Below are 72,089 nucleotides of genomic sequence, written 5' to 3'. Positions count from 1 at the left end.
CGCCGAAGAAATCTCCCCCAGGGGGCTGGTAATGCTAAAACCGGCCCTGCCCTACTTTTATTCAATCAAACTTGATATACATTTGATATTATTAACTCAGGAATCCCGAGGGGCGTGTGATAACCTGCAACTGTCTCGGGACACGCAACAAAATTAATCTAATAAAGGGAGAAATTACAATTCTTCGCACTCCACACAGGGTTTATTTTATCTCCTCCTCAAGCAAAGCACGACGTAGCTGTATGAAAAGAGAAGCGGAAGAATGCTAATACCATCTGAAAAGAGCTACTGACACAGGCTATTCCTTATGGGAGGCCATTTTTAAAGAAGAAGTAATGATAATATCGTCAAGTCTACATTGGCGCTAGCTCGACGTTTAAAAAAACGACGTTAGGTGCCTCGGTGAGGGTCCACCACGGTCCATTTGATATTATATTAATAGCGACCCCCGCGGCCCGCCCCCGCACGATACCGACCCGATCTTGATATTCATGAGCATCTTGCTGGAATTCCTTAACTTAGCGAAAGTTAAGCGAAAATAGAATTTTAGATGACAGGCTGAACGGTCGACGTCATGGGCGTACCCAGGTGGGGGCAACCGCCCGTCAAATTATCTGGCAAGTGGGAATTAAAAACGTGTTGCCTACTCTGCGCTAAATGAAGTGTTGGAAACAAAATACGAGTATCTTTTCAGTCAGATTAATAAAAGTAAATTTTCATAATTTATTGTTTTAATATACCAGACCAACCATAATATTCTCGAAACAGGTTTGCTGTGAACGCGTTCAGTTTATGCTGGTGAAATGCATTTCGATGTTATAATCGCGTTTATACGTTTTGAACCGGTTCAGAGTGCTTTGAACGCGTTCCATTTCTTTGATGAAATCGCCCCTTAAAACTGAGCGCCGAGTTGCGTGATAATAAATGTCACAAAAAAGAGCATAATATTGAGTTAGCCAATAATAAACTTAGTAAGTATTTATTGCTTAAAACTAAGTACCTATAACCTAAGTAACTCATTATTCGTAATTTATTATTTTTCGTAAAATTTATTATTCGTAAAATAAATAAACGATTTTCATTAATCGTTCCTGTAGCTAGAACATACCACAATCACATCATCTCCTGAGCGCGGATATGAAGGGTTCCGCCGCGGCGCCGCCCCGTGGTGCCCGTGGTGGTGAGGGCGGCACCGAACTGTGTGACGTCATGCCCTGCATTGTCACTGTACCTACTCGAATAATTTTATTCAATGTTGATTGTTGATTGATACTTGATAGAACTTACCTGATTTGAAGTATAGTTTAAAAAAATCTAAAGATTATAATTATTGTTGGTCGTGGACGTCTAAAAGTCAATTCTGTACATTAAATATTTTTGAAAAATAATACTTGGGACGTGATCTATAATCAACATGGAAGCCAAAAATATAGATTTTAAAATTGTTGTCTGTTTGTCTGTATGTATGTCCGGGATAAACTCAGAAAGTACTGAACGGATTTACTTCAAATTTTACACGAATATTACTTAGAGGTCGTTATATTATAATATTATAACGATATCATCATATCACCTAGGGTGGGGAAACAGAAAAATATTTTGTACTTAAATAAAATTCGCCTAATATTTTAGGGAAGAGGTGTCAAATGAGCCGCGTGGTGCGGTAGAGTGGTGACCGCGGCGACATGGCGGCCAGCTCCGAGCGGCGGCCGCGCCGCGGACCCGCGCCCATCGCCTCCTTCGACCACGACGTCTCCGAGGAGGTGAGTGACCGCCCCCGCCCGCCCTCGCTCACACCCGAGAGGACACTACAGCCTCCTCGTCTTTCGCAGTCGAGCCCGGAGACCAAGCAGGCGCTGCGGCTGCCGGAGATCCGCGAGGACCTCGCCGCCAGCAGCGAGCAGCTCGCGCCGCCCGAGCAGCGCGCGCGTTCGCACTCCTCCCCCGCCGTGCACGCCGCACCCCCCGCGCCGCCCCCCGCCGCGCCCGCCGCCGGCCTGAGCACGCCCGCCGCGCCGCGCATCGACATCTCGCGTGCCTCCAGCTCCAGCCACCACGACTCCCGCGACAGCTCGCCCGAGCTGGCGCTCTTCGCCGGCGGCGACGACGCCAAGGCGCGGCTCGACCTCGGCTTCCGGGAGGACGGCGCCCTCGACCTCCGCTCCTCCACGGAGGAGCTCGCCTTCCTCGAGGGGGCGCCGGGTGGGGCCGACCCGCCCCGCGCCCCGTCCGTCGCCCCGCCCTCGCGCCGCCACTCGCGGAAGGACAGCCAGGGCTCGGAGGCGGCGCTGCTGGGAGTGACGGGCCGCCAGAGCCGCCTGTCGAGCGTCGGCTCGCAGTGCTCGGCGCAGTCGGCGCTGTCGGGCTTCAGCCACGCGAGCCGCATGTCGGTCGGCCGGCTGTCGGTCGTGTCGGGCGTGTCGCGCTCGCCGTCGCCGCACAAGATGCTCCTGGAGACGTCGTTCTGCGGCCCGAAACCGATCGAGACCGACCCGGACGCGTGCGCCGCGGCCGTCGAGCGCCGCCTGCTCGAAATCGCGAAGATGTCGACGGAGACCGCGACGATCGCGACGACGGCCCCGACGACGACCCCGACGACGAGCCCGGCGGCCGCGGCGGCGGTGGACGCGCGCGACCGGCGCGAAGTGCGCACGGAGGTGACGGTGGAGAGCGCGCGGCCGGCCGGCGCCCCGCGCACGTCCCCCGCCCCGCCGCCCTCGGCACCCGCCGCCGCCAACGTCGTCTCCCCCGCCATCGCGCCCCTCGACGAGGACAAGCTCCTGAAGGAGGCCCGGAACCGGGCGAGGGCCGAGGAGCGCCGCGCGCGCCCGAAGGTGCGTCGGCAGCCTAGCGAGCCCGAGGTATACAAGGCCGGGAACCGATCGAAGGACGTGATCAGAATAAAACTGAAGCCGGACGACGAGTACGACGACGACGAGGACGCCGGCGAGCGCACGCCGGCGGCCGAGCCGGCGGAGGCGGCCTGCAAGCCCTCCACGCTAGAGCTGCGCGACGCGCCGCGCCGCGACGTGCAGCGCCTCGAAGCCCTCGGCCCGCACCCTACCCCGCCCCGCCCTTCACGCACGCCCTCCCCGCCCGGCGCCGCCGTGTCACGCAAGTCCTCTTTCTGCTCGCTCTTCAAGTCGCGGGAAACCATCGCGTCGCCGGACTCCCCGTCCGACGTTCTCCGCCGGAAGAAGAGTCTCAACGAGGGCCGCTCGCGGAGCAAGAGCAGGGACCGGTCCGCGACGCCCACCTCCGCCGCCAAGATCAGGGGCTCCGTGCTGTCGCTGTTCAAGACGCCGCGGCGGAGCACGGCGTCGCCGTCGCCGAGCTCGCGCGACGCGTCGCCGGTCGTGCAGCAGCACCGCCAGTTCCCGCAGACGCCGCCGGACCGCGCCCGCGCCGAGCGGCTCAAATACTACGAGGACACGCGGGACGGCGTCATCCACATCCCGCTGCGCACGCCGCCCGACGAGCCCGGCCCCGCCCCGCGCCCCGCGCGCCCCGCCTCCGCACCGCAGCCGCGCGGGCCCCCCGAGCGCCCCGCCGACGTCGGCCCGGCCGAACCCGTCCGCCGGACCGTGCTACCGGACGGGAGCATCATCATCCCGCTGCACTCGCCGACGGAGCGGACGCCCGCGGAGGTGGGCCGGCCGGAGTCGCCGAGGACGTCGGCGCCGCCCTCGGCCCCCGGCGGGGACGTCGACGCCTCTCCCGTCGTCCCGACCTCGAGGAGGAGTCCCGGGGACGACGAGCGCGCCTCGACCGCCGCCTCGATCCCGTCGCCGGACGGCCGGCCGCCGGAGCCCGAGCCCCCCGAGCGGGCAAAGCGGCGGGAGCGGCTGGTCTTCACGACGCACGTGGGGAGCCGCGACGAGCAGGTCTTCAGCACCCAGTTCAGCATCACCAAGACGCCGAGCGTCACGAGCGAGATGTCGGAGTCGGCGCCGAGCTTCCCCGAGGCCGAGGAGCGGCCGAGCGAGCCCTCCCCGCCGGAAGGAGAGGGGGGCGCGGAGTCGGAGGGGGAGCGGGCGGAGCGCGGCGCGTCGCCGGCGGAGTCGTCGGGCTCGGAGGCGGGGTCGGGCGGCAGCGCGGCGGAGCGGCGCGGGCTCGTCGTGCAGGAGTCGTTCGAGGAGCTCCCGTACGTGCCTACGACGCTGCCGCTGGAGCGGTCGCTGGCGCTGCCTATGGTGCCGGTGCGGGACCGGCCGGCCGCCGCGCCCCCGTCCGCCGCTGTGCGCCGGCCGCGCGCGCGCCCCGCGCCTCCCGCGCCGCTGTCCGCGCCCGCCGCGCCACCCACCGCACCGCCGCCGCCCGCGCCGCTCCGCATCCGCCTGCCGCAGCGCACTCGCGCCTCCTCCACGGGCGGCGCGGTGACGCCGCGCTCCTCGCGCCCGCGCTCGCGTAGCGGCGGAGACGGTGAGCTACCTATTACATTGATATTTGTCAGGCGCGGTCCGAAGGGGGGGGTCACAGGGGGCATGACCCCCCCCCCCCCCCCCCCCCCAAATCTAAGGTCAAAAATCAAAAAATCTCAAAATCTTGCCAAATAAAAAGTAAATTTCTATCTATCCCCTAACCACCACTGCGTCCGACCTTAGACAGCTGGCAACCCAGAACCGTCCGAGGGCGCAGATGAAAAATAGTGTAGTGACTATTGAATGACCAAATTTCAGGCTGCGACCGCGCCTGATATTTGTCAGGTTTAAGAAACAGGTTATTTTTTCACATTCATTTTTAAAAGTTGGCAATCATGTATATTTTTATAACTGAAAATGTTTGTGTCGTGCAGAATTAAATAGCAATTTTTCTAACCGTTACATAAGTAGTTTATTTAAATCTAAATATATTATATAACTCAAAAGTAAATAAATTCCACCCTTAGGAGATGAAAGTTTGTATATAATATACTTCTTAAAGCGAGCGAAACCGCGGGCAAAAGCTAGTTTTAAAGTATAAAGAGTAGCCGTGCTAAATATAACGTTTATGAGACACTAGATCTTATATTTCTCTATAATAAAATTGAATTTAAGACCTAAATGGTTTTAAATACTTACAACAAGTTGACATCTATTTTGTACACAATAACTTATCCGACGAAACAGACCACCATAAAACACCAAGATAACAGTGTTTTTGTACCTAGTAGGGTGAAGTGAGACATTTTGTCGAAAGCCTTCGAAAGTCACGATGACGACATGACATTTTTTAACAAAAAGCATGGCGACGCTGGCAACTCCTAAATGGGGAGGCTTACGCCAAAAGAAGAAGAAGAATGATTTATGTAAAAGACTCAAGATTACTTTCAATACTGTGCCTCCTATAGAAACAAATGGACGGGCAACAGCAATTGGTCGTTAATCAGAACCTCACTGCCACCTGGCTTTACGTCATTTAATTTTAACACCAGTTTTTTGTTGGTAAAATAGGGCATCGTAGTGTAGGGATCATGTATGTGTGAATGTGCGAGTGTCAGCAGTTTTGTGTCTGGGAGGCGATGTATGCGAGAGACGACGGGCAGTCACTGCGTGAGGCCTTGTCAGAATGTACGGGTGTTAGTTTCGGGTTAATAAAAGGCCAAGTGTAATATCAGTTATTTGTTTCATTGATGCAACCCGGGACTTAGTAATGAGGGACTAGAGTGACTCTTACATTGGTGACCCCGACGTGATTTATTGAATGTATCGACAGGCGTGGAGGTGCGCAAGGAGTGGATCGACTTCTCGGAGCTGCCGGAGCAGCGCAAGCAGCCGAAGCGGATAGAGACGGTGGGCGGCGCGGGGGCGGCGGGGGCGGTGCCGGGGGCGGCGGGGGCGGGGGCGGTGGTGTTCAGCTACGTGCCGCCGGAGCGCTGCCGCTGCGAGTGTCACACACATGACGACGAGCGTCCCCTCCTGCACGAGGACAAGCGCAACAGGTGACTCACCTCTAGACAGTGCCGGTTTTAGCACTACCAACGCCCTGTACGAGATTTTTTCGGCGCCAAGTGGTGCTGAAACAATTAGCTTTATATTTGCCTTCTACGCCCCTTTTTATCTGGCGCCCTGGGCGGTCGCCCAGCGTCGAACCCCCCAATGCCGCTACTGCCTCAAGGGTAAAATTGTTCACAAGTTTAACTTAGCGAGGGATTAAACGACCCGATGTACTACACTGCCTAACTATAATAATATATTTACTGTTATTTATTATTACGTGTGTATTTGCTTTTAAATTGCAACAGTACTCTTTTCATTACTTACACGAAGTTCACTATCTAAGGCGCTGCGCAGACGACGGGACGACGGGGCGGGGCGGGCCGGTCAATTTCGCAACGAACGATCGCACAAATTGAATCCTATATTACCAACGCACACGGCGAGCAAAAAGACCGCGCCGCTGGTGCCCGGCGGGCACTGGCGGCGCATGTCCGCGGCTGCCCGCCGTGGATCACACAAACCAGTTTACATGCAGTAACGCAGACGGCGTGTGCTTTGTGTACGCGGCGCGGGCAGTCGCAGACATCGACGGGCGTACGCGGCGAAATTGACCGGCCCGCCCCGCCCCGTCGTCTGCAAAACGCCTTATGGAACAATATAAAACAAAACACTATATATTTCGAAATTGACTTCACACAAGACTGGAAATACAACAGCACTTGCAAATATTTCCAAGTTAGCTGTGGTCTGTGGACGTTAACTGATGTAGTGACGTTGTTGTAACTTGTAGCTCATCGTCCCCGGAGTGCTCGGAGTCCGGCCACGACGCGCCCTTCACCGCCGACCTCGACCTGCGACACAGCCACGCCGACATCGTGAGTTCACCGCACACGAATACTCTCCCCCTCTTTTCCCAAAAGCCCACTAGCAATCATTTTGTAAGAGCAGCCGATGGAACCAGGCCCCGACACTACGTTGACGCGACGTATCGCAAAAACAACATCGCACAGAAATGCGACGCGATGTCGCAACGCAAAAATTGAATCGGATAAAACATTGTACGATACGACGCTAACCGATTTAACTGACGTTTCAGTCTGCTGTCGCATCGGAAATTTCCACGATGCGTTCTGCGGTGTCGTAGATTTTTACGATGCGACGCCGCAACGTAGTGGGCCAGCCTATAGGTATCACCAAAACCATTACACATAGCATCCACTAGGCCAGGTTAAATAGAATGACGCCGAGAAGAATATAATAAAGAGTCCCTTTCCGCTGTTGCAGGCGCCGCCGCAGTGACCGCAGCCGCGCCGCGACGAGTGGACTCTTTTGTACGACCATATTATAATATTCTAAACGGAGTCGACGCGATGTTATCATTTTTGAGATGTAAATTTACCCGTTATCTGTACGATAAATGAATTTATACTGTCGTCTCTATCCCGACGTCGAAGGAAACGACTTCTGAACGTGTACTGCCATTCTGTCGAGTGTCGAGCGATGTCGATGAGCGATGAGCGACTCCAAAAGTTTACCCCGCGACGGCTTCACTATTAACGAGGACGCGCTCCGGGCGACGTCCTCGTTAATAGTGAAGCCTATCCTTGTACCTGACCAAATTCATGTTATAAGTTGCGAGTTGTGATTAAGAGACCGCCGCCGCCCGCGCCAGGTCAAACGCGCGTCCCTGGACCCTCGCGCACCAGAACCTGCCAGTTAGGGGTTTGAACTCGGAAGTGTAACCTCCAGACTCCGGTGGCGCCACCGACGTGACACTCGAGAGTGCCACCGGACTTTGTATCGGTGGTGTGACGACAGCGCCAGGCAGCGCCAGGCAGTACCAGGCAGCGCGCCACTCACACCAGTGCGCAGGGTCCTCGACTTCGCCACCGTCGTCGACGATTGTTTTATAGATTTTAAGCTCGATGTAAACGCAAGAGGTAGAGTAACGACTGGAAACACCGAGCGATACCTGCCGTACTGTAGAGTGTAGCAGACTTTTATTTTCTCGTTAACTATATTAGTTTAACCTCCTACTTCACTTTTAAAGCTGGTAGTGATGAAACCCCGCTCCATATTAAAGGCAGAATCGGGCGCCAAAACCGTGCAAATTATTTGCAGCAATTGCGTTCGATTCGCGTCAACGTGCAGCGGCCTTTACGATTATTAAAAACACTTCAGAAGAATGTGTACGTATCCTTAATACAAAATATTTAAATAAAATTTAATGGAGCTAAACTATATATTTTAAAATTTCACAAAAAAAAATAATTATTATAATATTAGTATCGGGTCTGCGGGAGGTATCGCTCCGTGGTCACGTTAGTTAAATATTGTATGTAGTCCAAATTATTGATTATAAATATTTTTGAATAATTTGTTGTTGTTAGATCGATACATATTTCGCCTTTTATAATAAAGGCGTATTTAGCATACTTTGCTCAACGGACCGCGCGCCCGCCGCGTCTGCCTCACTACGTTGTTGTTGTTTATAGTTTAGCGAGAATGTTGCGTAATGCGTATCGTACCTCTGCCCGCTACCCGCTACCCGCTACCCGCTCCCCGCTCCCCGCTCCCCGCTCCCGCCCCGCGCCCGCCCGAGCTGAACGCACGTCGACTCTCCGACATCCCGCTACTCTCGTCACGAGTATCTGGGGAAACGAGATAGCAATAATATATTACTTAAGTGATGCCATGATCACACCTACCGGCCCTGTCTCGCCACTGCACTCGGTAGGTGTAGTCGAGCCCCGAGAGACGAGTGACCACGGGTCAATGTTGACCTGCGTACTTTGATCATCGGTTTTGTAGACCATGTCTGGTCAGCGTTATTTCCTCTCTGGCGTATGATAATGCTCCCCGAAGCCGAATGTTCGAGAGGTCGATGCGCTTTCATTTCGGTCGAAAACAACCGAGTCCAGCTTCGAAAGTGTCCGCGGACAGTTTCAGTTTATGTATCTGATGTAGCTATCATGTATCGCCAATTAATAGTGTCCGAAGTGCCCGCGGACAGATTCAGTTTATGTAAGGGTCAGTTTATAATACCGCAGAGTTGAAGCGAAGCGAATTCCCAAAAACTGAACATAGAAAATTCAACTTTAATTCCAGAGCGTAACGCATACATAACTTCTGCGAGGCCAATCAGCGTTAGTCGGGCGCATACATCCACGCGAATTCACGCGGATGCGCGCGCCTTTTTAAATTCTCTGAAGTAATAAAGTGCGCTAACGTTAAGAATGAAGGTTGAATTTGTTATGTTCTGTTTTAATAATTCGCTTCGATGCGCTTCGACTCTGCGCTAGTATAAATTGACCCACAGTATAATAGTCGTATCGCCAAATAGACATTTCAACTGCTGAGTGCTGCTTCTAACCTCATAGTTCGTGTTGTGGTGATTGTAACGAGCGTGATAATTATATTTTTGCATCGACTTTGAAGTTCTCGTTTTTGTCAAAAACTGTTGCTTGCATTTTTTTGCATTTCAATATACTTAATATTTTTAGATATAATAAGTAAAGATATCTTCAAATAGGTGTGTTTTACACCCCTTTTATTTCGATTCTTACAAAATTTAGGCCCACTTGTGCCAGTCTAGGATCATTCCTAAGTGCTAAGTGCTAACAGATCGACGTAACCACGCCGCCTCTTTCTCAAACGCGAGGAAGGAGAGATGTAGTATTATGTGTAATGGTTTCACTCGTCATGACCTAGACTGGTGCGAGTGACCCTATGCGTATAATTGAACTCCTACTTCTATATTTTAACAGAGACGAGAACACGACGTTAATTTTACGTTTAGCTGTCTTACGGCTATCTTCTACTGCCGATCGCATTAGGCGTATATTGATATTATTAATTATTAATATTATTATTAAGAAATCATAGTACCGTTGTGTAAAAACATTTATAGGTATTTTGGGCGGAACATGATTATATAAGGACGTTCATGCAATAAATATTGTTTAATATTAGTTCGGTATATTTCGTTCCAGGCCCATGTTCGGTTTGAAGTTACTGAACGCTACTCGTTTGACAATTGACATGTAAACATAGTACACCTTGCTATTTTCTCTAAGTTAGAATATTACGTTACTAACATCTTGATGCAATATAATTTTTGTAAATCAACGTCCTAGCAAAAACAGTACCTAGATCATATCGGGCCCAAAATATTATATTGATTTTACATAACGTTATACCTATATTTAGAGTATAATATAATTCGCCTTACTAGCGTTCTTTGCAACAAATCATATCTATGTTGACTTGTCAAATTGAGAAATCTAGTCGACTTATATATCGAACTTGAGAACTTGTCACTAGGGTGAAGGGTCCGACCGAAGCTTCGCCCAAAATAATAACACAGGTCAACAAAATCGAAAAAAAAATTGTTGCCTGCAAACTAATAGCAGTTTCTATTAGAGTTTTGTGTGCACGATATATGTTTCTATGAAGCTTTCTTTCTATCAGCTCAGATTTTTAAGATATTTCATTCCAAAGTTTCAAAAATCTCGCATTTTAGCCCATTTCAGAATCTCATTGCAGTTGAAAGTATTCATTTTTATTAGTTTTGTAATATGTATGCCAGAGGGAGACACTTCTTATTGAGAATGTAACTTGTTTCATGACTGACTGACATGACTAATTTCTCCAATGTTATGACGGTTTTCAAAATGCTTTACCTAGCTCATACTACGTAGAGTAACAATTTTTGTATGATATAAAATTAATTAATTAAAAATCAAAAAACCCGACTGCAAAAAATGTTAACTAAAAAGAACGAAACAAGACCTAATTCTGCCGGAGGCATCGAATCCATGTTTTAATTGATACGGCTCTTGCTTACGAGTTTCATGCCAGGATAAATAGAAGGTTACACAGAAAAATGTAGAACAAGGAAGTGGATTATAAAATGCAGTCGGAGGCATGTCGCACCGAGTTTAACATTAATTCATAAATCATAAAATATTATGCCTCCGACTTCATTTTATAATCCACTTTCTTCTTCTATATTTTTCTATGTAACCTTCTATTTATCCTGGCATGAAACTCGTAAGCAAGAGTCGTATCAATTAAAACATGGATTCGATGCCTCCGGCAGAATTAGGTATTGTTTCGTTCTTTCTAGTTAACATTTTTTGCAGTCGGGTTTTTTGATATTTAATTAATTCATATTATTTTAGACTTTTTAGTTGTAGCCATCTTACCATTTCGACAATGAATCTAATGATCATTGTTTTTTTATTACTTTGCCATTGAATTTTTATCTTGTTTCAGTAATGTCAGTTAATTTTAAATTATGTATTTACTATTTATCCATGCAGGCGGATTTTGGTTTTTTCTTATTTTATTACTAGCGGTTGGCCGCGGCTCCGCTAGCGTGGATGTCGGTGAACGCTGCAAAAAGCATACCCAGGAAAGACTCGGTCAGCAAAATGATTCCTAGGTCAATTCACAGACTCCAACACTAAGGCCGGTATAAATAGTCAGTACTTAAGATGCGACCCGGTCTCAAGACGCGGTTCGGCTCTGTGATTGGTCCCAATTTTGACAGCCAACCAATCACAGAGCCTGAACCGTATCTTGAGACCGAGATGCATCTTGAGTACTGACTATTTATACCCGCCTAACATCGACGACGCAGTCATTATACGCAGGCTGCACCCTGCACAGATTGTCCTCCTCCCGCACGCGCACTATCGTAATATTTTAATTTCTCCATAATTTCAAAACCAAATGTCCAATTTTATTCATTCAAAGACCAAATATTATCTACATAAACTTTACTTAGTGACCAAATAATTTATTTTGGTAAGAATTAAAAGAATGAGTAAAAACGCGTTTAAATGTAGACCAAAAAATTCAAGATTTTTAAATAAAAAAAAATGGTTATTGTGCCTCACTCGATATAGATACGTATAGTGTGTTGCGGACTTTTTTGTAGATATTTATAAGTTATACAAATACTTAGAACATTTTATGGTTCCATCTTTTATAGTTTAGGCAGCGTACGTAAAATAAGTAACTTTTCTGGTTGATTTTTTACACCTTGCGTCCGAAGAACCCAAATATCTTACGGAACCCTATTTTTTCGAAAATAAAATTCAGCCTATGTTCAGCAAAAATAATGTAGAATTTCAATGATAAAAGAATTTTTCAAATCGGTCTAGTAGTTTCGGAAGCCAAACAACCAAAAAATCAAATCTTTCCACTTTATAATATTAGTGTAGATTTATCGTTCCATTTAATATTAAAACTGCAAGTTATATACATATTCAGAATCAGAGCTTAAAATCCTTTATTTTGATACCCCACTCTATATGCTTGGTAGAATTTTTATTTTTTTTTCCTCACAATATGGCGTCAAACATCTGCCATTTTGTTTTTTTTTAAATGTCACCTATCTAAGAACACTTGGGTCACTAAGACAAATCTAACGATACCTCAATTGTGAAAATCCGTTTAGTGGTAATATTACAAACATACAAGATACGCGCCAAACACATAACCCTCCTGGCAGTCGGGTAAAAAGAAAGTTTAGTTTACAATAATAAGCAATTTAAATTGAGATCTAAATAATAGATATTGTGTATATTTACTAAACATATTTTATCAAAACTCATGAAAATAAATTATTTCAATAGTTGTAAAGCGATTCTGAAATAGACTAAAATTCGAGATTCTTGAAACTTTGGAATGAAATATCTTAAAAGCCTGAGCTGATAGAAAGAAATTTTTTTAGAAACATGTGATCGAGGCACAAAGTTCTTACAGAAACAGCTTTTAGTTTTCAGGCACCAAATTGACTGTTGACCTGTGTAATGTTTCAGGCTAGGTGTGAACATTTCTTACTTGGCTACAATATTATGTATCAAAAATTTATAGAGATATAGAGATCTTTGGCTTCGGCAAATATCTTCGGTCGGACACTGCTCGTTACTCATTTCAAAAAGTCCTAAATAGCATAAAAATAACACTTTAATGTTCCCTAGGCCCTAGGGCCTATCCTATCAAAAGTAGGTACTTAAACACTGTAATGTTTGTGGCTGACAACACCGGTGAAAATTACAATAAAATCCCACTATCATATTAAACCACTCGTACCTGTTGTTAGTATTGTAAAAGTTTAAATTGACTAGAATTGATATTCTACATCAATCGAGTTATATTTCCGTGTTTTAGATCAGTGTTACTCCCGAAACTTCCCCTACACCCTACATGTGGTGTACCGGAGTGTGCTGCAGGGAAATTCCCTAATATAGCTTGACTAGGAAGTAGGAATATTATGTTTTGTGGTGAACATTTTTGAAAGTTAAATAGAAATAACAACCATAACTAAATAAATTAGTAACATCCTCGATTTTAGTATTGTTTAAAAATCAAAATAAGAATTAACCTCTTTGTGGTCCAGGTTTAAAGAAAACTAACGCCAAAATAATTGTTCAATCCCTGGTCAGCTACTAATGTACTGTCCTACACACTGCTGCTTGTCAGATCACTTTACTGAGCTAGCCAGTAACTATGTACTACATGGTACCACATACTGCATGTATGTATCCTGTGCAGGGAACAGTCTGAACACTCCATGTGCCACTTAAATCCCAACAAGATATTAAACTGTAAGATTTACAAGTATCGTCTGATCTGATCAAATTTTGTATCAAGGCATTTTGAACCTTTATATCTAACTAGTCTAAACTTCCCGCTAATAGTGGTGCTCCCGATGAATTTCATCGCCCAACTTTTTAAATGGTCTAACCCTATTTATGGATATATTTAAACAATATTGTTGTAATGTAAAACTCGTGAACGAATGTTGCACCACTACTTTTTCACTTCAACCCCATTCGTTGATATTTTTATACCTCCACCGTGTCGTGTACATACTACATAGGCAACCTCCATAATCGTCCGACTGTATTCTCTGTGACGGCTCCCCGAATTCATATTGAGCATTATTATGTACAAAGTGTACTTTTTAGGTAAAAATTACTCCTGTAACGTACGAGTATATTATGAATATTAAAAATATTTCTATTAAAGTTTTCGAGTGTACATAAAGTTTAAAATGTTTTAATTAAAACATCTGTGCGGGAGCGTCGAGCGCGGCGCTGCGTTCGCCGCGAGGTGTACCGTTGCAATAAATTGTGTACCAAAGTAATAATAATACTTGTACAATTTAGGCAAAAGTCTGATAATGAGAGTATAAAAATTTTGCTTTTACATGTTTGTTTCATTCCTCGCTACTTCCCTGAGTGTTATGTTAATAAAATAAGATTTTATTATTAATACTAAACCATTAAAGGATTTCCAATTCGTTTAGGGTAACCAAATTAAAAAAAAACAGGCTATGTAATAAAAAAAGTATGTATGTAGAAATTTTTTTATTGACAGTATAAATTGGTGGCCACGATAAACTTAAATGCATGTTTGACATGTTGCAACAACACTCGACGGATGCGCTCGATATAAATTACTATAGTATATAATATCATCGCTTACAGTGTTACACTCATAAGGAACTGTTCATTTGAAGATCTTGCCCTGGTTGAATGGGCGGCCCTTGGAGTCCTTGCCGCTCCACGAGAAGTACTCCTGCACCATCTTCTTGGTCTCGGGGCTGCTGGGGTCCAGCTTCTTCCAGTCGTACGACTCGTAGTCGATCTGGAACGTAAATAGGGCATCATGAGGCTACATTCTTAAAATAAAATTGTACCTATTAGGCAAATCTGAGAACCAATATCTATATTCAATTCTCGAAATAATATGTACATTGTACCAAACAGCGCCCAGCTCTAAATCGCGCCAATCGAATTTTCGAAGATCGGCGTGATATACACAACACGAGCATGACAAGTGACAACGTCTGAAGTGATAAAAGTGGGTACAAGCATATCCCCACACTGTATATGGCGGCACAACGTTTGCCGGCTCAGGTATATTACCTGCCAGTCAGGCGAGAGCGGGAAGGCGAGGTCCTGTCCGCGCCACACCCACACGCCGGAGATGGAGGAGTCGTTGTCGGCGCCGAACAGGCACATCGACGCGAACGCGCCCTTCCGCATCTGGTCCAGGCGCTGGTACATGCCTGGGGGGTGGACATTCACTATCATTCACGTCACTTGTTTGTAAAAGTGTATCAGGTATGTCATCCATAATTTATAATAAATTGCCACTATCTATAAGAAAAAATAATGTCAGTATAAACATGTTCAAAAAATCTGTCAAAGAACTTTTAATAAGCAAATGCTATTGTAACCTTTCTGATTATTTCAATGATAACAACAAAATAATATAAAGAGTTTTAGTTACCATTAATTTTAACCTAGACATTAGAAATTATTGCTATTATAATGAAATTAATGACATCACATACTATTGTTAATGTAATCTCGACTAATTGACATTTGACTTTATTATTATTATTATTTTATTATTTGACATATTATTATTATTACTTTTTTTTTCACATTATTTTTATTATTATTGAACTAATTTTGACACTATATTTTATTATCATTATTTTTTTAATTAATATATTTCTTTAACATTATTAACATTTTACTAATTAATGACCAATTTTATACCCATAGGACATTATTTTCATTAATTAATTCAATCTATTGACTTAAATTTCTGTATCTTATAACATTTTGGATGATGACTATCAAAAATATAAATAAAACATTTTATAAAGATGATTAATTACTCTTTAAATGACACTTAGCACTGTATTACTTATTTAAATTTGATTTTGTTATTTTGTCTGAATGTTTATATTTAATATTGTCTTACTCCTTTTAAGAAATTAACATTTGCATGCTAACAATGTATTAGCGAAGTGTGCTGGTACTGTATCATTTTGTCATCCTTTGTAACCACATTTCGAGCAAATAAAGATATTATGATTATGATTATCATTACACCATCTCTAGCCTCGACACTAGACATTTCATCATCAATGTCATTAGAAAAGTCATTTCACAAACTACATTACAGCAGCATTGATTAATCAGTCCAGTCCCACGGCCAAAATGTTAAAATTCTATTTGCCACCAGATGCTGCGATGTAGCCATCAGGTCTATCGTGTCCAACTGCATATAATGCAAATAGAATTTAACAATCCTAATTGAAGGGAGAGTTTCACAGGTAATAGAGTATGTCAAAATCTACATTAAAGTTAAGTAATAATTAAATTTATTTATGACTTTGGCCGCATATCTTCTTTATTCAAGATTTGGGCTTAATTTTCGAAATGACATTTGAATACTAGTGATTAGCTCATTGAATAAATTCTTATCAAAGATGGAACATACCGGAGATGAGGTTGCAGCTCATGAACACTTTGGCGAGCTCCTCGGGGTACTTGTATTCGCAGAACCAGATGGAGTAGTTCTCGGGGTCAAACTTCTCCCAGAAGTACGGGATGGACTTGGCCTCGTCCTCATTGGAGTAGCACCGCTTGAAGTCGTCAAAGTTGAAGGTCCTGGAATTTACGAATTTTATTATGTAGTACACTACTTATCGTAAATACAAGATCAATCAAATTTCTATTTGAAGGTCAAATGGCCCTCCAAGTTGGGTAACTAGCACAGCAAATAGAAATACTATTGTAATTTATACGTGGGAGAGCCATGCTTCGGCACGAATGGGCCGGCTCGACCGGAGAAATACCACGTTCTCAGAGAAAACCGGCGTGAAACAGCTGTGTTTCGCCGAGTGAGTGAGTTTACCGGAGGACCAATCCCGAACCCTATTCCCTTCCCATCCCTACCCTCCCCTATTACCCTATTCCCTCTTAAAAGGCCGGCAACGCACCTGCAACTCTTCTGATGCTGCGAGTGTCCATGGGCGACGGAAGTTGCTTTCCATCAGGTGGCCAGTTTGCTCGTTTGCCCCCTTATTTTATAAAAAAAAAAAAAAAAAAAATAATAAATGAATGTTTATCTGCACATAATGAAAAATAATTAAAGTTAACCTAAGCCAAGTGGCACATTGTATTGAGGGACATATTAGGAAGCAGACGGTATAAAAACATACCTCTTCCTGTCCCAAAACAACAGACCGTAATAATAATAAGTTTTTATACAAGCGTTACTCACCCTTTAGGCATGGCATCAAAGGGGTTTTTGGACTCTCGGGGTTTTTCCTCCTCCTCTTCAGCCTGTTTGGGTTCCTCCTTCTTGGCGGGTGCTTGTTTCTTCTCCTGGGCGGGCTTCTTCTCCTTCTTTCCTCCCTCCTTCAATATTCAACAGAATAAAATTCTAACTTAAGTCTTGGCTTTGTTTACTACGATACTACGACGATAGATTGAAAATTTTTATTTTGGTATGATTTTTAATAATTTTATTAAAAAATTTATATTGCGATAATCATATCAAATCAGATTTTTAAAACTAGTGCCTTAAAATTTGTCAAACATTACATAAAAAAATGAATTAGGTAGTAAACATAGTTCATATCATTTGAAAATGCATAGTTTTTGTAGGTGTTTATAATAGAATATAAACTATATCTGCTGTGTATTTACTTCTACAGCTATATCTGGGTAACACGAAGGCAGTTTATTGTCTCTAATACCTTCTGTCCCTGTGTGAGTTCCTGGTACTTCTTGGCGTCGTAGACGGGGGCGGCGGCGCACAGCTTGATGGGCCCCACCACGGCCAGCACCTGGGGCTGGTTGGCCAGCGTGAGGAACCAGCGCTGCACATTCACCAGCGATGAGCGCAGGCTCGGCTCCAGGACGGTCTGCAAGTCACCGTCACACAGATACATTATGTTTGCCTTACTAAGGAGGACAGCTGTACAGCACCATATTACAAGAACACTAGTAACGGTAGTTGTGGTTTTACAGAAACAAAGCTATTATTAAATATGGGTTTGGGCGTAAATAAGTACCAGACGGACACTCTTTCGAATTTAATCCGTCGATCGTGGATTCAGAAATCTATTGTGAATAGTGGTCGAATGTGACCTCTTGGGAGTTGAAGCATAAAAATATTAGATAATAACAGTAACCTCAGCACTAGAGTGAGACAAACAACCACTTGTAAGGGACAAGTGTCTAGTACAGTGAACAGTTACCTGGAAGGCGTGTATGAGCGTGGCGAAGACGATGATGTCGGCCAGTGTGACGCGCTCGGTGACGAGGAAGGTGCGCGTCAGCAGGTGCTTGTCCAGCACCGCCAGCGCCCCCAGCAGGTCGGACTTCGCGCGCTCTGCGTTCTGAAACACACAGTCATACTCATCTTTATTTGCTTCGAGAGTTTGGTACAAAAAAAGCATAATGGGCACCCAAAAACATAAATTTAATTTGTTTAAGGATTTAAGCTGAAAGCAATTTATTTTTATTTAAGTTTTCAGATTTCAGTTGTACGGCTTAGGATAACTTAAACAAGGGCATGTAGTGTGTGTTATAATTCTCGGTAATTGCATATTGTAAATTCAGCGATATTTGTAACGCGGCGAGTTAACTCCTGCGAGTCAGTCGTCTGCCCATCGCCTACCTAACTTGTTGTGCGAATAAAGTAATTCAGCTCATCCAGTATTTAATTTGAAGACCCCAGCCTTTGTACACTAAATTGGTGACCCCGACGAAGAACTACCGAAGAAAGTTTGTAGTAAAGGGAATCTGTGTAAATAGTGACATTGGCTGTGGGATATATATTTTTTTTGAAGATCGAATTCCACGCGGCGACAGGAAGTTAGCGTGACGCAATAGAAGAACGCGCGTGGCACGTGGCGAGTACAACGGCAGGCGGCTCATCAGCTCATTGGCCGGTCGACTCATCGGCTTAATCAAAGAAGAAAAATGAGTAAAGCCTCAGCATCAGACATGGAGTTTAAGGAAGAGGCGTCAAGCGCGGCGTTGGCATCGATAAGCGTGTCCACCAAGCTACCAGAATTTTGGACAGACTTGCCAAGGTAAATTACCTGCTTGTGGAACTGCATGATCCCTAGGTAAGGGAAGACCCACGCGCAGGAGGCGGGCAGTAGCTCTCCATCAGCCCATGACGCCCACTGGAAGATAGCCGCCTGCGAAGCAACATCTGTGCCGCGCAGAGCTGCGTTGGCAACTGTAATGAGATTGGGTCATAACTTTTAAATCTTACCTTTATTGTTGGTAGCCGTATATCTTAAAAATAAATTAATGCGCACTTACAAAGTTAGGCATAGACTAAATAAACAAGAATATTTTGGACAGGATTCACTACTTAAAATGACTTATTAATACCAATTATTTTCCAGATTCAGTTTTTATTGTAATTGTTAAGTTTTACACTTTTAATTTAAATTCTGCACTGATACTTAAATACATTCTGTTCCTACATAGCTGATATTATTAGAACAACTAGCTATTTGACCGAGCTTTGCTCGGTATTCGATAAAACACGAAAAAAATGACATTTTCTAAAAATGATTCCTAGCTAGATCGATTTATCACCCCCGAAACCCCCTATATACTAAATTTCATTAAAATCGTTGGAGCCGATTCCGAGATTCCAATTATATATATACAAGAATTGCTCGTTTAAAGATATAATAATAAGATATATAATGCAGTAAGGGAGTAAGTACAAACTAAAAGCTTCCAGACCTAAAACATTTTAAAAGTATTTTAATTGCAGCCAAATGTTTAAACATTACTATTGGATGTTTAGTACGACAGTAGAAATAGTCTACAACGCCACCGACTACATGTATCACAATATTACTTTGTGAATACATAAATAATCTTGCAGAAAACACATCTTTCCTTGATAGAAATAGCTGTGGGAACTATGTCTATACTTGCCAAAAAACTGTGTTAGCCTATTCAACACAAATAAGCAAACCTTTCTAATATAATATGTATAATATTATAACTATTTTAGTGTAGTATCTAAACAAGTAAGAAATCAATTCTAAAAATATTCATACATTAATATGACTTTCTAAGTACCATATTCCAGCAACACTGTAAATCTGACATGTCAGTATCAAATCAAATCATAATAAATTGCACTAACTTTTTACTGCTGTTATAATATTAGTAAGTACTAAGTCAAGGAGCACACTGCAGGTTCTTAGTGTGTAAGTAAGAAGCTATGCATATATAATACAATATAAGCTATGTTAGCAGTAAGCAGACATTGCACTCAGAGCAATCCTGCAGTGGGCTACATAACAGTTGGTGCAACTGAATTTATTCACTTTGCACTAAGTATACAGTACAATTTGAATGTAAGGTACTCACCATAGTATGCGATAGCATTGCTCTCGGTCAGGAGAGTCTTTCCGTCCGCACTTTCATAAGCTGGCACCTAAAAATCGCCAAATATTTTAGTTACACGTCACCGTCAAAACATCTGGGCAGATTCGGTGCCAGATATCACTAGCACTACACAGTTTCGATTCGATGTCACTCACTTTGCCGGCCGGAAATTTCTTCAAGAAGGCATCGGATTTATTAGTTTCACCGAACACGAAATTGGGAGCTACTTTTAAATCGGTTCCGGAGTACTGTGCGGCGATCAGCGCCTTATAAGCTCGGAAATTTTCTGGATAAGTATAAAGTACCTGAAAAATATAATCGAGGCTATAACACCATATAAATTTGCAAGCATATTTATGTAAGCTTTTGTGAATTACATGAGTTGATTTTACAAATAAATTACGATAAAAAATCTTACCCCGGCCGCCATGGTGATTTATTTCGGAGAGAAAGAAAAAGGAGAAGAACTTGACATTGACATTGACTTTAGTTTTTTTATCAGCTCTTCACGAACACAATGAAGATAAATTAAGAAAGAACTTATTATACGGCGTTTTCACACGAGACACGACACGAGACGATTCATAGACAAATATAAATTGCACGACAGACGTCACACAGTCTGTCGTTTGAACGTTTTCACACGAGCGACGATTTCTGCGACGACACCGTATTCACTTATGGCTGGTTTACACGTATTAAGTAGATAAGTAGTCAACAAGATTTTAACTTAAATGACTTTATACTTACTTAACTAAATTTGAACTTGCTACTTGCTACTAAACTTTGTGTTTACATGCAATTAATAACTTAAAATTAAGTTAAAATTTAGCTGTTACCTCGATAAGCAATTTATACGTGTAAACCAGCCATTACTTCTTAAAAATATGTCATCTTTTGTTATTTGTTGGGGTCCTAAGCTAATAGTTAAGCTTATTATAAAACGTAGTCATAAATATTATTTATGTATAGTTTAAAAAACCTGCCAGTACCTCGCTACGCCCATGTTAAATGTTAATTATTACCATATTATAATACTAGGTATGATGTAAATGTAATATGGCGGCGTAATGCTCGCCAGAAAACCGCTACCTATGCAGTTTGGCAGACTGTTAAATTATGATTAATTGTTTATTTAACAATTTTTCAATAAAGTATTTATTTATATATTATCTGTAGACAAAAAACGTGACGACATAGCGGACTGTCATCTTAAAATCGTGTGTCGTGCGGTGCCGTGTGAAAACGGTACATAGAAATGTATGGCGCCCGGAGTCGTCACCGCATTTTGTCGTGTCGTGTCGTGTCTCGTGTGAAAACGCTCTAACGGTTTCAACAATGGTTTTTCAGGTTTTTGAAGATGAAGTGATGAAAATAAAGTATCTAAAAATAATACCTGTGTTTATACTTTATACTTCTTGTTTATTATTATTCAACTTGTATAATATTATGATAATAATTACTTGTATGCACTGCTTGTATGCATTGACCTCCATTATACAAACTTTGTATTACAATTTACAAAGTACGCATTAAGGCCCGGATTCACTTTCATTAGTAGTAAGTGCAAGTGATTAGGGCAGGTAATTAGTTATTAGGATAAAGTACCTAAGTGTGGACAGCGACTGACTAGTGCAAGTAATTAGCCGGCTGCGTAACGTGATTAGAACTGTATTCACTTTGATTAGTGATTAAGTGCAGGTAAGGTAACTAGTGCGGGTCATTAGTGATTAGGAGAAAGTAAGTGTGGACAGCGACTGATCAGTGCAAGTGATTAGTCGGCTGCGTAGTAACGTGATTAAAAGCGTGTTCTATTTTTTACGAGTGCAAGTGCGAGTAGGTACCCACGTCCCGCGCGCCCTTTCTTCCTTCACTCGCAGCGTGCCTGCGAGCTATGAAATTGAGCTTTATTTTTTCTCAAAGATCAGGTAGGCCTTCAGATAAATAAATAAAATAATAAATAAACATTATTTATTTCTGAATAAATTTGAAGCAAATGTTTTCAGAATGTTGAAATACAGTTTTCCGAAACTGAGGAAGGTCTGGCCGTCACAGGCTCTTGGTCCAGTAAATAAGATGGATCATTTTTGAATTTTTTGATCAATTTTGAATTCATACTAGGGACAATGGAAATAGAGGGGGCTTATTAATTATAATTATCACTACACCTAATTTATTTTTTCTTTCAATTTAAAGTAAGTTTTTAATTTATCAAAATAAAGAGACGACCTCTGTGGCTCAATTGGTTGAGTGCATGAAGCTAATACAAAGGTGTGGCAGCTCAAGCCGGGGGTCGTGGGTTCGAATCCCGCCGAAGGAACAAAAAGTTTTCAATTTTCCTGGGTCTGGAGACTGGATGTATATGAAAATTATATTATGTGTATGATATTATAATAAAAATCTTAAACAATATAATATGTATATTATATTGTCTATCCATACTAATATTATAAATGCGAAAGTGTGTCTGTCTGTCTATATTCTGTCTATATGTATGTCTGTCTGTTGCTACTTCACGCCCAAACCGCTAAACCAATTTTGCTCATTTAGTATGGATATACTTTGAGCCCCGGGAAAGGACATTGGATACTTTTTATCCCGGAAAAATGTAGGTACCTACGGTACACGCGCGACAAACGATTTTTGGCGCAACGGAGTTGCGGGCATCATCTAGTCTAGTATAAAAGTATTAAATATTATATTTCCGTTGTCTGGTACCCGTAACAAAAGTCCTTCAGGTACTTAGCACGGGGCCAGACTAGAAGTGGTGTGAAGCGTGCATAGATATGTTATTATTAAATTATCCATACTAATATTATTAATGCGAAAGTATCTCTGTCTGTCTGTCTGTCTGTCTCACTTTCACGCCAAAACTACTCAACCGATTGCAATGAAATTTTGTACACAGTTATTCTAGAGTCTGAGAAAGGACATAGGCTACATTTTGATGTGCGAAAATATCTTATTTCCATGAAAATATCGATGAAAATTAATGCGCATTGCGCGTGGCCAGCGCTCATCCCGGGGGTCCTGGGTTCGAGTCCCGCAGGCGGAACAAAAAGTTTTCAATGTTCCTGGGTCTTGGATGTGTATTAAAATATTATTTCAAAAATCTTAAATATATTTTATGTATAATATTATAAAAAATCCAGAAATATATCGATGCAATGAACATTTTAGTTCTAATGCGATTCAACAGATGGCGTTTTATTTTTTACTTCATTGTAACATAGAACTAATCATACTTATTAGTTATTAATGTTTTTGTTTATAGTTTTTAATACGTTATAATATTATGTTTAATAATATTATCACTTGGTATAATAATAATCAATCTATCTTATCTTATAGAACTCCTACTGCATTTCAAATATATGTTACAAGTTGACAACAGAAGGCACTCTAAAATAAAGGAGTTCGAGTGTACCGTGTTGGCCTATATTCCATCCAGAAAACATATCAATGCAATCAACATTTTAATTCTAATATATGAAAACAGATGGCGTTTTAATTTTTACTTCATTAATGTAACAGAACTAATCATACCTACTTTATTATATTATACTAGCTGTTGCCCGCGACTTCGTCCGCGTGGACTTCAGTTTATAGCGTGCGATGTCAACATAATTGGTGTCAAAAGCTTTTATAAAAAAAACCCAGGTCAATCATTAAATAATTAAATCAATACAGCTGTGCAGTGTGCATACAATAAGTGTTTCATTTTTTTATATTAAACTTTATATTATGCCAAATTTTAAAGCTTATTTAGCCCCCCAATTACACAACTTTACCCATAAACTATTTATCATTGGTAGTGTACGAGACGACGAAAATATAATATAGGTTTTAGTTTGTGCAAGGACAATTTATAGTATTTGTGATATTACAGTAAAAATATTATATAGAGTACATAGTTAAACATATAGATATTAACTTGTAGTTTGTTCATAATAGTAATAAGTTTAAAATACTTTAATTTAATTCATAGGTTTCATGTAAGAGTGAGACGGAAATAAACCATCTCTTAACGTGTTTTTTATTCCCAAAACCAAATAGTTTAATAGTCAAAAGTCAATAGTCGCATTTTATTAGTTAATTTATAATAAACATAATGAGCAAGCGAGATGTCACTATCAGTAACACTAACACTGCGTGGTAAAAAGAGACGTGTGATACATGACAGCAGAACCAATTTTTTTCTATCTTTTTGACGTTCAGTCGGCATTTCTCGGCACGTTGACAATTTAATCTCTAATGCTAAATACTCACATACTTTGCTCGATGGTTTTACTCCAAATCGAATCGAAATGACATATTTAATTCGAGCGAGCGAGCCTTCGAGCTGTCAGTTTTGTAGACTGCAGTCCACGTGCACATGGTGGTTATTGCTCGATTTGGAGTAAAACTATCGAGCAAAACCGTATGTGAGTACCTACTTAGCATATGGAAGATGCTTGTGTAGGTGTATACAGTTATACATAAACAATTTTTTATACACAGACGCGCGCTAGACGTAAATCAATTTCGGTTTCGTATTATATTAACTTTATGTTTCAATCCCATTTCGCCGCGCTGCTGCTTTGTAGGGAGCATGTATGGACTAGTGGCAGTTAAATGTAGTGACAGGGCCCCCGCTACCATATGTGCAATGTGTGCAATGCACACGGGCGCCATCCTCTAGGGGCGCCAAATTGCCATCTTTAGGGGCGCAAAAACCAAGGTCCCAAAAATTTGCTTAAAGGGGCGCCAAAATCTTTTTTTTTTGCACATAGGCGCCAGTAGCCCTTAAACGGCCCATTCACGGCAGGACTGCACGGCAGTCCTGCCGTGAATGGGCCTCTTTACGGAGGCCCTGTGTAGTGACGTAATCTACAGCCTAAGGCCCTTTTCACATGCATTCGGTTGCGGCACAGTCGCCCGTGCCGTGATTTCTTAACTATGAGAGACAGAAATAAAGTGAATAGACTATTTGAACCACTAGACTTTACACTACAAAATCTTATATCCGAGTGGCAGGAACGGTGGGATAACTCGATCAAAGGTCGTCACCTGTACAATTTCTTTCCTTCGGTTCGTGAACGACTCGCCATGCATTGGATAGAAATAGATCATTGCACAATTCCTAACTGGTCACGGTAATTTTAAAGCTAAACTTCATGGATTTAAGTTAGTTCCATCTCCTTTTTGCGAGTGCTCGACCGAAGACAGCCCGCAAGTACAAACTGCTCATCACGTAGTCTGGGAGTGCGGTCTCTGGCATGAGGAAAGAACCGATCTGTTAAACAGCCTCCAATGTGTCACTGGAGTCGTATATTACGATGATCTCGTAGGCAGCGCAAGGAATTTCCGTGCTTTCAAACGTTTTTGTCATAAATACTATTGGAAACAACCGAACACAAGTTTGCCATTATAAATAAATGTCATTTTTTTTATGAAGTAGGCATATTGTATTAAGTATAACCAAATTTTTTTCCTGTGGTGCTTCCCCCTTTGTTCGGACATCAATGTCATTACAATTTGGCTGTCTCCCGCTTTGCTTGGGGAGGGAAATTGGTATCTCCTACTCCTCCTACATTTCTTCTGATTAATTTCGTTGCGGGTCCCAAGACAGATTTAGCTTGTCCCTCGGGCATCCCTGAGATCATATCAAAGGGTTTTCGTGGTTGGTTACCACTGTTGATCCTGGCGACACAGGAGTTGCAGTGGTGGGAATGTGTGGTGGGCCTTTTGCCCGTTAAGTCGCCCGTGCCGCGGCCGTACAAAGTAGAAATGTATGAACCAACTATGAGCTATGGGCTAAAATGGTAACATTTAGCAATTCCTCTCAATCAATTCAGCAAATGAATTGTCAAAACTGTCAAACTGACAAATGTCAAATTAGTACGAATTACTACAGTGCGACAAGGTTAAATATGAACGTGGGCGGTGGCGCTGCTCGTAAAGGAGAACTGTCAAAAATGTATGATGGCAGCGTTAGTTCCTTTTTTCGACACGTTCATTTAAATACTTGTCGAGTTGTCATGAATTGCAAGCAGACTTGTATTTTGCGATTTAAAAAAATGAATCATATTATGATTCCTAATGTGATTCTCCAAAGCGACCATTTTAGCCCCGCTGGACTCTGGTACACCGACGCTGCAAAACGCGAAACCAACGCGAAACTACTGCAAAACTGTAATTATTGAGCGAGATGCAATTCAATAACATTATAATAACGAAATGCAGGCCGCAAAGGGCTTAAAATAATTTACTATTATATTTTGATGTACAACAGTACAATAATATGTACGATGTAATTTTTACTGAATTTCCTTGCTCAACCACTTCGTAGTAGGTACTAGGTACATAAAGTTACAAAAACACTTTTACAGTTTAGTTTTACTAATAAATAATAATAATCAATTATTCATTAATTATTTGTAACCGACAGACCGACAGACACACTTTCGTTTTTTTAAATATTAGTATGGAAAAAGTCAAAAGATGGTTGAATTTTTATTTGTATTTTTTTACTTACAGGCCATAGGCCAGTGGTCACAGCCTATAGAAAAAAAGTCTATTCGCAATTCTGATTTCTGCATATCTGTCGACACCAGTGCTGCCAGATCAGGGGATTTCTCCCTAGATTTTTCGACTAAGATAGGGGAAAAGAGGGGGAAAAAATATTTGGGGGATTATAAGGGAAAATTCAAAGCACGTCAAATACAATTTTTTGCCATATATCACGTTCCTAATGTTTTTAATAATGTTTTTTTACCATAAACTTATAATATACTGTCGTAGGAATAGCTCACATTAGACATTAGAGACATAATAAATATATTATATCAATTGTGAGCTATTCCTATCTCTAGTAGGGCAAAACCAGAGATAGATCAAATATTGGGAACGGCCGTAAGAGTTTAGAGTTTCTAGAGACTACTAGACTTACTTCTAAAATCTGTGGTCTAGACTCTAGACGACGTCATTTAACTAATATAATATGTCATACGTTAAACTTCTCACTTTCTTAGGCCCTTTTCACATGGATACGGTTGCGGCACGGTCGCCGTGTCATGTGAAAGCTGTCTACGTAGCTCATAGTTGGTTCATACATTTCTACTTTGTACGGCCGCGGCACGGGCGACTGTGATGCAACCGTATGCATGTGAAAAGGGCCTTAGGCTGTAGATTACGTCACTACACAGGGCCTCCGTAAAGAGGCCCATTCACGGCAGGACTGCCGTGCAGTCCTGCCGTGAATGGGCCCTTTAAGGGCTACTGGCGCCTATGTGCAAAAAAAAAAAAAGATTTTGGCGCCCCTTTAAGCAAATTTTTGGGACCTTGGTTTTTGCGCCCCTAAAGATGGCAATTTGGCGCCCCTAGAGGATGGCGCCCGTGTGCATTGCACACATTGCACATACCTCGGCCGGCCCAGAACCTCGGTACGCCCATATTGCGACGTAATGTGAAGGCGCTCTAACTTTATGGATTGGAATCCAGGGACGCTTGATCAATATCGGTACAGTAAAATTTAGACAAAGCTTTATTTGAACGTGGCGAGAAAAGGAACTATGCGCTTCTATCGTAGATAAAGTATTATAGTACCTCAATGGGAAAATCCCTCATTAATTTAAAGCCTTGTCGAATTGTAGAAAACAATGGTAGAAAATGCAACTTATTGCCTATAATTACATAGAGTGGCATTTTATTTGAAATTTTTTTGGTCGAAGTCGCTTGCCGCGTTGATCGGAACGGTGCTGCGTGATTTCTAAAAAATAATGATGATTCCTCATAATATTATTCATCAAGATTCACGAAGTTTGTTGAAACCATAGACTTACGGTGGTATGAATAAAAAAATCTTAGTGAACGTTTTAACAGCTTTCTAACTAAAATGTTCACTAAAGTTAAAAACCGTCTTAAAACACTCCATATGAATAAACGCTTGCTAAGCCTTCGCTAAGTAAAATACCTCTAAATGACGTTTTATAAGATTTTTTTTTGGTAATGTTGGCAGTGTGTCAATTTATTGTATTCCACAGATTAAAAATTGTATTCAATGTGTCAAAAATAAAGAGTAAAGAAAAAATAAATGTACTTTATGGATTTTATAAATCATAGAGCAAAGTAGACTTTGACATTGGCAACTCACTAAGGCCGCCATAATAAAAGAAGAAGAATAATGAAAAGAAGGAGAAGATAACTAAAAATACTATTTTATTCTGTTTTACTTTTGAGGCCTACAATTAGTGCATTTGACACAATGTATCTAAGGGTCTATACAGACGGACCGCATTTCAACTGCAATCCAAACGCGCAGTTGGATTGCAGTTCATTTGCAGTTGGCATGCAGTCGTGTGAACTGCATACTGACTGCATCCTAACTGCACTGCTGGAGAGCAGACCGTGCGGGCGGGTAGGATGGTGCAGTTTAGATGCAGTCAGTATGCAGTTCACACGACTGCACGCCAACTGCAAGTCTGCAACTGAACTGCAATCCGACTGCGCGTTTGGTTTGCAGTTCTATTGTAAGGTCTACACAGATGGACCGCATTTCAACTGCAATCCAACCGCAAATTGCAGTTCAAGTGCAGTTTAAATGCAGTTGACACGACTGCAATAGAACTGCAAACTAAACGCGCAGTCGGATTGCAGTTCAGTTGCAGTTGGCGTGCAGTCGTGTAAACTGTATGGTTTGCAGTTCTATTGCAGTCGAATTGCAATCGTGTCAACTGCATTCAAACTGCACTTGAACTGCAATTTGCGGTTGGATTGCAGTTGAAACGCGATCCGTCTGTGTAGACCCGTAATCGTGTCAACTGGATTTAAACTGCACTTGAACTGCAATTTGCGGTTGGTTTGCAGTTGAAATGCGGTCCGTCTGTAGAGACCCTTACTGATTCTTGAAATTGCAATAATGTCAGAAATCGCGGTAATACTCGATATTGCGTCCATTTTCAGTCTCTTAAAATGGTCTTAAAGTAGGTCCGAGGCTTCACTAAAGTTTGTGAACTCCTATTTGACGTTTCGCGCCTAAACAACTGTTAGCAAACGTTTATTCATATCGATTATGCTTAAAATGTTCTTAAAATAGGTTTAAAACAGGCGCGCTATTTTTTGACAGCTGTCACCTTAAAAAGGTGTTAGAGCACTGTTAGAGAACCTTTATTCATATTAAATTTTACAACAGGCTTATAAAGCTGTTGTAAACCTTCGCTAAGTTTTTATTCATACGACCGTTAATATATACTGTCGTTTTTTACCATCTTTAAATTACTTTCGAGCGCCACAACAACTAATCGGTGTCGAGATGTCAATCAATGTTCTATTATAAAGTATAAACAAAAAAAATCGTAGCATGCCACTATCCGCTTGGTGAGGGTTTTAGAGGGGATTTCTGGGGGGAAATCAAATTACATAGTTCAGGGGTACGTCGCTGAGACCATCTGGCAACACTGGTCGACACTCGACTGTCAAAAATTCTTGATCGATCTCAACGCGATGGTGTGTTCCGCAGTAAAATTGTTTTTCTTTTGTAATTGAATTCGTATTCTTTTGACAAAAACAGTGATAAGATCTCATAATTTTGTGTATATTTAATCCAGTGTACATATAAATACGCCAAAATGGTAAGTACTAAGAAGACTGGTATTTCGATAGCTATTAAAATTACAATCATTTATTGCAAAAATATGGTGAATTGGCGCTTAAAACGTTCAATTACATAGCAGTTTTCCTTGAAATCATGGTTTATGCTACGAAAATGGCATCTAAATCGATCGACTAAGCTAAATCTGTAATCTCATCTCTTAATTCTAAGATTTTATAAAATTTTTCAGGGCAACGAAAATTCGATTCCGATGGAATTATGTTCAAACTGTAAGTATTCTTTGGTACAACGTAACTCCTCTAATTTGGTTTTGGTTTATTTCATAGCTTTCTAACAATTTGATATATATGTCATTTATTTTCTTGAACAGTCTATCTTGTAATACACAATTCTGATCATTATACATTCTGATCCCCCAAGAGAATAAAATACCTAGTTTTAAATAATTTAACATGATGTTTACGTAGTGTGCGAGTGTGGACGGTAGGTTGGTAAAGACATAACATGAGGTTTGTTTCAGCGCGTGTTAACTGCATTGATTTTAAGGTGGATAACTGTGAGTGTCGTAGAGTCACTCGCTGACGTTCATTTCCATGTCGACACAGCACGTTACATCCCCACCCCACTATCCAGAACAATTTTTAACAAATTTGATTTAATAATATAATATCTATATATACTATCCTTTCTCTAATAAAACTTTGGTTACCGTAACCAGCTAACAATAATAATTTTACCTTACATCTTTAAATGGAGTCAACCTTTCGTTTCGATAATTTTAACTTCCCTAAACCGATGACAAAAGTTGGAGTAAAAAAACTGGCTACTAGTTTTGTATTTATTTGCCGAGGAAGTGACACGTTACTGACTGGCCTTTCGCTTCTATGATTTGCGTTTAAGCTATCTCTGTACGTAGACGCAGTAAACGTAGTGGCTTACATCTCGTATATGTATATTTGTGTTCCATACTAGATGTTTTTTTATCTCCTCTGATAATATTTGAGTTCAAAAATTGTTCTGGACGTCGTCAACATGGCCTGTCTGGCTTGTGCATTGCGCGTTCACGCCTCTAGATACAATGGTATTAGATATTGTTCATGGTTGTTCTGTTGGTTAACTCTGTTGTGTAGCTGTTGAGGTGTTGGCTGTCGTGCCGAGGCATCCCGTCGCGTCGCACGTCGGACGAACTCGCTCGCGACATAATACTCAGCGACTAATGTGTTATGTTAATGAGAGTAATAAATTAAACGTTACCGGCGCACAAAGGCCTTCGTGTGGAATATTTTCAAGGCAACATTTTCCGAAGTAACAGCACGTTTCGAGTGCGACCGTTCGTCCGTCGGTCGACAGACGGGATGGCTCCTATCGGAGCGGTCGGGAGGGCAGCGGCCGGGCCGAGCGTTGATGATGCTCGGTGCTGCGGGCCGCCGCGAGGATTGCTGCGTGTAATAATAGCCCGCTCGGTACGCGGCGGGCGCCGTGCGCCGTGGTCGCAGGACCGTTTTACGACTCTCTATGAGCTCCGGGAGCTGCTTTATGACTTACGAGACATTTATAACTGTTTTAACTGCGTCCGGGCAGCCGTGAATTAAGCCTCCCCCACACGGGCGCGTTATTATCGGTCGATAATATCGCATGCGTTATTGCGATATCTGTTCCTACTTCCATTGCGGCGTTATTATCGCAGCAATGTGTAACTACATGATCATTCTAATACAAAATGTACTGAAAACAGATATCGCAATAACGCATGCGATATTATCGATCGATAATAACGCGCCTGTGTGGGGGAGCCTTTCTTATTAGACTGCAAGCTCGAGCTCGCCTTCAAACGGATCCATCCGGATCTCCGGCCGTCGGAGATATAACTTCTACTAGAGGATCGATGACGCGGTCGTGGCTCGTAATTAATCATAACCGGTAATTAAATAAACGAGGTCTTCGGCACACCTCGCGACCAGCGACGGTGGAGCGACACAAGACGCGGGACCCGACGAGTTTCCGTCGCGGAAGCCGCTCGCTCATTTCAATACAATGGCCGCGGACGTATATAATATGCAAATAACGTCACCTGCGAGCTCCTTTCGCAGCGTAAATCATTCGCGATACTCGTAACTCATAATGAATGCGTACGAACACTGGCCGAGCGCGGGGTGACGCTAGCCTTCGCGAGCCCGAGACGTCACCTGCAACCAGATGCAGTAGTAGCACAGCTAGTTTGGAAGCTAGCTCACGAGTAACTCTCGCCTGAAGTAAGGATACGTTTATGTCCGTGACATGATGTGTAAACGCATCCCGTGTGACGGTCGTACCCAGCCGTCGCGCCGGGGCCGCATGTCCGGCCGGCGGCGGGGCGCGCCCGATGTAGTCCCGGTGCATGCTACTGGACAGCGACGAGAAATAAGGTCGAAGCGAGATAAACATAATATTAAAAAAAAACGAGAACATTATTACAAATCGTCTCTCATATTGTTCAATATCCGTATCTGTCGCTGTCCAATAACGTCGCTGGAGGCTAGCGGTTCGGCAGGCAGAGAGATTCTCCTGACGAGCCGCTCGCTGAGCGTGATATAGATCGTTCGGGTGAGCATCTCGGCAACGACGGTTCCACGGTTCAGAGAGTCTATTCGCGACGCGTTACGCTTTGACCGATCCGTAAGTCTAGTCGCAATTCTTGTTATGCGTTAACGCAACGAAGACTCGAATCGTGGGACACAGTTGGCGAGTCGCTCGCTGGGCATCCGTGGGTGTGTCTGACGGGGGACGGGGGTGTGTGACAGTCGACGCGGACGAGATCCGGCGGCTGGGCAAGCGGTTCCGCAAGCTGGACCTGGACAACAGCGGCGCGCTCTCCATCGACGAGTTCATGTCGCTGCCGGAGCTGCAGCAGAACCCGCTCGTGCAGCGCGTCATCGACATCTTCGACGCCGACGGCAACGGCGAGGTAACACCTACCACCGCTACCCTCATTTTACAGCCTTCCCTAGCTATTATTGCTTTCGCAGAGTCAAAATCACCCTGCGGAATAGGCGTCATTGTGAGGCTAACATATAATATACGTATATTAGCTCATTCCATAAACACAAATGATGTCATATTTGTATAAGACGCTATGCTCTAGTTGTGAGAATATTCACGAAGGCCTCACACAATGCTGCTCTGTTATAACTAGAACAGATACACAGTTTACTGAAGCTATTAAAAATAGCAGTTTGTATACGATTTGATTCAAACAAATATTTTGGCAAAAATATGTTAATAATTGTAAATTAAAAATTTAAATGAATACAAATCAGCATGCTGAATAAATCATAATTATATTATTGTGTATATATTCTGTACAAGCACACAATCTTGAGAGTAGGTAATAAATTGTCATTATCATTAACCGTAATCACCAGAACAGGGGCTAAGATTTCTAAAGAAAGAGGATTTTAAATTAACTAGTGTATACTGTATTTAAGTAGTAGTAAAGTTTATCCATTGTTAAATTAATCATATAGTTAACTTGTTCTAGTTTTATCAAATCTGGTGACAAAAATAAATTGAAGTTGTTCCAGGTAAAGTGAGCAATTGCTGTGAATTGCAGGTGGACTTCAAGGAGTTCATCCAGGGCGTGTCTCAGTTCAGCGTGAAGGGCGACAAGCTCAGCAAGCTGCGGTTCGCGTTCCGCATCTACGACATGGACAACGACGGCTACATCTCCAACGGCGAACTCTTCCAGGTCACTACTACCTCATTAAAAGCTTTTATTTAACTTGCTCTGTATGTATGTAAGTATGTATGTTCTGGTGAAATTTTGCAATTCAATTTTGAAGTAGATATACTTAACCGATTGAGCTGAAATTTTGCACACACGTTTAGTTTGGATGACAATGTACGATATGGTATGTGACATTACTCTAAATCCAATATGGCCGACCATCCAAGATGGCGAAATAGTTATTTTCTATGCAGTCCTACAATATGGATATTAAATGAAAGGGCTTTTTGAGAGTAACTCGAAATCTAATGTAATGTCATTCTTCATCCAATATGGCGGCTCATCCAAGATAGGGGAATATTTATTTTTAATGCACTACTGCAATATGGGTATCAAATGAAAAAGCTCATTGAGAGTAACATGAAAACGAATGTAATGTCACTTTACATCCAATATGGCGGCTCATCCAAGACACGGGAATAGTTATTGCTAATGCACTTCTGCAATATGGGTATCAAAAGAAAGGTGCCGTGTCGTGTCGCGTCATGCCTGGTTAAATTCGGTGACTTTTGTTATGTGTCATTTAATTTTTTAGTCACGCAGAAATAAACGGAACTAAACGGAACTCGCTAAATATAGACACGGTTTTTCACCGATCAAAATCAAGTACGATTTCTAGGACTTAAGCTAATCAGATTTTAACAAATTCTTGAAACAAAACAAACTATGTATAATCAAACAGACTAAGAAATCTAGAAAGAGAATAACTAAAAAACAAAAAATAAATTATAAACAAAAAACTTTTTGAAAAAAAGCTTTTATTTAAAAACACTCTAAAATGAAGAAAATAAATTTCTCCTTAAAATGTTTAACTATTGAGTTATAACTTATAACCTCAATATACATATTATACAATTTGCATGATAGTAAAAGCTTGGCGCGAGACTTACTGTCAGTATTTTATTTTATTAAAATAAAAAAAATATTAATATCAATTTACTCCTAGTTAAATTGGTACTAATTTATTCACAAATCGCGCGACAAGCTTTTACTATCATGCAAATTGTATAATATGTATATTGAGGTTATAAGTTATAACTCAATAGTTAAACATTTTAAGGAGAAATTTATTTTCTTCATTTTAGAGTATTTTAAATAAAAGCTTTTTTTTCAAAAAGTTTTTTTGTTTATAATTTATTTGTCTATACAGAATTTATTTTATATGTCCACAAAATATAGCCTATGATCCTTCACGTGATCTACTTTATTGTGTCGAATAACAGAAAACTAGTTCGTGAGATAAACCCTTTCAAATAATTTCCCCCATTTTTTCACATTTTCCTCTATTTCTTCGCTCCTATTAGTCTTAACGTGAGAAAATATAGCATACATCCTTCCTCAATAAATGGGCTATCTAACACTGAAATAATTTTCCAAATCGGACCACTCGTTCCTGAGATTAGCGCGTTCAAACAAACAAACAAACTCTTTCGCTTTATAATCTAATATATAAAATTTTCGTGTCACAGTTTTCGTTGCCATACTCCTCCGAAACGGCTTGACCGATTTTGATGAAATTTTGTGAGAATATTGAGTAGGTCTGAGAATCGGCCAACATCTATTTTTCATATAAAAAAATATATATGGCAAAACAACGTTGCCGGGACAGCTAGTCTTATATATAAAATTCTCGTGTCACAATGTTCGTTCCCGTACTCCTCCGAAACGGCTTGACCGATTCTCATGAAATTTTGAGAGCATACTGAGTAGGTTTGAGAATCGGCCAACATCTATTTTTCATACCAAAAATTATTTATATGGCAAAACAACATTTGCCGGGACAGCTAGTATTACGCGACGGGACGCAAGTCTAATCTATACTAATACAGTATTAGCATAGATTAGACTTGCGTCCCGTCTCCGCATGTGTGTGTGTCATATCAAAGCTATTCAGTCTTCAGTAATCAGTACATACATTGTATACTGAAGACTGTCTTACGTGAACATAATATATAGTTCACAGAACACACCGAATGTAGACTCTACATTGTACAATGTAGGCGATGTAATATCATTATATTATATTCTGTGTGTATTTTACACAGGTGTTTGAATAATTATACTTGTACTCTTTTACTATGCAGGTCATGCTTATTATAATAAGAATTTGTCTATAATTGTCGAATCGTCATATTTTCCTGGCGTCGTCCGGCGGCGCTGACAAGTCTTGCAACAATACCAGGCACTAGTTCATTACAACACACAAAGGGCGTTGATTGGAAATCTGCCATCATATATGATCTTGATATAATATTTCTTTGATATTACTAACGACATAATATTGCATTAACGACACTCGTACGTACACAATAGAATTTGTATTATATTTGTGTAATCGTAATTTAGGCAACATAGTTGTCTGCGAATTCGTTGTGCCAAAATTCATTTTATATTAAAATTTAAAATACATATTATACATACCTATTTCCGAAACAAATCTTACCAGACACACAAAATATAACACATTTTTATTAAGGTGACGCCGCGTTAAAGTAAAAAACCGTGTTGGACATTTGTTAGAGAAAACCGGCCAAGTGCAAGTTGGACTCGCCCATGAAGGGTTCCGCAGCAGCAATAAGGTTTATTTTTATGAAATTAAAAGGTTTTTGATTTATTTTTATATTTCAATTGATTTAATGAAATTTAATTTAAGGTTTACCATTTATGACGTAATACTTAAAAACTACTTGCTAGATCTCGTTCAAAATAATTTTCGTTGGTAGTTTTTATAGTAATGTACATCATATATTATTTTTAGACTTATCATGTTAGAAGTTAGAGGGGGGGACACCAATTTTTTCACTTTGGAAGAGTCTCTCTCGCAAACTATTCAGGTTACAAAAACATTATATAAGAAACTTCAGTATGATTTTTAAAGACCTATCCATAAATACCCCACACGCATAGGTTAGATCGAAAAAAAAAAATAATTTTTGGTTTCAGGTTTACCATTTATGACGTATAAAAAAAACTACTTGCTAGATCTTGTTCAAACTAATTTTCGTTGGTAGTTTTTATAGTAATGTACATCATATATTTTGTTTAGACTTATCATGTCCCTACTTTAGAAGTTAGAGGGGGGACACACACATTTTACCACTTTGAAAGAGTCTCTCTCGGAAGCTATTCAGGTTAAAAAAAAATGATACTTGAAACCTCAATATGATTTTCAGAGACCTATTCATAGATACCCCACACGCATAGGTTAGATGAAAAAAAAAATTTTTTTTGTTTCAGTTGTACCTATGGGGACCCCTAAAATTTTTTATAATTTTTTCATGTTTGTATCAAAACCTTAAGGCGGTTCACAGATTACATCTACTTACCAAGTTTCAAAAGTATAGCTTTTATAGTTACGGAGAAAAGTGGCTGTGACATACGGACGGACAGACAGACAGACATGACGAATCTATAAGGGTTCCGTTTTTTGCCATTTGGCTACGGAACCCTAAAAATGGAAAGGGTGTAGCGACAAAATGGTTTTTGTCGCGTAATTTAAAAACCATAAATACATTTCATATAAGCTATGGGCAAATTATAGTGTATGCTTGAACCAATTTATGTACAAATTTTGGAAGCTTAAATCACTCTCCTCTGCAGTTGGCAAAATAGGAATCCCTTTTTTTACAGAGGTCTTTTTGATTGATTATTCTGTGATATGAGCGTTTCTCAAAAAAATTGTACCATTTTTTAAAATAAGATAAAATAAAAATGTTTAAATATTACCGATTTTTTAATTTTAAGATATGGGTAAATGTCTACAAAATTTGGGATAGGGGTTGTTTTCAGATATAAAATGTTAATAAATAGCAAAATCTATTAAAACAAACCCGAGGTGCAGAAAATTTCCTTTTTTGTTACCTTTACTAGATTACGTAAATTCAATGTTGAATAGTGTTATTAGAAATTTTATTTGATTAAATCTATACTAATATTATAAATGCGAAAGTATCTCTGTCTGTCTGTCTGTCTCGCTTTCACGCCAAAACTACCGAACCGATTGTAATGAAATTTTGTATACAGATAGTCTAAAGCCTGAGAAAGGACATAGGCTACTTTTTTACTGGAAAAAAGGGTTGTAAGGGGCTGAAAATACGAAAAATTTGTTCAAATTAAGTTAGTTCCAAAAATTCATACTAGATGGCGCCGTGCGTCTCTTACATCGCGCTAACGCTTGCCCAATATCTTTCTATAAGACGTGGTATCATCATACAGTTGCGTTTCGATTTTTTTCGATTTATTACGTTATTTAATAAGTCAGTACTTTATAATATAAAGTACTGATTTATTAAATAACGTGTATATAATATAAAGTTTATATTATATACAGTGAGGTAACCTTAAACCTATCAATGATAAATAGTTTATGGGTAAAGTTGTGTAATTGGGGGGCTAAATAAGCTTTAAAATTTGGCATAAAATATAAAGTTTAATTTTAAAAAATTAAATATTATGTGCACACTGCACAGCTGTTTTGATTTAAGGGGTGCCAGGTTTTTTTTATAAAAGCTTTTGACACCAATTTTGTTGACATCGCGCGCTATAAACTGAAGTCCACGCGGACGAAGTCGCGGGCAACAGCTAGTGGGTTAATAAAACAATATTTAATTTGTTTTTTAAATATCTGTGTATTTTTAACAGTAAAATCTTAAAATATAGACGGTAATATTTCCTTTACGTTACTATTCGGCCACAACTCTTTCTCATCTTTACAATATTGAGTCTATTTTATCTTGTATATTTTTTATACATATATAATGCAAAAACGAATTATTTATTTTTGTCTTCATCACAAAAACATAATAATATCCTAATAAACTATTTAAAAAATCAAGAAATATGCGCCCGCTTTTATGGGACAGTAACCAAAATATAATTCTGTTAACAAAATAGGATTTCTTAAACCTAGTCTACACAGTAGTACAAATAAAAAAAAAACGTTATATTTAAGAGTATCCTTTCTCTGTCTCTTTACAATCCTTTGCTTAATAAATCAGTATCTGAAACAAAAGAATGTTTGTCTAATCTTATTACATAATAATCAATATCAATGTTACTTAAAATTATATGCTAAAACAAGATGAGCAAATAATAGAATCTTTAAAAGCTATGACTCATGTTATTTTCATAATTATTTAAATAAAAATCACATAGTCAACACTCTGCCTTACAATTTCCTATTTTGTTACCTTATTTTCCTTATATACGTTACCACTCAAAAGTAACAAAAAAGGAAGTAACGAATAAAGTTAAATAAACTTTTCAACTTGTATACGCGTACAACTAAAACTATTACTCGTTTATGATTTGACTTACGAAATTAAAATTGGGAGCTTTAATGGATCTTAAGGCGAAATAATAATAATATTAGAGCTTACCTGCGTTTTTTGGGTAACAAAGACTGGAAATTTTTTGGACCACTACGCTAATAGACAACCTTCTGTTCGCGTACGTGGAACGTAAAAGAAATATTAAAACGAAAATAAGATGGATATCGAGCTTAACGATTTTGCTACTATACTAAAACATATTTATACCAAAATAGAATCCAAAATTTTAAAAAATATGGTCACAAAAAAGGAATTTTAAAGAGGAACTTTTTCCGCGATACAATAAAAACATTATTTATTAAATAAATTTGGTTTAATACGACCAAATATTCTTTTTAAATGATTTACGGTCTTGCAGCCCTAAATAAATACATAAGTTGTTTCAAAAATTTCCGCAAGGCCTTACAAATACAATCAATTGCTTGGGAAGGTATGAAATTGGGACACTCCACTTTTCATACGACTAGATTAGACCGATTTTCAAAATATTTTTATAGTTAATAATTTATTAATATAATTCTAATTTGTAAATGTTTTTTACTGAATTTATTTAACTTACTGCGTATACAATTTAATAGAAACGGGTAATGATCTATTTTATGTATAGAAAAACATATTTTAAAATGTGGGACAAAGATTTAGATAGAAAGTTCACATTTTTTGAGAAATGCTCATATAATAGTTGACTAATCGTGTTATGCTATGTGTCATTCAAAGACAAAGAATTGATGAATACTGACAATGAACTTTAATTTATTAGCTTTAGTCATTTCTGAGAAAAATCGATATCGCTAGTTCGCTACAGCCAAATTATCAAGGCGTCACCTTAAAATCAGTTCAGCAGCAGCGACAGACCGATAAGATCGCTATATGTAATGTCAATATGTCCTATTGCTAGTATACAAGGCAGCTGTGAGTTGTGTTGTGAGTTGTGACACGGTTAAATAGTACGGCTGCCAATGTTACTATAAAGTGTATCTAATGAAATGTTTTTATGTAATATGCTAAATAAATTATAACGGATGTCGGATAAGTAGTAAAAAGTTTGACTTAACGTTCCAGGTGTTGAAGATGATGGTGGGCAACAACCTGAAGGACACGCAGCTGCAGCAGATCGTGGACAAGACGATCCTGTTCGCGGACAAGGACGAGGACGGCAAGGTCTCCTTCGAGGAGTTCTGCAACGTCGTCGGCAACACGGACATACACAAGAAGATGGTCGTCGACGTCTAAACACACCGCGCACACTGACCGCCCCCCGACCGCCCCCCGACCGCCCCCTGACCGCACACTGTTACACCCGGCTCAGACCCAGCGGGAACCGCGCGGCTTATACACAGTGACGGATTAAGACTACTCTATGCCCTAAGCAATCCATGCCGGTGGGCCCACCTATCCGTATGTCAACTCGCCCGAATCGCTCTTTGAACCTTTATTCTTTAGGTTCAGACGTGATGCCCTAGGCAATTTCTTAATTTGATTAAGGGTTAATTCGTCACTGTTTATACCCGTGTGTTTGACCTGCTCGCAACTAAACAAACTGCTAAAGCTGTAAGCGAGTTTGTGTAATAATTTTACCATTCATGCAAAGATAAGTTTGCAGTGTGCTAAGAATAGCCGATCTCGCGCTCATACTGTAGCCATAAGGCTCGCTATCAGTTGAACTATGTGAGCGAGACAGCGCGTGCGAAAGAAATAGGGGCGTGTCAATGTAGTGTACGAGTGTAGCGACCGGTCTTGGCGCCCTCGCGCCCGCCTGCCTTATACGGCCGCCCGCTAACAGCGAATATAAATGAAAAAACGATGGTCTTTAAAACGCTCAAACATTTGTCTCCTTACAAAAAGTTAGGTAGTACAGCCCCCTTAGACAAAGTATCTTTCGTTAAAAACAATGACGAAATTCGTTATCAAAATGTATGCGGTTTGACATAAGTCATCGCTAAATGACATTTCGCTTGAGAACACTAATGTCAGATCCCATACATTTTGATAACGAATTTCGTCATCGTTTTTTACGAAAGGGACTTTAGCTACGGCCTCTGGAATGTTTTAATATCGAGGCCCACTTTTACCGTTTGTATTCGTTGTCCGGCAGGGGCATAATCGGTGACTAGTAATCTTCTATGCCTTATTAAAGCCTTGAACCTAGTTAAAGGACGAACGACAAAACCTGTTAATATTAGTCGGCGATCGTGCCCCCGGGGGCGGCTACACTTGCATTTTATCTTGTCGTAAGTGCGAAATTTCTTCCTCCCTATCTACTCTAGCTAGAACACTATTCAAATTGCGCGGCGGAACGTTCTACCGATAGTTGGCTTTGTTGGTTGGTTGGTTAGCTATTCGGACTCTTGTATAATACTAGTAACACCTACAAATATTAGTAATAGAACATACAACAAAATGTCGTTGTTGTTCTCGGATATGTATGGCCTCTAAAGGGGATCATTATGTAGTCATTGAAAAGTAGTTCGATGATAAATCTTTGGTAAAGATGAACCGCCGCGCTGCTGTCATTACTTAACTTAATAATAATAATTTGTTAATGTTAAAAGAATTAAGACAAATTACATTAGATGTCGGCGATCGGGGTGGGAACTGAGAGATCGTGAAAGTATTAATTAATTACCAATCTATGAATCTCATTTTATTTCATTTGAAAATACATCGTGGTCAGATTCATAGTAATTTGTGAACGTTGTGTTGACAATTTTATCATTGAACATTCGTCGTTTCAAATGCAATTATACTCTAATCAATATGGTGAACGAGGCAACGAATTCCGTACAAAATTTGCCATTCTGTGCCTCGATTCGCCTTTTGGACTTTAAGTGAAAAAAAAATAATTATGAAAGACAATTCGTTTTTTAGATTTCTCCGTTGCCACCCCTCCGCCGTTTGTAGATATACCACGTTAGATAAACTTAATAGTCAAATAGATCGTCTTTATTGATTTGTTGTGGTAATTTTAATTCATATTGTTATTTAGTATTTTATTTTTAAACTAGGCGTCGGAGTCGACGCGACTGTACAGTCCCTCGCCGATATCGCGGCGTTTCACAGAGTATATTCGATGCTTCACGTCATAATATTTGTGTTGTATATATGTAAGTTCGAGTTTAGCATATTATGGATATATTTTTGTTAAGACGAAATGATTTATTCTGAAACGGCACATCGCCGGTGAGGTTTCCGATCATCCGCTCCCTCTATTTATAACAGATAAAGAGTAATGAAGTTACAGTACAACATTAAATATTTAAGATAAGTATATCGATTTCAATTTTACAATATTATAGTGGTTTTAGTAGTAGTTATCCCGTGATTGTGAGGTCGCTCGCAGAATTGTTCGACGCTAATGTTTCATGATAAGTTTTAGTAGAGTACAAAACTATTTCGGTCTGTCGTAATAAGGTTAACAATCTTCCATAACTTTAGATTACTTATCTCTTTCTTGACACGCGTAGCGATTGCGATCACAATAGACAAAGTATATGCATGACTAGTAATAATTTTTGCACTTAGTATTCTGTAGCTTAAAATCTACAAACAGAATCGAATTTCTTTTTTCCCTGTAGTCGTATAATGTCTACCTACCTATACTATGAACATAATTTCTACGCACACGAAAAAATAGTTTTCATAGAGCTGCTCGATATTACTACTAAATCTTAAATCCTTATATAGGTATTCGCCAGACTTAGATATAACTTACCAATTTATTTTTAAGGTGTCCGTATTCAAGCTTTCTAATTTTTGCCCTAATAATAATATTTTGTTCCTAGCGTGTAATAAAGACGAGATGAAGTACAACTGGAGTTACTTTGATCGTGTTCTAGATAATTGCAAAGTAAATGTATTTTTTCTTTACGCTTGTAAAGCTTAACATATTCTAAATTAATATAATATAATGTGTAATGTATTGTCTGTATCGATTCTGTTTGTACTGCATATTGTAAGTCTTCTTGTCCCGGTCCGAATTTACTACAATAGATAGCACACACCTTTGCAATTGTCAGAAGATGCGCCGCGTCATATCGTGTTATCGTCTGTCTCTTGCGCAGATATTCGTTCGGTTCATAAGTGCTATGTAAGGCACGTGGCGCGTCGCGTCTCCGACAGTTGTGCGGTGTGCCACAATATGGTCTGGCCCAACAGAAATCGATTCAGGGCAGATGGCGGACTTATGTAATTTGGTCGTTTTAAGTAATAGGTCACGACTATCATTGTCTTGAGTCTTGACGTAACCCCACCAATTAACTTGGGTCCGTCATTGTATAAATCAATTTCTTTGTATAATATGCACTAACGAGTCTCATGTTGTTGTCCTACTTAGTACTGTAAACTACAATTGCTTTGTGAATTGTGATGCTTTCGATTAATTTCCGTCGCTCGTTGTATGTGAATCTATAGGGTAAGTGTGATTTTATAAACTTATTTCTCGGATTGACCTATTTTCAATTTCATACTTGTTCTGTCATTTTGATGCAATCAAGTTGACTACTTACTGTTTAATATTTGTAACGTGTATTAAATTACATGAAGCAATTGTAGTATTGTCTGGAGTTGTTTTCCGTCCTCTTCACTCTCTGTCTATCTGTCACAGCGGCCGCTGCTCTCCTGTGTACTTAATTGTAACTAACTCGTGTTATTTAACTAATAAACACCATATTACATGTATGGGCACTGAAAATCGTCTACCTGATAACGAGTCCCGGACTATTTTTATTCTTTGAGTTTGTGGTTTTTTTAAATAATAGGGACAATTTTTCTATAAGCACAAAAATCTAAATCATGAACTGCTGAAACTAAGTACTTCATTGGCTTAGTGATATGCTATTTGTATCGGCTAGGTAGGTATATCCAGGTAGCTTTGTATTCATTATGTAATATGGAATATGTTATATGATGCACTCTCAATATCTACACACTCTTATAAACAATTGTGTTGAAGTTATAAAGATCAAATTACATCATATCGTTACTGGGCTTGATAGCACATAGAATTTTAATTATTATTAAAATCTCATCACATTGTAAATACATAATATTGTAGTCAAATATTATGTTCTATAAGTGCAAGTCTAGTAAAAATCATCTAGTCAAAATTGCACATTTTTTTTAACCAAATGATATTTGGTATATTTACATAATAATGCTAAGGTGATGTATTACACATCTGCGTTATACTTAGCACTACCTAGTGATCTTTACTTAATATATTAATTACTTTGTTGTAAAGTGTGTATTGAACCTATGCTACCGTATTGTGACCTACTGGACATTGGTGTATTGCGCCCTATCGGTGTGACAATACCCGGCGTCTTATGTCTGCAGCTTGTCAAGAAGTCGGTATTGTCCACTCATCACAGGAACGAGTCTCCTCGATATTCCTTCGTCAGTCTGAGATTCAATTGTAAGATTTAATAAAGTTTCGAAATTATTCTCTCCTGTGTTTTACTGTGATACTGTTTCTGCATCTCATACTATTCCATACGAAATTATCGTGTCGTTATGCTTAGTACTGTCCATAAACAGAGTTAGTCCTTATTTATCATAATAACTTAGGTCTACGCGAATACTGGATCAACCTGACCTCTTCATAAGATTTGCTATGCCACAAGTAGTGGCGTAAGAACAAAGACATTGTCCACAAATGATACGTGAGGCTATAGAAATTAATTAAAAACCACCCAAATTTCAATGGTGGAAATGGCTGGGTGCTGCCATCTGGTTGGGATCCAGTGGTAAATAAACTAAAGAACAAATTTGCACCGCGGCTTAAAGTGAGTTCTGCGTAGATAAGAACATATTTAAGTATGACAACTAAGATTAGGAATACCTATATCTGTCTCTTTTGACTAGGTAAATATGAAAAACCAATATTTTAAATAAAATTATTTACTAAACAAAACTAGGTACCTATTAGCTAAAAGTTATAAATTACAATTAAACAAATCTGGTTGCTATGCTCAACAATTTGGTGTAATCTGCCCCTTTAGAGTGTGTTTTCTCTTTAAGTATTGTGCGTAGTATAGTTGGTATTGGAACATGAATCCTTGTGCCGAGTGGAGTGCCGCTGTCATCTATGAGAACAATATTGTTGCTGTCGAATTTTGGAACCTTCACTTTTTGAGTTTGTTTCAGTCCTACAAGAATGCCTTTCTTCTTTTGTCCTTTGATGGCAACCATCACTCTATCACCAATACAACCAATTCCTGAAATAATATTATGCATTACGTTACTCAATACAATATTAAGTAATAAAGCAAGAGTATAGGATTGTTCTTAACGCACACCTACAATCCATTGCGAGAGGTCTTTATACTTTATAGAAATGTTTTCATGGTCAGTAAATATTACTCACGTTTCTTGTTGTAAACACAGATAACTTTTGGTGGTTTTCCCTCGGCCATAGCCCGTTTGCCGATTTCCGAGTTATCCACCACGCGAAGTCGGGTCAAGAGTTGGACTTCATTTAGACTGGCAGTTGTGTGGATACCACACGAAATACTTGGTCTTAGTTTATTTAGAAGATTTCTAAACATTTTTATAAATTCTGTGTAAAAATGATATAGGTTAGAAATAATGTAACTTTGACATTTGAGTTTTTTTTTTGGCTTTTTTTTTGGCACTGACACCGGGGGTGTACTTTGCCACATAATAATACAAGGATATAGTATAAAATATTCTTCTTACGAGTTACGGCCCGGCCGCACCTGCGTCTATCGTCCGAAGATGATACTATAGGGACCGTGCAGAGCGATGACACCGCCACTAGTGACGAGTTGCTGAAACTTTTACGATTTTATTGTCAAGCTCTAGTCAAGTTTAAGCAATGATATTCTATGTTACTAAGTATTTTAGAAACTCATTGCAATGAGTTTCTAAAATACAGTTTAAGGAAAATTATAAGATTTCTTGAGAAATTTGGGAATTTTGAAGACTTAAAATGCATTGTTGTATTCCCGGATGTTCTAATACATACAAGAAAAATAAAGGCAAATCGAATGGAGTAAAATTTTACTATTTTTCTGCCAAAAGTATTCACATCCCTTGGCATATTCAAAACGAAAGAAATGGATAAAAGCCGGTATATAGCCGGTATATACGTAAGCATTTAAAAAGTTCCATGAATTTTATGTGTAGAATCGTAAAAACACTGAATTTTGTAGATTATAAACATAAATTGATTTTTGATGAACACAATAATATGAACCTAACCTATAAACGTTGCTTCTTTCAGTAAACATCCAAACTGGCTTCCATCTAGATTGATATACTTACATACTTATGCACAGCTCATTTAATTGGCATACATTTGCATCAAAAGTAAGGATAATTTGGAGAAGTCCTGCCAGGAATTCACTACTGAGGATAGTATTGAACTTGAATTATCTTGTCAAAGTGTTGGTTCTCAAAAGGATGATTTTTCAAGTAGGAAAAAGATTAATAGTGCAGTCTTTGGGTGTTATTTAAAGAATACTTATATGGTGTTTGCACTGATGAGGTCCAGACTGAAATTAGTTAAAAATAGTGACAAACAAAAGTTGTGAAGACGGTATCGAGCGAATCACAGAAGGTTGATGAAATAAAAGCATTTATTTCAGTGAACTTGTTTTATTTTATTAATCCACAGGCATTTTCAGTACTTAATTATTATAAGTATTTTTGCATATTATTCATTATTTTATTGCAATATTTATCAAGTTTTTACTTTTTATGCTGATGGGTGCTACTAATTACTTTTTCACAATGATATTCTACTTTTTCATACAATATCATTGCTTTTTCAGATATTTTCTTATATATCTAGTTACTAGATAAGCTTTATACATTTTTATTCACGCTTTCGTTCTTTGTTTACGGTTAGAAACTCATCCATACTCAATATTATTAATGCGAAAGTGTGTCTGTCTGTTAGCACTAATTCACGCCCAAACCGCTGAGATTTACTTTGAGCCCCGGGAAAGGACATAGGATTCTTTTTATCCCGGGAAGATGTACGGTTCTCGCGCTATAAATGATTTTTGGCGCACTGAAGTTGCGGGCGTCATCTAGTATTTTACTTTAATCCTACGATCGCGGATTCTTGGAAATCTGTTGTTGTTCTCGCGACCGCATGGTCACTTGGGAGTGTAAGTATTAAATCATTTTATAGTCTAAAACATAAAAAAATCACTTATAAACTAGCCGGGTCAAAGAGAACGCGAAGCCAAAGTCACTCACAAGTTACTTCTTTTATTTGCATCGTGTCGCTGCTGTCGAATTACGACGCCCTCTATAGTTTCTGCACGGTCCCTATTGGACGATACACGCAGATCGTCCAATATAACTTATCGGTTTTAGCGCGAAGCACTACGCATATGCGGCCGCGGCATAAACAATATTTTTCATCATCGTTTTACCATAACGTCAAGTCAGTAAAAGTCAGTAGTAACAGTCAAGGAGTCAAGTCGGTCACAAAGAGAATAATAAAAAAACTACGGTCAATTCGGTCGGTCAATTCAGTAAAAAGGTAGACTATACTGAAACTTTCGACGGAGTTTTGGAGGGAACACAAAAAAACACGTTTCTGGAAGTTGCAGCATTTGCCTACAGTTTTACGCGTTATCGAATATTAAATATATTTTAATGGTTAATATTCTACCAATATTAGGTACGGTACACATTAAAACCGGCCAAGTGCATGTCGGGCGACGCGCAATATAGGTTTCCGTACTATACAAAAATACAACCATACAAAAATTTTCAAAAAATAGTGGTACTACCACTAGAAAACTGTCACAAACATATCCCTAAATCGAAAAATGATCTACTTCCCCGCTTGATGTGTCAGGGAAGGTACCATATTTTTCTTTTAAGATTTCATGTACCATTTTGTCGGCGTCATTACTATGTGCATTCATGCCAAATTACAGCTCTGTAGGTCCTATAGTCTCTGGGCAAAACCGCGGACAGACGGATGGAACGCGGGGAATGTTTTGCATTTCTTATTGTTTCTCAGTAAAATTATATTTCAAAAGTGCGGTTATGTTATTTTAATCTTACAACAAAGTGTTCTGGAGACATGATAGATTTAGGAAAGGTCATGGTAGGGGCCCCTGCAAGCGCGGCGACATAAACTGTCACGTTGCTCTAAAACTCGTTAATCGCGCAAACTGTACATTTACGGGATAATAAGTATCCTTATCCCTTATCCTAGTATGTCCTTTCCCTCGACTCGAAGTACCTTCATATCAAACAGAAAAATCGGCTCAGCGGTTTGGGCGTGAAGAGACAGACAGACAGACATACAAACACACACACAGACATACAGACACACACACACATACACACACACTTTCGCATTTATAATATAACTAGTAGGTATGGATTAGAGTTAATATTATTAAGAGCCCATTATGACTCTAACTTGACTACATACTTTAACCTAGATCTCAAAATCAGTAAGGTCTAGAAAACTGCTTTTTTTGCTTGGATCTTCGAAGTTTGCTGTCTTTTCTTTAATATTTTTTAATATCTAAAAAGGTATTGATAAAACCTAAATTTGCTCAAAACACTTTTTTCATAATCATTATAGTTCGTCTTTTATTCAAGTAAAACTCAATAGGTTTTCAGAAAAAAAAATGTACCGTGGTCATCGATTTTTCTTCAAATATTCTATACCTAAACTTCCTAACCTGTTGGCTTAGAGCATTGAAAATTTTATATTTAATCATTATCAGTTACACTACAGTTCCTCACGAGGAATTTTTAATCGAACAATCACGTCCATGTGAAAAGCATAATTTTCTTCTATTTCGCCCTATCAAGGAGGTGGCGAGCGTCGTTATCGTCACTGTTATGTACATAGTACAAGGCGCGCTGATATGAATGTTATTTTAATGCACTTTACGTCGATATTCGTACTGACAGACATCGACCTGCTAATTTCAGGGCGGTATCAGCCTTAATACACATCCATGACCTAGGAACTTTGAAAACTTTTCGTTCCCTCGGCGGGATTCGAACCCGCGAACCCCGGCTTGAACTACCAACACTCAACTGCCCACCAACTGAGCCACAGAGGTCGTCAAAAAAAAGTATAATAGTTTCGACGTTCACAAAATATAATAATTTTGTAAAATACATTTGATTTAATTGTTCACTGTTATCCTAAAATGCAACCTAATAATCAGACAATGTGCTATTGTGGGGTTTTTGCTGTTATTTTTGGCATCTAGAAGTCAAAATACATCATGTGAATTTTTTTCAGAATTTTTCTGTGGATATTTACAAAGATATAAAAAATTATGTGTTTATTCCATAACAGTACTTAAAATTGTATTTTACACCAAAAACTGGGCAATAGGCTATTGCGAAAAAATATGTCAAAACGAATTGACGATAAACGACTATTGCATGACTATTAGGTTAATAAATTGCTGCCTACTGCACACTTCCACTCCTGCGCATCTCACTTTCACACTCCTTCCACTCAGGTAGCCGCTGATCACCCGTCTCAGGTTCCCCAGACACCTAACTTCAGCTAACCGAACCTTTACAGCTGGCCACCAAGCATTGTCGAAGGCCCCCTCTGTGTCCAGCGATACCACAACAGAAATTTTCTCCTTCTCGTTCTTCTTTCTGGTGTGGTTCAATAACCTATAGAGGGCGTCTTCGATGCACCTTTGGGGCATAAAGGCATATTGGTTGGGTTTTATTTTGGACAACTTGTAGAATCTGAGCCGGACGACCATCACGTTGCGGTGATCATCTCAGTCCACTCACCTCCAGCCTCCAGTCTCAGACCAGCATCAGATCAGTCATCGCAGAGGACAGGACCCAAGAGTCAGGAATTGACAGACTCTCTTCATTAAAAAAAATAAGAATGTCTTACTGTCCATGGCTAGCTTTTTTGGATGTCTTAAGTCGTCATAGACGTAAGAACGAGCAGCGGTCGTTTTGGAAGACATCAAGTGGTAAAGTCCTTCCTAATATTCGTTAAATTATGTACATTGCTCATATTTTTATTTTATACTTTACGGCTATTGTAGGAATCAGGAATCAGTCTTCTTCAGTTTTCAGGATATATAATCATAATCTGTTTTTGTAATCCACATGCGGGTTTTCTTACAAACAAGGATGTATGGGCAATACTTGCTACAAAATAAACTAATTGTGACCGGTAAGCAGCGAGATCTGTTACAAATTAACGAGAACGTATTTAGATATCTTCTTCTTTCGCAAAATATACTCCTAAGAAGTGCTTAAAACTGTCACGACAGCACTTGTTACAGTTTCACGCCTGCAAGCAGCTGTCAGACAGTCAAACATAATTCGTGGAAGTTGTCCTGCAGGTCCTAATGGGACCCAATTCAGTATTTAATTAGGAATGCGATTGCTGGCTACTATAAGATGTGTTATAGTGTGTAGTGTGAATATTGTATTGTATTGTAACTTGAGAAGTTTTTAACATAGTTTTGATCCTGATTACATTGAACTGTATTACGATGTAGATAGAAGTCGACAATTAAAGCACCGTCATATTATATGAAAGGCCTATGATGCTCTCGGAAGACTGTCTAAAGCAATTTCCTGCCATTATCATTCATTTTATTAGAACATAATATGATATTGATTATTGTGACACCAGCTCTGGTACTCCGGTGGTGATGAGGGTTATGATTAACATTTTAAGTAACTGCAATGATTATAAGTACTATTAAAATGATAGAGCCAGTCTCCAGAGTGTATTTTTTTGAACCAAGAGCTGTTTCGATTGCAAGAATGTCATTTATGTCATCAAATAATAAATGTATTAAAACAAAAATACATATTATTTTTATTTTACCTATAGTAGAACATCATTGGAATAAACGACAATGACTATAATTATAAAGTGTACAATATTTTTTAATCACCGAATAGTAAAGTAATAGGAACGCCTCCGTGGTCTAGTGGTGTAGAGCGCGGCTCTTGACTCGGAGGTCGTGGGTTCGATTCCCGCGTTGGAAACATGTTATTTCCAAGTTTGGTTAGTACAATGCAGGCTGATTACCTGCATTGTACTAACGGTTTTCGGCTCTCCTGAGCATTTTAATTTTTACGATTGTCCGATTATGTGGGGGCGTCGATGTAATATGTATACAAAGTTTCATGATGATTCATCAAGTAGTTTTTGCGTTAAATGATATAATATAATAAGAAATGATATAATAATGATAGAGCCAATGATATATTATATAAAAAACTCAAAGCAGATATGTTACTACCGCGCGCGTTGTGAAGCTTCAAATACGACCCAATTGGGTCGTCTTTTATTTAGTCTGTTTCTTTTATGTAAATGGCATTTCGTATCTTTTGTTTCACTTATCTGTCAAATTTGTCAATGTGATGTCATGCTCGAGAGCGATGAGGCCTGGCAGGCAGTGATCTCTTTCTGCGAAACCGTCCTTTCGCAGAAAAAGGGTCGCGGAGCGGAACAGAGAGGATGACCCATCCTCCGCATCTCCGCTCCGCCGACGTAGGACGGGAGTGCGGAGGCGTCGTTACGCGAACCTCCAAACTTCGGTCTTATCCGGGGCTCCGGGCAAGGATGGGAACCTGCCCGGCTTAGCTAGTCCCGGCGCCGAGTGGAATGCTTCAGTTTGCCAGAGCGTTCCCTTACTTTGGTGGAAGTCCGGTCCCTTTTGAGGTAGACCGGCCGGTAATGGAGAGAGTCCTGTGTTAGACAGATCCAGGACATCCCTCCGTATACGGCTGAAGGCAAACCGCAGGTGGTTTTAGTGGGTAAGAGTCCCACACCCCCGGGGTGCTTCAGCTAACTGAGGCACATCCCCAACCCGGGGGATTTCCACCAAAATTAGAGATTAGGTGTTTACGGGAAACTAGTACGACAACCACCACCTAGACGAGTTAGCTTGTGACAGAATGAAGTGAATGGCGTATTTTTTATGCTTCAAAAATTAATGGTATTTTGTAAAAAATATGTTTTACACACCCTCTTACCCACCAAAATTGGAATTTGCCAGAAAAATAATCTTTAAGAAAAACTATGCGCACTAATTAAGTTATTATAACACATTAACTTAACTATAAGCAAACCAAAACTCTACCGATATTCAAAATAACAACATGATATTATTGCCACAAGTAGCATATTTTAAGTATACCAAAATTGCATAAAATCGGGGGTTTTGTGATAAAACGGTTTTCTTTCATTTCTGACTGGTAACTGGTACGGCCCAGCCCACAGCCACCACCGGTTTAGAGTGTGGCTGAATGAAGTAAATGGCGTATTTTTTATGCTTACAAAGTACCATTGATCCCTATCAATGGTATTTTGTAGAAACAACGTTTCGTAACCGACACCAAAATTGGTAAAATCTCCGCGACAGACTGTGTCATAAAAACTCAACTACAGAACTTAGTACAATAAAATTCATAATATATTATCAAGAATCAACTATAATATGAAACGACTACATTAAGATTGTAAATCGGTAGAGATATTGAGTAGAATACGTCGACGACAAGCCACCAAAATTGGAAATCACCTATTTATGTTTTATCTTGGAAAATAATAATTATTTTGAAAAAATAATGACGGGGCCAAATTATAAGTATTAAGTATGTTTTACTTTTAAAACCAAAAATGAAAACCTTATCTTAAAAAATAGGATAGTTTTCAGCCTTGCCGCGCGAAAAAGCGGTTTGGGAAATCCAGTCAAATCCTAAAAAAAAACCTTGTGGTCCAATTTCTATAGGCCCAAGATGCCCGAGGCCGTGGCCCACATAGCCCACACTTCACACCGCTTCTGCAAAGAATAACCAATTATTGCTGACCAACCAATTCTTAGTAAACAATACTCTAGTCGTATTCGTAACACTGTCGTTTTACTGCAAACATTAAATAAAGTGACGGAAGCGAGAAACACATCCGGCGCAATTTACATTCTCAATATCCACTTAGATGATAATCATCAATTAGACTTAACGAGGTGTCAACCCCCGTGCCCCGGCGGTCGTTAGCGGAATTTCCGCGGGAAGTTTCGGGTTCGCGGGTTTTTTCCGCAATCAAAGGGTATCGATTACCGCAGGTATTGAGCGCCGTGATTAAAGACGGTAACGCGAGCCCGAGACGCGCCGCCGGACGGAACGGTATCGGGTGACGTATTATCTCGTTAGACGGTGTTTACACAACACGGCCATTGTGATGACTGCTCAGTGTTTTCTATTGATTGATGGGGAATTGATTTAACAACATCAATAAGGTCTAAAGATCATGACAAACGTGCTGTTTACTCGCAGCTTCGCTTGCGTTAAAATATAGTACACCTACTAGTTCTGTTATACAAACTTTGTTCTCCTTAGGGCCAAGTCAATTCTGGGTTATTACTTATTTACGTTACAATTTTTGGAAGATATGAAAGATAACAGAGCAGAAAGAAAACTTTTATTCAAAACCGCTCATGTAGGTAATCATTATTGGTTTAACCCTTCAAGCCCCATAAGCTCACCGGTGAGCGAGATACAATAGAATAACAAAAGATTTCCAAGAATCCACAATCGAAGGTTTAATTTAGAAAAATCACTATACCTATCTATGTGCGATTTCAAGTCCAGTTTCTATCTTTAAGTCAATTAACTATGCAAAACACCATAAACCTAAAAAATGAATGGGCTGTTAGACAAACATATTTAAATACATAATACATAGTATCTATTATGTTTTACTTGAATTTAATTTTAACTTAGATACCTTATTTAGATTTTAGCTTTACCGTCGCAAATAGTATTTTGATAAATCTAGTATTTTGATAAATCGAATTAATTAAGAATAATAATATAAAAGGCCAACTTGCATTTTTAATAATAATAATAAAATGTTATATTCAAACATAAATACAATGCACTGCACACACTAAAGCAAAAAAAAAAAAAAACAATAAACCAAAAGAAAAAACTCACTGACCTCCATTATATAATAGAGGTCAGTGAAAAAAACTGCTAAACTAAAATAAAATAAAACGTAAAAATAACAGATTTAAATATAAACTTTATCGTCCAAAATGTAATTTAGATATTTATAAAAATAATGCATTCATACAAGCCATTGACATATATAATAACTTACCTGACTGTTTCAAATCTCTGTCATTTAATTCATACAAAAAAAAGTTAAATATATGGCTCTTAGAAAACTGTTTTTATAACCTAAACGACTACTTGTTGTATTCAGAACGAAAACATTACCCGACCTAAATTAACTCTATAAATTGTATTAATTGTAATCTAATCTAAATTACTGACATTTATATTATAATAGTTGACATGTATAATATTTATATTGACAAAAAATGTGATACTCTTGACTAAAATGAAATACTGGATTGGTTAATATGTAGAAATAATTTTGTATAAAAATATCTAATTAATTTATGAATAATGTTAAATTTATTTTAATTTGTTCTGTATACAGTAATGATATTCACACACCATTGTTATGGTAGGATATGTAAGAACTATTATAACCTTTGTTACCCTTTTGACTACATATCTGTGAATAAATGATCTTGATTCTTGATTCTTGATTCTTGATTCTTGATTCTAAAACAAAAAAAAAAATGGCATCATAAGGCAATGCATTGCATAATTCACACTCAGTGGACTCAGGTGTATTACCACGGCGCAGAACACTGCACCGCGGTACCTGATTTTCCGTGGTTCCTATACATATTACGCCTGATATATTAGGTATTTAACTTTTTAAAAGTTAAATACCTAATATAGGTATAATATCATGTTATTTCTCTCGTCAAAATATTATGATCGTAGCTGTACAAGTAAAATGATTGCACTTTCAGCTTTCTTCTTCATTTGCGACGGACCCATGACGGTCTATTTCTATCCGTCGCAAAATAATATAATATGAAGTTTTTTTTACCCCTAAAATACTTACTTATTATACTTTCTGGTATGGTAGTGTCCGGTACAGAAAGACTAAATTCCTAAAGTTATCTCGAAGAATATGAGATAAAAAGTTGAGCTTTATACTATAACAAAAGTTAGGAAGACCATGTTACCTCCTCAAGTAACCGCGACCCTAACTCCATTGTTGGTGTACGGTCTGTAAAGGGGATATGTAGAGAAGAACTATCAGCTTTTATATTAAGATCACGAAGGTCTGGCTCAGGTTCAAATTAGTGCATGCACTTTAGCACATTCACGTTTATTTTACGTCCGAGACGACCTTACGGCGACGAGATAAAGATCACTCTCATGCCAACTCCGAGACATACAAGCTCCGGCCGGGCATCGCTCACACAAAAAGAACTCGTCACAAATGTCATAATGAAAAGCACTCCTTTCGTGCGACGCCATGTTGGGAGAGGTGGCGAATCGTATAATGGCGAAATAATGTAATCAAAGGGCGGGGGAAAAACGCGTGTACCCTGCCCTACCCCGCCGGGCCCCGACTTGCGGTACTGTGGTCAGAACCGCGAGACGAGGCACAAAACTTCATACTCACATAATATTGTTTTAAGAGTAGTGTCACACGTTTAATACGGTCATGATTGTTATCTAAGTTGACCTTAATTTCGATTGAAGAATGATACTTATGTATAGTAAAAGTTGAGCATTAAATATTCCTATACAATTATACCTGGCTAAATGGCTACGCAATTTTTATACCCTATTAACCAGGCCAGGTTAAGAAGCTATTGACATTCATCATTTATGAAATTTCTTATTTGGCTTTGTTTTTAATGATCTCTTTTTAAAGGCTCTCTATTTAATTTAAGTAATTAAAATAGATCTATTTAGGAAGTCAATAATTATTATTATATTCGAACAAATTAAAGAGCACTTACTAAGTCCTCATTTACACAGTAGTTCGATTTGAATGAATGTCCCTTACATTGAATTAATTAATTAGCATGTGTGTGAACTGTGATTATTTCTGTGTTTGTAATTTAAATATAAGATTGTTGATTTAGTAGTATAGATTCTGAGGACTCATGAGTTGATGAGGGAGGTCTGGAACGGAGGATAAAAGCTGTTAATTCCGAATTGGTAACAGAAACTTGCAAAATTTGTATAGAAGCGGGCGCCGCCCGCGAAGTTTTTTGTGCCTAATGAACTCCATTTATGACTTCTCCCCTCTCCCTCCGGCCCCCCACATCGTGGCACGACACTCGGACGTAATTGCGGGACTACAATTATTTATTTAAATTCTATTTTCCTGCATTCGCTGACTCCTGACCGGAGAATTGTGCTCTTATTGCAGCAAAGTCGAGATAAAAAGAAAAATTAAAGACTAATGATTGTGTTTTCGGTTTTCTCCGTCAATTCAGGAGACAACTAACATATTATTATTGTATTTATGTAGGTTAACTCAACTTTGTATTAAGGGCGCAAACAAGGAATAACTTAAAAAATCTATCCTAAAAAAAAAATTAAGTTTATGATGGGTAAGGTTGACTCTCCAAAGTGTGCATTATGTGGAACACCTGAACATGTACAACACTCCATCAAGTGTGGTCGGGGCGAATCCCGACGTAGTAGCCTCGGTGATGGTCTTTTACGAAATATAGGAGTCTGTAATAGTTTTCTAGCCTCACCTAACTCAAGGGAAGCCCGTATCCTACTAGATATATATTTAGATTTCGTTGTAAGTAATATTTAGGTATAGATAGTATATAATATTATGTTGTGGTTGATTTGTTTATAAGCTTTATGGGGGTGGCATTGTCGGTCACCGACAAAACCCCTTAAATAAATTGATAAAAAAAAAAAACATATTGTTTTGACAAGAGCCAGTGGAAGCTGAAAGAGCTGTAATTTTTTATAACTGAGTTTAGAGTAAACTAGGTTTGAACTGAAAAAAAAGTTGGAAACATCGTAAGAGTTACCAAGAGGTTTTCCGATAAATATTTCTGTGTATATATTTATTAGTTCTGTGTCTATTATTAATAGTCTGTGAGTTTTTGGGTTCAAGTTTTTGTTAAAGCTAACAAAATACAGTGCGAGTATTTTATTTATCGTTCCTAGACTAGAAAGGATAATGACCGCAGCTGGTGCCATCATATTTCATAACTATATTATAGTCAGAAATTGTCAAACTTTAATTTCAAGTAAATTCATCATCAAAACTGATCTGAAAAACAACAATAATGATAATAATTATATTATTATGTAGTTAGTCGAGTTCAAAAGTTGATACTTATATTAATATTATTTTAATTTTACTTCTTTGACGCAAGGCAGCTTTCGTCTTTTTTATTGTCCAAAAAAAAAACTAAAATTTCCTTGCATTCAAATTGGGTTTTCACTTCTATTCGATCGCAGTATTGCTCTACACTTAGGTTACTATTTCTATATTTTCATCGGGGATGGTCGTTGGAGAGTTTATTTGAATAAAAACCGGATATCGATATTGGCCGGTGAAGTCCGTACGTAGTTATCGTACCTTGGATTTTGTGAGAGAGTCAATCTCACCTCTATGCGGTTGGCATAAACTTTATACCATACGAAAAATATCTGTAAACGCGCTGAAGCCAATTTAGGAGCCTCGTTTGGCGGATGTTACACTGAGTGAGGTCTGAGTGCTACGGTGGTCGGTAATGCTACGGTATTATGTCACAGTAACATTGTAAGGGCCGCGTCACAACTGGCGAGAAGACTGGCTAGAGTTAGACAGTGGTGAGACACTGCTCAATCAAATTGGCCGAGAGCACTGTGTCCACTTTACTCGGTAGGAGTAACGAAGCCCTAAATGCTGCAGGTGTTTTGAAGTTTAAAATAGCTGGCAGTATTAGATCTAGACATACGGAGTGTGGCCGCCGATCAAAGAATAGGCTCATTGACCATTTCAATACGTTTTTTTATCGCTTCTTTATAGAATCACCGAACAAAAGCGTTCGATAAAAATAGTTGATATTCGACTCATGTAATGTCTGTTTCATACATTTTGATCGGCGATTCTATAAAGATGCGATAACGAAAACGTCTTGGCTAAAGGACCAGGTGGGTGAGCCAAGATCTTTTCTTTATCGCTTCTTTATAGAATCGCCGATCAAAATGTTTGGAATTGACATAAGACGAGTCGAACGTCAACGTGATATTAACGAACGCTTATGTCAATTCCATACGTTTTGGTTGGCGATTCTATAACGAAGCGATAACAAAAAAGTTTTGGCTAAATGGCCTGTTTACTTTAAAAATAAACAACTTAAAACAAGGCTAGATATTGGTATGGGTTAATTTATTATTTTCTTTTGCAAACAAATGGATACAAAGGAAGGTAGTAAATATGTACCTGGAGTTGGTGATTATTATTACGAGTTATTGGAAATAGTTTTGACTTTTTCATGGTCAGGTTAGGTTAGAAAAAGATTATTACCGTCAGAAGTTAAAACTGGAATAAGTTGCCCTGGTCGTAGCAACATAAAAACTAGTTCTAGCCAATAATATTCGAGCTTTCTCTAAGGACCGACTTAGAAATATCTCTATCAACTCTATCTAACAAAAAGTTGTGTGTGCATAAAATAAACTGATGAAAATAAATTTTCAGATCAAAAGCTGCAAAAAATGCAAAACAACTCCGGCCCCGCTACTTTGCCTGTATCGTGATTTCCTCATTCACTCCACGAAAAATCATATTTCCGTAATTCGTTTGAGGCCCTTGGGGGCGATGGGGGCGTTCGCGGGGGGTTACGGGGCGGTGGGGGTGGTGGGCGCCCCCCTCATTACCATATCACGGCTCGCTTCTCACTCTTCGTTTGCCAAATCCGAATCACAGCTAGTTATTACTCGTGTTGGGAGAATTTTAATTTATTTTCGGATATAATTTACACTATGTAAAATTTAATGAATACCGGGAGTAGGTAAATTATTTGAAAAAATTGGTCAGACATTTTTAAAATACTGTCTGCAAAAAATCACCAAACTCGATGTTGGTTGAATTATTAAAATTTATAATCTAAGTAAGTATATAAATAAAAAACCGGCCAAGTGCGTGTCGGGCCACATAGGGTTCCGTAGTACCGCTAGTTTTTTTTTTTTTTATGGTCAATAAATGCACGTTTTTTTTAACTACTAACAACATCATCTCAGTTACTTTCGAAGGAATTTGAACGAAAACTTCCTTTATACTTCGCTGAATACATTTTTTGTATTACTCAAATACTCAATAACTTATGAAGTCTTCTGAACCGTAATAGTTTTACTTTTAAATTCAGCATATTTCCTACTCTCGCGAATTTTTTAACATTTCCAGAAGCAACCGTTTAGCTGGTAGAAGGGGGGGGGGGACACTGGACTCTAACGATTTTTTGAACTTTAAGACTTAATATTTCACAAACGGATCCCTAAATTGGAAAATTATATAAAAATATTTGTAATATTTTTAAAAAACCTATCCAACGATACCACACATGATGGGGTGGGCGCGAAAAAAAAAACATCCCCGCTTGATGTGGGGGATCAAGCACACATCAAGCGGGGATGATTTTTTATTACTGGGGAGGTACCCTAAAAAATATTTTTAAGATGTTATATATATTGGCATTATAAATTTGCATTCATGCCGAATTGTAGGTCCTATAGTCTCTGTGAGTAAAACGCGGTTTTACTCACAGAGACAGGACAGATGGGCGGACAGACCGAAACTATAACGGTTCCTAGTTGACTACGGAACCCTAAAAAGTAGTGGAGTAACAGCCAGGTATAGCCAGACCTTCGTAATTTTTTAAAAGCTGAAAGTGTCCGTTGATCCATTATAAAATATATTTTTTGTGTTGTCGTTATTTAAAAGTAAATTTTACTATTGGACATTAGACTGGAAACTGTACTAACTTACGGCTATTCATTCTTTCTGACCAGACAAAGAGATCATTTAACTTGGGAAAAACTTTTTAATTTGTTGTCCCTCCTGTTAATCTAGCACTAAATCCTATGCGGGCAGAATCGCGAATTCCGAGAATAGAATCAAAATATCTACCCATGATCTACAAGTAAAAAGCTAAGCTCATAAACCATCGATAACGGGTGATGGAGAAGATGGTATTGATGGAGAAGTATACCGGCACGACAGTCGACAACGGAACATACGTTAATCTGTCTCTAATCTCTATACAGTGTTAAAAATGTCAATCATCAAACATCAACCACACATCATTCACTTGTAGTCGATATTGAGATAGTATTGTTTCTTGTGATCTATTTATCTCAGCCAAAACTGGAAAGATTTTCTGGTTTAGGGTATACAGATTTTAGTATCAGAAGACACACAGTCATTAAATTATGAGAACTGAATAGTGAATAATATTATAAAGTTACATATTTTGCAACTGTTCTACACTAATAGTCCAGTAGAATACCAAAAAGTGTTTGAACTTTATAAACTTTATACAGAAGTGTCAAGTGACTGCTGAGTTCTAAAATTGGAGACGACGCGACGTCGCGTGATTTATACTGCCTGCTTTGTATTATACTGTTTATTGTTATATTGTGTGTAAAATAAAGATTTGTATTTGCAAAGTTTATGACAAGACGTTTCAATCATGAATCATGGTCATTTCATTTAACAGGGTATTAATCAGGTGGCGTTTTATGTAACAGCACAATATCCTAACTAATAAGTCGCAGCCAGTCGCCACTACCAACGAAATGTAATAAAGCTCTATGTTGCTTATTTGTCCTTTGGTAGTTCCTTACTCACGTATTCGAGGTTGCCCTCTATCTTTATATAATCTTTACGCTAAAAAAAAATTAAAAAATTTGTTTTACTTAATAAGTAAATTTTAACAAAAAGATAATATATTCATAAACATATACATTCATGATAAAAAGCAAAGGATCGCGAAATATTTTTTCATACCTAAATCTTGAAAAACAATGTTGTAGACATGTTGTAGATAATGGCGAATGACGACTTTTTTTTTCAGAACTGAAGAGAAGTTACATGGATATCTCTAAAACCCAAGCCAGTATCCGGCAAGTACTCTTGCACTATCTTTGTTAAGATAAATAATTAAGTAATACAAGACGTACATTTTTATCAGAAAACATGTATTATTACTTACAACAAGCGACTTCATTGAGTCTACTTGTAGCCTGTAAAATAATATTTACTTAAATAAAACTAAATTAAACAGTTGACAATAATAGATGTTTCGCATCTCGGCTTAATTTTCCTACTCATTTAGGGCTGGCGCTGTGTAGTTTTTTGTGTTGTAAATTTTAAAACGTTATCAAGCCGCGACTTCAGTCATTACGCGCTCTTGTGGATGTAAATGAGTCGGCCACACAACCTGATTAAACAGTCGACACCTTTGACGCCGCCTAGACTCCGCAACACCCCTCAACACGCCAAACACGCTACAACACGCGGAGTGCATCAAAAATAATTGCTGAAGCCGAGCGAAGGATATTTCCCCAATGATTAAAGCCACACTCCATTATGCGACGTAATAACTATCCGATAGTGTTACCCACACCACATCCGAAACTCGACACCCTTGTCCTACTATCTACGTCCTACGTCCAAGTACAGGTCGCGTAAAACTTTAAGATCACTCGTTAAAAGTGGGAGGGAATGGATCAATGTTTGATATTTAGCAATCTCTCTTTCTTTGCTTGAGCGAGGAGAGAGCGTGGCTGATACGCTATTAATTCATCAATGATCAGATGAGTCGTTATTGGTAGATCGCGATAAGACGGTGACATGTTACACGATAGTCCTCCAGAGGCCTTAAAGTTGTGTGTGCCCTATAATTTATCACGACCTACGCTCTACGTCCTATGTCCCGCTCAGATTGCCCTACCATAAGCCCAGCATCATTACTCCGCTTCCCGCTCGTAATTATTATAGCTTATCATATCCCACACGCGTAAATAGTTTTTTGCATTACACACAAGCGAGACGGACATATACCGATATCATCGAGGCCGACAGAGACAGTCGCAGGGGTGGCAAAAGCGGCTGTCAGGGTTGAGCCGTAGTCAATATCACTTATGTACGGCAGCGTACATAGTGTTATTGTCGCCGACGCATTTAACTTGTAGATGTCGTCATTCGCTAACGACATTGTACAAATGCGGCGCTCTCAGCACCCCATCACCTGTAATGGCTGTAATGCTGAAATAATTAAAAGTGTTCGCGATAATGATCCGACAACTAGATTAAAAAGCTTCACAATGATATAGGTATACAATAGGCGAAACACGAAACAATTATATTTTATGAACTACGAAGAAAGTTTGAATAGACAGGGTAAATACGTGCGTGTAGAGGAGTCCACACCGCCCTTTTTTCCATACAAACGTTGTCCCCTGTTTCCTCCCTGGATAATGCTAGTAGAGTTATAATTTTTTTCCTGTATATCTACGGCCACTAATACGATGTCCCTATGTTTTCTTTTTTTTCATAATTTAATTATTAAATAAGATATGAACGTTCTAAAACCCAAAAAAATGGCCAGATTTTCCGCTGTGTTCAAACGTCCAGAAAACAGATTTGGCTAAATTATACAAAAAAAGCAAAACATAGGAACACAGCTTAAGCCTTTTTTTAATCTTTAATGAAAAAAGTACTTAAATCGGTTCAGTTTTGGAGAAGGAATCAGGGGACAACGAATCGTTGATTTTCTGGATTTTCTGCAGTTGTCTCTATCGCGTTCTGCGGTATAGGCTTGAGGTAAGGGAGACAGCTATAGATATTACACGTGCTTTTTTTTCATTTCTCTAGCCCCTGGTGTATCCTCTTAAGGCGCAGACAGCTGCCAATTTGACATCTTTGTGCAGTTTTCTAGACGTATGTATTTCATTGATTGGCACAAAAAAAATATATGTGATTTTTGATTATGTTTGGAAAAGCTTGTCCGATTTAAATAATAAAATAATGTACTCCTATTGGATGAAAAAAAATACCAAAGTCACCTCTTTCGGGAACTTTAAACAGTTCTAACTAAAGTAATAATACAATCTATGCTTTAAAAATTTGTTTATTTGATACCTTTTACAAAAATCCAAAGATTGCCCGATTTAATTTTCGGCTCTGACATCTAGATTTCCCACAATATTTATTTTTCCTCTAACAAACGAAAAATGTATCCACGCTTCTGAGTGAACATTTCACATCTCTCTCTCTCGCATGAAAACCGACAGTGTTCGCTGAGGCGCGGTGCTATGTGGACGTGTGACGGATTTCGCTCTGCCGATATTGTGATTTTAGTGTAATTGAAGCGTTTAGTTCTTAAAATTTGTATATAGGTATTTCTCATTGTTTTATAGTATATTAAGTTTATTCTGTAAATATTTGAAATTATATTGCGCGTCTGTAAAAATGGGTGACAAGAAAAAGAAAAGACGTCCAGCAAAAAAGCGACAGCTTCGTGAAAGCTACAAACACATGATGGAAGTAAAAGTAAGTTCAATTTTATCTACTTTCTAGTTGCGTACGTCTTTATTAAAAAAAAAAAAAACGAACAATTACGACCCCGAATCAAAATATTTCGTCACTCTCAATGTGTTTTAGGATAGCCAGGATCGTTGTGTCAAATAAAACATAAAAAAACTGTATTACGATTGATTACGATTTACGAAAATCCTCTAAGATTCGAACCATAGACCTTGGAAATTGACATAATAATGTTATCACAATCGTTGTGATAACATTATATCAATTTCCAATCGGCCTATGGTTCGAATCTTAGAGGATTTTCGTAAATCGTAAAACAGTTTTTTATGTTTTATTTTATCACTGATAATAATTTTGCTTTGTATCTGAACATTTATGTTGGAGTTTTGCACTCCAAAATAAATGTTCAAAAAGTTAAAAAATCACCACTCATAAAGTTGATTATTTCGTTAGCCTAAATAAGTTTTAGCGTCGCGCGTCGGGGATCGTTCTGATAAATCAATATTCAATCGGTCTATGGATCGAGTTTCAGAGAATTTTCGTAATACTTTTTATGGTTTTTTTATCACTATTAGCACATAATAAATAATAGTACAAGTACTATAATTAGGTACTATAAGTTCATTTTGCTTTGAATCTGAAGTTTTATTTAGGCCTTTATTATTTAAATTTTTATTTCAGGCGGCGGAAAACCATGGATAGTGCAATTATTGATAACCCAAACGAATCACCAAATGCCAATTCAGATCCAGCGGCAGGTAGTATGTTGGAAAGGTAATACAAGTTTATTTATCTACTTATTATAAGTTGTAACCAAACGTCCTTCACGACTACGAAACACAGCGCAAGGGCTGTTTCACGCCGGTTTTCCTGTGAGTCCGTGGTATTTCTCTGGTCGAGTCGGCCCATTCGTGCCAAAGCATGGCTCATTCATTGTATTTTTTATGATCCAGTTTATCTATTACAAGCTATTTTAGCCTTTTTATGATATTATTATGATTTAATTTTTTTCCAGTCGACCGAAAACGATGGAATTAGATAATAACACAGTGGGAAATGTAGCAAATGCCGATCGCAATATAGCGACGGGTAGTATTTTAAAAAGGCAAGTATATTTTTACAATTACGATAGGCTAGGTAAATATAGATATAATAAGTTTATTACTATTTGAGCGCGATGCGATTGCGCGATTCTTTCAGCTCTATTCAAGGACATGCTCCGTAAGGGCCGGGACACAAAATCACGGCACGACGACGCGACGTCGTACGGCGCCGGACCGTGTTTTTGTGTCCCGGCCCTAATAGAGTGCGGCTTCACTGCGGAGTAGGGGTGAGCGTTATTTCACGTCACTATAGTTACAATAATTAGCTACATACAGTAACCGAATAACTAGTTTCGAGTCGTATTTATAGTAGAGTAGTGATTTTTGTAACGTTTTTATTGCATTGGGTGGTATGAAGTACCGTCGAGCGATCGTCGCGTTGTTTCGTTTTTAGTATACCTTTTTAATGAAATTAGAAGGCAAACGAGCAAAAGGCTTTTTTAAATATTGAGTTCTGTATAATTTTATCCTAATTCCTATTTCCCAATAATCGAAAAGTTAATCATTTTAATTTATGAAATTTTGTGGTGATCCAGTTTTTAAACTGTTGTTAAATGTCGATGTCTCAAAGTATAAACTTACTTACAGGCTGGAAGAAAAAAGTACCCATGACACTGGACTATGTAGTTTGGAGGCTGAATGTGATGCTGAAAAGCTTATTGTTGAAACTGCACTTCCTCAGAAGAAACCTGATGTCGGAAGAAGAATTATAAGTGTTTCATATTTTTATAAGAGGTTGCAAGAAATTTCTCATCATGGTCCTCTTGGATGTGCTTTAACTGACATAGAACTAGTAGGTGAAAAGCAAGATGGCCTCAATTCAAAATTCACATTTCTATGCATACTTTGCAATCTAATATTGATAATTGATAGTGACACAAATGAAGACCATTACATGCCTATCAATAATAATAAGGCAATATTCGTAACCTGAAATATGGAGCTGCCCTTGCACCTTATAAAACCAGGAGTGATTTTTGTCTATATTTAATTTGCCCTGTTTATCTATTTTCCAAAATGTAACTTTTTGTTGTGTTATAGCAGCGTCTACTCCAATGTTATATGCTGTGATGGGACATTTAATTTCTAAAATAGTTTTTTCATCGCAAATTCCATCGGGCGTTGCTCCTAAAAATGGCAAGTCTGTATCTATAAATAGCCCGCAAGGCTTTACTTTAATTCCTTCTTGTAATTCTAAATCTCTTATTGCTTGTTTTTAATTTTCTTGGCCATGTTTGATAGAAGAAACGAAGCTTATTTTTTTTTATATAAAATGTCTTTTACTAGGTTAGCACTTGCAGTGTTATTTTGCACTTTTTATCACCCGGCCAAAGTTTTCTAATAATTTTCTAATAACTTCATCATGATCACGCTTTGGGTCAAATTTGTGTCTTTGATGGGATATTTCGTATCAGTTTGTAAATTTTTAGCCTATTACAGAAGTTCCGAAGTAGGTGATTTCGGCATTCAATTTTCTCGACACAGGGTTTGTACGTGTTCCTTGTTGAGAGTTCACTGTAAAAGTAGCAGCGCTGAAAGACCTATTTTTTTTTTCTTTTGTATGGGGAAACTCGTGACACTTGCCCTTGCTCATACAAAAGAAAAAAAAATCGTCTTTCAGAGCTGCTACTTTCACAGTGAACTCTCTACAAGGAACACGTGCACACCCTAAAGTATTATCACTTGTTTTTGTTACACACTGTATATATACATAGCTGGGCATTAACTCGTTAAACCGTTAATCGTTAATTAACGAAGTTAACATTTTGATTAACGGTTTAACTTTTAAGTTAACTTTTAAAAATATTAACGGACTGGTTAACTTCCGTTAATATGCAGAAGTCCGTTAATCGTTAATCCAATGCCTACTTTTTACCGCACGGCACCGCGGCGCCGCGCGAAAACAGGTTCAGACGAAACAAAAATAATACTAGATATATATTTTCAAGCGCATGCGAGTGAGAAGATATTTGTTTCGTTTTATCATTTCATTACTCAGCGCCGATGCTTATAGAAAGAGTGATTTGTTTATTGTTATTATAAATCATATTTTGCATGTTGATAAAGAAGAGTGCAGTATAATTTAGTTACCTAACTAAATTATACTGCACTCTTCTTTATCAACATGCAAATGATTTATAATAACAATAAACTACATCTATAATAATTATTGTATTGTAATTTCTACCTAGAATACAATAATTATAGAAGTATTTTGTTTTGTCCCTAACCTGTTAACTTCCAAAACCTTAAACCAACAGGTTTTGTATGTACACTAACGCAATGATATAAGTTACAACAAGGCCATATTACACATATTAACGGATTAACGATTAACGTTAACTTGCGCTAATTCGTCCGCAGTGTAACGCTTTAACGTTTAACGAAGCTAACATTTTTTTTAACGGATTAACGATTAACGAAGTTAACTATTTGATTATATATATATATATATATATATATATATATATATATATATATATATATATATATATATATATATATATATATATATATATATATTATGCATATTCAGTAGGTTTGAGAATCGGCTACTGGGTACTTTATATTTTATATCGATCGATCGATATATAGCGATCAACGTTGCCATGGTGACATACTTACCTATTTACGGCCGTTCCCAATATTTGATCTATCTCTGGTTTTGCCCTACTAGAGATAGGAATAGCTCACAATTGACATAAAATATATGTCTCTAATGTCTAACTATTGGGAACGGCCGTTAGTCACTTAATTAAAATAATAATATTATCGTAAATATAATATTATGGCAAAGCAACGTTTGCCGGGACAGTAAAAAACGGTTCCTGAATTTTGTTTTATTTCTTGCTGTACTTATGTAATTGTAATTTTAATGTAAATTGTAATGTAACAGAAAAAATGTTTATGAAAAAAATTGAATGTTTTTACGCAGTTGGGTTTTGTCTTTATTTTATAATATAATAGGTATATTATAAAAGAATAACTGTGTTTTATTTACCATAAGTAAGCCTTACAGGCTACGGTCTACCGGGGACGGGAGAGATCCACCTGTACAGCACGCAGGTATGCCTGCACAGGTATACCGGTATGTGTGTGGGACCTGGTCGCCTGCGCAGGTCCAAAAAACTGCACAGGTATATTCCCTCACACATTCCGGTCTACCTGCGTAACGTGTATGGCTTACATTACTACCATAATAGACATAACGAATCAGTATAATATCGACTTCAATCTTTAAGATTCCCGCGTATACTTGAGGACAAACGTGCATTTTTTGTAAGGTTCAAGCATTTATGCACTTTAGTTTAATGATTATAAAGTTTATTTTCAAGTGCGTTAATATTACCTCTCCGCTGTGCTCCGTTCTATCTGCATTCTGCACTAATCTTCCGCACTCTTATAGTTCGCTCACGGAAGTATAGTACATAGTATTTATTTATTACGCGCCATCTATTGAAATCTCTATGCGACAGCTCAATATTAATCAAACCTATCTTTTAGAAGTTCCCGGTTTAGCCGCTAGCAAAGCTGGCGCTGTCTTATCGGACAATTAGGGGGCGTGGCTTAGAAATGCGAATCCTCAAGGTCATTGGCAGTTGTCAGCGTCTTAACGGCTGCAGAATGAATAGATACTCGGTCTGTATAAACTATATCATAATTAATATGGAATGGATATAAAATTATCATCCACATTTTCTCGATGCCTAAAATAACATCACAAAAACTTCTAAGATTTTTCTAAGATTTCATATTTCATTATGCACTGTAACTTACAATACAATAGGGCGAATTCGCGCGCAATCTTTGCTAAAAAGAACATAATATTATACAGAGTGTAACAAAACTAAGTTATACTTTAGGCAGTGTATGTATCCCTTGTTAAGGGTGCTCTCAGACGACAGTTATATAACGTTAGATAACATTTTTGTCTAACTTTTTTCACAAATTATAACAAAAAACACGTTCTTGACATGTTGAAGCGTATATTACACTCTGTTATAAAATGTTATCGTGTTACACAATGTTTTATAAAATTATTAACTGCTGTGTGATCTCTACACAAGTAAAGGTGCTCCCCTTTACTTGTATAGAGACCACCGTGAAAGTAGCAGCGCTGAAAGAGCAATTTTTTTGTGATTTATATGGGTAAGCAGCGTCATGAGTTTGCCCACACAAATCACAAAAAAATGGCTCTTTTATAGCTGCTACTTTTTATAGTGAACTATATAACTTGTACTGATAAGAGACAGATACACACCCTAAAATATTATCACCTAGTTTTGTTACACTCTGTATTATTATATCAAACGTGTGGTCGTCTCGATAAAAATAAATCTCGTAACTTCTGATTTTTAAAATTATTCTAGTACGTCTCTTTTGCGTACATTGCCGCGTCACGCTTGTCTTGTATTCTTTGGTATGAACTGCATGTTGTAAAAAAATGTATAGCTAACTGAGATACCCAATATTTTATTATTTTATTTTTTCTTATTATAAGTAAATATAGAATTTACCCTTTTCGTTTATACCTGAAAGTCGGAGCTTATAGATAACTCTACTTACACAGACTGGGTTAACAACGTAAAATTTTTTTGTTACTTCTTCAGATTAAAAAGTAAAATAGAAAAAAAATGTTTTCACTATCCTAAATCTTATATAGCCACCTGTTTGTGAACTCCCACCGGTTAGAACAAACGCATTAAGAAATACTTTTTAGTTTCGATTTCGCACTTGTTATGAAACCGCCTCGATATAAATTAAAAAAAAAGTTTTTGTTACTGATTTCATGTAACTCAAAGGGGCGATAATATTTATTATAGTCATTCAAGAAAAGCGTTATATTTATTAATTGGGTATGACTTTCATTTATTTTTAAACGAATTTAAATCAAAGACGACTTTGATTAAGTTTAAAAATAAATAAAAGTATGACGATGAAGATTATTGTCCACCTTTCCCACCACGAGGTGGGAAAGTTCGACAATAATCTACAATTTTCATTTCCAAAGTTACAAACGAATTGTTACAACTATTTTCCATAAAATCTTGAAGAGAGAAAGCAGATAAGATCGTTTTGATGTATTTTTCCTTAAATATTTTATAATTTTAAACGTTTCTTTGTCATAATATGAAATTACAAACGACTACAATCTAGATATTATATTTTCAACAATCACGATGTCTGAGAAAAACCAGACATTCAAATGTCGTAGATACTAATATAACTAATAGGATAGTTTCTTGTTTACATCAAAATATAGGCTCCGAAAGTACTAAGCCTGTTTTGATAAAATTGGAAAGAAAATAAATTAAAGAGATACGTGGCTATTTAATATCGTCTAAAAATTGTCGATTTCCTCGGTATTTTATTTTTAGTATTTTTATCTAAGTAAAAACTTTTTTTTTGTTTGAAAAATCTACAAAGTTGTACAAATTATAGTGAGGTGCTTTTATGGTAAGTGTAAAATATGATAATATTATTTTATTATTTATTAAATATTATTATGCTAATTAATTTTGCTTCCGAACTTTTCTGTTTTCAGAATTGTAAGCAAAATTTTGGCCTAAAATAATATTAAATCAATCGTCGTTAGACCCCAAGTTTTGGACGTGAAAAGAAAACAAAGGATATGTCTAGAGAATTAATCAGGAAAAGTTGTACTATTACAAATTTTTTTATGATTAAATTATGGAAGCCAGTAAGCAGTGAGGCTTTGTTTCTTTGTAATTTTTATAGCTCTATTTTTTACATAATATGAGATATAAAACAAAGGTATTTTTATATCATTCTTTTCAAAGAAAAAAGTTTAATTTTTTCAGTTATATAAAATATATTATAAATAAAGTTTTGTTGACATACAACTTTTCTATGGCCATACTTTTTCTTATAAGCAATCCGGAAAATCCTGAATCAACATAAGGAAAAGTTTTTTTATGTTTTACTAGATGTCCCGCGCGGCTTCGCCCGCGTAAATTAGAAATTTTACAGAATCCGTAGGTACATTTTCCCATAAAAAATATTTCCCCCGTTTTTCCCACATTTTCCTGAGTTTCTTCTGTCGTATTAGTCTTAGAGTAATAATATAATATAACCTTCTCGATAAATGATGAGTCTTACTCGATAAATGATCTATCTAACACTGAGATAAGTTTTTAAATCGGACCTGTAGTTTCTGAGATTGACGCGTTCAAGCAAACATACTCTTCAGGTTTATAATATTAGGTAGATATAGATTTTTTTTAATTATCGCTTGACAAACTCGAGTCTCGATCTAAAAGACTATGATATGGTAGTGATGATGATGATGATGATGATGATGAAGAATGTAATTTGCATAGTAGCATATGCTTTCTGTTCTTAAAACAACGCCGAAACTCCCAAACTTGTATCTATAAAGAATCAGGAATTCTCTCAGCACCTTCCGAACCACAGTATACCAGGTATATCTCGGTGCAAAATTTTACTTGTTGGTAGCATATGCTTAGAATACTTCTCACGAAACCGAAGTCACCATATGTTTCCCTATAAGTTTTGAGGAGTTCCCTCGATTACTTATGGATCCTTCATCAGATCATCACTTTTCTGAATATAATACCAAATTGGGATGATACCCTATATACCAAAAGAAAAATTTTGAAAATCGGTTAACCAACGGCAGAGTAATCGTTGAATATAAGAAAACGAACATAACACCTCCCCCATTTTGAAAGTCGGTTAAAATTGTAGCCTATGTGTTATTTATTTAATATTTTAATCAGCACATGAATTGAATAACAAAATTTTTTTCAAATTAATCGTAGCACCATCTGTCAGGACAAACTAAAATTGAAATAGAATAATATTGAATGCGATGATAACGCCGTCCGCCGGATCTAATGTAAAACATTCCAAAATCAACAACTCCTTATAAATAAGAAATTAATTGAAAAAACATTTTCCAGTAGACCAAACTGTAAATCTAAACCATTCTCGAATCTCCACGAACACACACAAAAAATTTCATCAAAATTGGCCAAGATAAGATAAATCCGTTCAGCCGTTCTCGAGTTTTAGCGAGACTAACGAACAGCAATTGATTTTTATATATATAGATTTATCTTTCGATTTCTATATAGTCTTATTAAAAAAATAATCGGACAGAGTAACAACTTAAGTTAGCTAAAATAAAAAAATAATCGGACAGAGTAACAACTGAAGTTAGCTAAAATTGTGTTTATTTATGTACTATGTATTTTGAGACTATGCAATTTTGTCGCGTTCGCGATTCACTTTCACTTTTGTTGAGTTTCAGAACGCGATATTAGGTCCTCCAACGCGCACGCGAATTTGAACTTTATGCAGCGGTAATAAATTACAAATTGACTCTCCATTTTATTTAGAAAACGTTTGTATGGGAAATAGAAAAATGCTGTTGTGAGGATTTTCCCGGCAATTATTCGAATTTTTCTCACCTTTTAAACCTTCCCTAGACCTCCACGAATAATTCAAGACCAAGATAAGATAAATCCGTTCAGCCGTTCTCGAGTTTTAGCGAGACTAACGAACAGCAATTGATTTTTATATATATAGATTAAAGACCATAAAATAAGCTATCATTCTTCCATTTACTGTATTTATAATTCCTGATTATATTTTTTTAGATATTTTATAAAATACAAAATATTAAATCCCTAGACTTTGTTCATGAATCATGTGTGTATGCAAGTTCTCAGAATCTAT

General features: G+C 38.4%; 4 protein-coding genes across 6 annotated transcripts in view; 2 read left to right on the top strand and 2 right to left on the bottom strand.

The window, feature by feature from the left end:
- The window catches only part of LOC121734752 (serine/arginine repetitive matrix protein 1), a 9,376-nt gene extending 1,967 nt beyond the window's left edge, over positions 1-7,409 (top strand). The window contains exons 2-6 of the mRNA XM_042125361.1: positions 1,633-1,763; positions 1,833-4,422; positions 5,695-5,920; positions 6,709-6,793; positions 7,203-7,409. Coding sequence (XP_041981295.1) covers positions 1,686-1,763; positions 1,833-4,422; positions 5,695-5,920; positions 6,709-6,793; positions 7,203-7,217 — 2,994 coding nt within the window. The 5' untranslated portion in view covers positions 1,633-1,685 and the 3' untranslated portion in view covers positions 7,218-7,409. The remainder of the gene's footprint in view (positions 1-1,632; positions 1,764-1,832; positions 4,423-5,694; positions 5,921-6,708; positions 6,794-7,202) is intronic.
- Positions 7,410-14,287: 6,878 nt separating this feature from the next.
- Positions 14,288-20,686, bottom strand: LOC121734756 (elongation factor 1-gamma). Its single transcript, XM_042125366.1, has 10 exons — positions 20,592-20,686; positions 20,329-20,478; positions 20,156-20,222; positions 18,853-18,995; positions 18,004-18,144; positions 17,500-17,667; positions 17,022-17,158; positions 16,236-16,405; positions 14,864-15,006; positions 14,288-14,582 (listed from the first exon to the last, which is right to left on the bottom strand). Exons 1-10 carry the CDS (start codon positions 20,601-20,603, stop codon positions 14,445-14,447), a joined length of 1,269 nt encoding a protein of 422 aa, XP_041981300.1. The 5' UTR covers positions 20,604-20,686; the 3' UTR covers positions 14,288-14,444.
- An 8,943-nt stretch (positions 20,687-29,629) lies between these two features.
- LOC121734634 (calcineurin subunit B type 2) lies at positions 29,630-52,782 on the top strand. 3 transcript variants are annotated; one of them, XR_006036771.1, is made up of 7 exons: positions 29,630-29,784; positions 29,995-30,034; positions 30,286-30,321; positions 32,546-32,709; positions 33,355-33,489; positions 39,921-40,664; positions 52,772-52,782. XR_006036771.1 is itself a non-coding variant. In XM_042125224.1 (6 exons), the coding sequence occupies exons 1-6, from the start codon at positions 29,782-29,784 to the stop codon at positions 40,089-40,091; spliced, it is 549 nt and encodes a 182-aa protein (XP_041981158.1). In that variant the 5' UTR covers positions 29,630-29,781; the 3' UTR covers positions 40,092-40,765. The 3 variants fall into 3 exon arrangements, 2 of the variants coding, with proteins under 2 accessions (XP_041981158.1, XP_041981159.1); XM_042125224.1 differs by lacking the exon at positions 52,772-52,782 and having other exon boundaries at positions 39,921-40,765; XM_042125225.1 differs by lacking the exons at positions 30,286-30,321; positions 52,772-52,782 and having other exon boundaries at positions 39,921-40,765.
- LOC121734635 (39S ribosomal protein L14, mitochondrial) lies at positions 44,741-45,457 on the bottom strand. Its single transcript, XM_042125226.1, has 2 exons — positions 45,223-45,457; positions 44,741-45,073 (listed from the first exon to the last, which is right to left on the bottom strand). The coding sequence occupies exons 1-2, from the start codon at positions 45,401-45,403 to the stop codon at positions 44,805-44,807; spliced, it is 450 nt and encodes a 149-aa protein (XP_041981160.1). The 5' UTR covers positions 45,404-45,457; the 3' UTR covers positions 44,741-44,804.
- Positions 52,783-72,089: the final 19,307 nt, after the last annotated feature.

This window comes from Aricia agestis, chromosome 16 (assembly GCF_905147365.1).
Source record: "Aricia agestis chromosome 16, ilAriAges1.1, whole genome shotgun sequence".
NCBI classification, from domain to species: Eukaryota; Metazoa; Arthropoda; class Insecta; order Lepidoptera; family Lycaenidae; genus Aricia; species Aricia agestis.
This window is presented reverse-complemented; position numbering and strand designations above follow the sequence as displayed.

Coding starts and splice junctions, on each gene's coding strand:
- LOC121734756 (XM_042125366.1), bottom strand. Junction 16,406..17,021: donor TTTGATGCCATGCCTAAAGG/GTGAGTAACGCT, acceptor CGTAAATTCCAG/GACCTTCAACTTTGACGACT. Junction 14,583..14,863: donor CGCTCTCGCCTGACTGGCAG/GTAATATACCTG, acceptor TTTACGTTCCAG/ATCGACTACGAGTCGTACGA.
- LOC121734634 (XM_042125224.1), top strand. Junction 32,710..33,354: donor ACGCCGACGGCAACGGCGAG/GTAACACCTACC, acceptor TGTGAATTGCAG/GTGGACTTCAAGGAGTTCAT. Junction 33,490..39,920: donor CCAACGGCGAACTCTTCCAG/GTCACTACTACC, acceptor TTAACGTTCCAG/GTGTTGAAGATGATGGTGGG.
- LOC121734635 (XM_042125226.1), bottom strand. CDS start 45,403: ATGTTTAGAAATCTTCTAAATAAACTAAGACCAAGTATTTCGTGTGGT. Junction 45,074..45,222: donor CTGTGTTTACAACAAGAAAC/GTGAGTAATATT, acceptor ATATTATTTCAG/GAATTGGTTGTATTGGTGAT.